This window comes from Pinus tabuliformis, chromosome 6, assembly GCF_031772625.1.
Source record: "Pinus tabuliformis cultivar Carrire ecotype Pingquan chromosome 6, CPIR1, whole genome shotgun sequence".
NCBI lineage: Eukaryota > Viridiplantae > Streptophyta > Pinopsida > Pinales > Pinaceae > Pinus > Pinus tabuliformis.
This window is the reverse complement of record NC_142292.1, coordinates 1,955,945,707-1,956,017,795: the sequence shown is the minus strand read 5'-3', so window position 1 is coordinate 1,956,017,795 and position 72,089 is coordinate 1,955,945,707.

The following is a 72,089-nucleotide window of genomic DNA, read 5'->3' as shown; positions in this document are numbered from 1 at the left end:
TCAACGTCTAACATCTCAAGCATTACTTTCACTAGGCTAGACCATGCTTGTGCCATGTACATAGTCTCCCTACTGCTTGTTGTTTTCATCTTGTTTTCTTTGCTTACTATATTTTTTTTACTTTGTTTGTTCTACTTACTATTTTTGTTTAAGTTTATTTTGTTTTCTTGGTATATTACTATTTTTGTTTCTAGAAATTAGTGATGCCAACTACTACGTTCTGGCTTTTGAATAAGATTATGTTGTTGAAATTGAAGAGACTTGTGACACTACAGAACTAGGCCAGTCTTGTGTTCGTCCTATTTGTGCTTGGTTATAACCTTCAGCCGATGAAGACTTGATGGAAAATGCAAACCATATACAAGGGATGTTTTGGTCCAACCATGAACTTTTTTCCACACTGGGAATTCTCATGCCTGTACTCAACCTTTTGCTTTGTGTGTTCAAGCTGTAGAATTCCTGCAGAAACTCCGATAGATAGAGAATTCTAGTTAAATTAAACACAAGTAATTTGTTGATATTCAAGAGAGGAGAGAAATAATTTTCTCCATCAAATCAATGTATTAAATTATGAACAATAGTAATACATGAACAACCAAACCTCTAATCCCAAAGGGAGGTGGTTATATAGAAATTGCCAAATCTAGAAAACTAGGAAAAAAGCAGTAAAAAACTAGAAAAGGAAAAGAAAAGCTAAAGGGAGGCCTAAAATAGCAACATTGACTCAAGAAAACCTATGCCAACTATCAACCATGAGGAAAGCATGAGGAGGGGTGCATTTCCCAAGGAAGGAAACTTTAAAACATGCTAAAATGGTTCGGGGGACCAAATCCCTTGATTCAAGGGGGAATCTTCATGTGGGGTGCCAATCCTCAAATAACTCAAGTAGATGAGGTGTGGTTAGGTGTGAACATGCACCTAGATTTCTAAATGATTTAGGAAAGTGGTTGGACCAATATTCCCATAATATTAAGCCTTTAAAGGCAAGAAACAAGGGAAATTTGGTCCGCCGAGCTAGTTTACCAAAAACCAAGTGTGAACATGATTTTTAGTGCATGTGGCTAAGTCAAGGATACATAGGCTAAAAAATAAATGTATATGTTAAGATTATATTCCATCACCCCCGCTTCATCCTAACTCACATATCTAAACTGAGACCCAGCCAAGATGCCATGTTAGTGTTGGAAATCCTACAGAAAGGGGGGGTGAATCAGTATTAGTAACTCAATAATTTTTCATTTCCATAGACAGATTTGTATACGCAACTTTCACTAAGTGAACCAGCGTGTACACATGACTGTTATTAAAGCAACCGGCGTATATGCAGAGAACTTTTGATTTGCCCAATTTATCATGCATTGAACTTTAACCAATATGTCAGATATTAATTAGACAGTGCAGTAAAACCAGAATAAAGCATTACACATAAGCATCACACATGAACATGAAGATATAAGGTGGAAACCCAATGTGGGTAAAAACCACCTACTGTTGTCATCTCTGTCTTCTTTTAATAATAAGAAAAATCTGTTTACAATTTTGTACTGGTGCAGACTTATACCAATACGCAGGCTTCTACCTGCAGAAGGCTGCAACCTTCTCTCATTTTCCAGCTACTACTGGAAGGGAGCTACAACCCCCTAGCTCTTGTACTAGCCGATATGTTTGTTGGTACGTAGGCACCGACCTACAGAAGGCTACGACCTTCTCTCTTCCTCCAAGGACCATGTTTCATAAATTTTCAGACTGGATCCATCAACAACATCATAAATCTAATTTAATCATCAAAAACATTTGCATCAACCAATCACCTTTTGAACCAACCACAACCAAATCAATCAATCACTTTGACAACTCATCAATCTAATCATTCAGAATACTGTCACCAGAATATAGTAACCAGAACCCAAACCAGAACTCAGAACTCTGCAACAGAAAACAGAAGCAACTAAAACATATTTTATAAGGTATACGCTACTTCCATGTGTCGAACCTACATGTATATGTACTTTTCTCAAAGCCAACCAATGTATACATCTGCAAATATTAATTCAGAATTCTGGAGCTATTCCAGACTTCAGTTATACCCAGATCATATCATTTACAGAATAATATATGCCTAAGTATTCAGATCTAGTACATGAGAAAAAACACATAATGATAGTTCATTTTACTCCTTAAGATCCCAATCCATCATCAGATCTAATCCCTCATCATCCGCTAAGGTTCATCCTTGGTTCAGAACCAGCAATGCACCATAACCTAATAACCTGCATACTATATCTCACACTTCATCAGATATTCGATACTTGCACACCTTGGCCTAATCGTCTTCTCCTCCTATTATAGTTTTAGGCCTTTCTCAATACCATGGACCAAAACCACTTAGGACCAATACCTTCGACCAAATACATAGGGTCAATACCTCGGACCAGATACCTTGGACCAATACCATGGATCAAAATACCATGCACCAAATACTTCGGACCAAAAACTTAGTTTACCAAGATATACGCACTTTTCCATTTGTGAAAGTGTGTGTGTATGTTTACGCGACTTGTATATAGTGAACCTATGTGTATACGTAGCATGGTCAATGGTGAACCTGCATATACCTCTCTTTCTTCATTCTGTGAGGACTGATCTATAATTCTTTGTTGTTTACCTGCTATACTATGATCTTTCATCTGAGTGAGTTTCCATCAAGGACAATACCTGTATCATAATGCCAACAATCTCCCCCTTTGGACTTGATGGCAACAACCACACCAAGTCACTCTCCCCCTTTGAAATCAAGGGCAAAGGGTCATGCTCCCCCTGAGTACATGCTAAAATATCTGATATGTTGAAGTGTACTAATTGATCTCCGATGATCGAGTCCATGTTCCCCCTAAGCACAAGCAAAGTCTGCAAAAAGATTTTCTAAAAGAAGAACATGACTCTATACCAATGACCTTCTTATCACCAATGACTCATACATACATCCATCTCCCAACTAAGTGGGGATATACCAAATTTGACTCATCCAACCAACCAAGTGGGGATATACCAATTGTTTATACATGATAAAAACAAGAAACATTACATCATCCATGCCATGCATAGTGGGGTTACGAATTAGGTCTTTTCATGACCTTTACATTAAACACAACAGAGACCAAATAGCTTAAACAAGACCATGATGGTCATTAGCAACTATCATATGATCTGTATCATTAGCAACATCTGTCAACAACATCTAGACCCGCAACCTGTATATGTCCCAAAATATCATCAACATGTGTCAAAGTATGTCGACATATATCAACTCATCCTCTTGATCTCATCAAGATCAACTTGCTACGTTCCCTTATCATAACCTTCCATGAATCAACTAAGTGTTATCGGGAAAACTAGTGTCCATTCAGAGCTGCTAGTCCCACTAAGACGGGTAGCTATCTTAGAAACAAACAAACTAAAGTTACTTGTGTTTTCCTTTATGAGAGATAGATGAGAGAGAAGTAGGGAGTACCAACCTCAGTCTTTTTCTAGTCTCCTTGCTTGTTTCCTCTCTCCCTTGATAGAGCTTTTGCTACTCCTTTCTCACTTGTCCTACTTCAAAGAACACCTGTAGAGTCAAAGCAGCAAAATACCATCAAACCATAGATATCTATAACCATAAACAATGTAGGATCAGATGTACATTAACCATATAAATGCATATACAAATACGCGATTCAGAGATATACAAGCATATGGAGGAAAACTCAAATAGCTTTATTGATAGAAGTAGTAGAAGAGAGGATTACAACCAAGCTATCTGATCCAGCATCATCCTCTCAGCAAGAAAGTACGCTTCACCTCATACAAATCAAGATCACCCAAAAATACAATGTCTTCAAAGAGAAACCAACAACACTTCCTTACAAAATACAAAATTCCGGCCTCTAGATCTCTAGGATGAGGGATCCATATATATATGTTTGCAGGAGAGTGAGTCAGCTTCTAGGATTTTGATTAGTGTCATTTCACTAATAGTTCTTGGTTCCACTTGGAGATTTCATGCTCTCTTACTCATCCCTGGGTGAATCCAGAGAGGCAAGTGGCATATGAGCAGTTTCTAGAAGATTCTTTGAGTTTCCACCTAGAAAACTGCTTCTTCCATTTGTTTGATCTCACTCTTCACACCCTACAAAAGGGATTTTTAGTATGCATCGCACCCCAGGTGTGTAACAGGTGAGATGCATCGCACCCTTAGCATGGAGCAGTCTGTATGGTCCAATTTTGACCAGTTCTAAGTAGTTTCTCCGGGGGAACTTATGGGAAATGATGTAATCAGTTGACCTTGATCCTTTAGGGATTGAAATAACACTTTTAGGGGTTTATAAGCCCTTGTTTTATGGACATGTTTGATTAGGGTTGCAGTTCCCAAATATGTCTATAACAGTTTCCCCCTAAAGCATGAGGTCGTAAATCTTCTGATGTTAGGTGAAATGCTTTATAATGAGGATCCGAGGTTTTTCAAACTGGAAGGTGACCTGTAATAAGATGCAATAAAATACATTATCTTCATAATATTTTCATGATCTAGCTGAGGTAGGCATTCCCATGCTCAGCTTTATAATTTCATTTTCATGTACATAGGACAAACAATCGTCTGCGTGGCAAACTGATGATTCTGGAAGAGCCATCATCCCTTAGTTTGGATGATTATCTGTGCAGCAATGATGTACATTTGATGTCTTTATTTTCTTGAATATATTACATCCTGGATGGATGAAACTAGATCCAGGGTCTTCAAAATCATTCAATCTTCGCCTGAAGTACAAGTCGATCCATGTGAAAAGACGTTCTGATGTCGAACATGGAAAGACATCGCCCGATTACCAGCCAATGGTGTAAGTTGTTAACAGGAACAAGAGGAATCACTGATAATGATAATGACCCTCAAGGTACTGCAGTACAATTCACGTGGTGTGAATACATGAGTCAACGTTGAACACCACGCAAAATCTTTCGATCGAAGGCCATTGATGTAAACCTATCACCAGAAGTGAGAAACTTGCCATTGAGGCATGCAAGCTTCAAAGTACTGAAAGGGTTGTTCCTAAGTCAACTTCTTGGATAATGATTTGATGTCGACAAGAAGTGACCCGTCGTAGGAGGGTCTTAATGAATCCCACATCTACGACACGAAAAGGAGCAAATGATTTTGTGGAGGTGAAAACGATCTGATGATACAAGGTTTAGGGTGGTGGTCATGAAAAATGGGAGTGAAGGTATTGCAGTGGATGAGGCATTAGCTACGCTAGTGAATTATTTGAGTGACTTCTCTTGAACATATTGACGAAACTGAAATGGATTGGTAGCGTTAACCCCAAAATGGATGGTATGGTGGACCAATGGTGATATGACCGGCGAACGGAATAACCCAACCCGACTCAATCATGATGATGGAGTGAAAGTGTCATGTTGAAGAGCGACCTACTACCAATGAAGTTATTGAAGTTTTCCTCCCTTTTTCCCCAGTTATTGCTAACCAGTACTTCTTTATTTTTGTCAATCTTGAGGAGGATAACATATGCTTGTTTTATAATTTTACCTTCAGGGAAACATGTTGCTATGTTTTAACGAGCCTATCGACAGTGAAACTCGCTCTTGTCTGCATGGACAAGTTTGTCGCTATCATTTTAACGAGTCTAACGACAAATATAACTCGATCCTTTTCAATTTTAGAGAGTCTAAAAAGAGACGTAAAGGCAACTCCAGTAGTCCTTTTTTCATAATACAATCCCGTAAGTCTGAAAAAGTATAAAATATTATGAAAGGGATGACTTTTTGATAGTTTTAACGAGCCGAACAAGACAAGCACTCGATATTTTTGTGTAATGATCCCTCAGGTCCAAAAGATTAAAATCTAGAGGAGGGATGGCACTTCCAATCACTTTAACGAGCTGGAGAGGCCAATTGCTCAGCAATCTTTTCATATTTTATGAGTCAGATGAAAAGAGCTTAAAGGAGACTCATTTTTTGAGGAACAAGTGATGTTTTTGGATAGCAACTGGTTCCAGGTAAGGCTTGGAACTTTTCAACCACGGTAGTGTAAAGAAGGTGGCTAATAGAATCACTCATCACAGCTGTTCCTCAAAAGGGTAAACAATCAAATGGAGGCATATGATCGGCTAAAAAGGAGTGGAGGTGATGGTAAGAACACGACCAAGGCTCAAAAGCTAATAATCATGCGATCACAAAGATTATTTACCAAAGGTGGGTTCATTTTTTAATGAGCTTAAACTCTGGGAGAACATTTGCTCATTGCTAGGTTTATTTTTAAACGAGCTTGAACTTCACGTAAAACTGCTCGTGCCAACCGTATAATAAGGATGTCTCATCGATAGGTTCATTTTTTAGGGAGCTTGTCCCATTCAAAACTTTGCTCTTGAGCCTTTCGTATGCAAGCTAGGAGCGACCAACCTACGAGTTTAAAGGGTTAACATCCTACAAACTAAGAAAATAAAAGGTCGCTTTTCACTTGCATGCAAAAAGGTTTGCATGCCCCCTGGTATAAGTAGAGTTTCCAAGTTACCATATGGAAGTTCTTGCATTAGCAAGATTGGTCCATCCACATAGCAGATAAAACACTTCCTTGGCGATGTCCATCGAAATGGACAAAGGTGACTGTTGTCAGTGCCAATCACATAACCTTTGATAGGGGAATCCTTTTCTAGTCTGATCCATTTTCCTAAATGGACAAGATTGTCAAACAAGTCATATTCCTACGTGGAAACCTACCTTATATCCAGGGTTTCCTACCAAAGCAGACCAGGGCGCATGCCTCCTGAGTTTCAGTCACAATCACTGAATCACTCGCGCTCATCTGGCGTACAAACTGGAGACTGATGAGACATTCCTTGTGCAAAAAGACCTGTTAGGGATGGAGTTTGACTAATAGTTGTGTTTGAACTAGGGAATCAAAGTTGGACTTCTAGGTGGACCACTCTACCTTCATGTGGAAAACACATCACTCGAAACAATGAGGAAATGATAGCTCCCATGCTATAAATGAAGTCATGCCCAAGGAGTAGATTGTAATCTACAGGCCCTTGGACTATCATCACATTTATATGAATGGTTTTCCTTCTCAAAGTTATAGGCAAATTTGGAAGGATTCCCAACGATCGAGTGGTTGCTTTGTTGAAGCCTGTCAGATTTCAAATCTTAGGCAAAAGCAATGGCGAACTAAGAACTTTCCAAATAGTTGAGGAAAGGATACTCACAGAAGCCCCTTCATCTATGATAGTACCAACCATGATCATTCTGTAAGCTTGTACTATGATTTAGAATGGTACATTAGATGGTAGGTGGGGTCTCCCTAGTAGATTCCAATCGAAGGAAATGACTAGATTTATTGGAGGAGGGACCGAATAAACGGATGGATAAATCTTTGATGAACTTCCTTCTTGCAGTAAAGGAATGGGTAGATTGCCCCCATGTTCATCGGATTCTGTGTTAACGAAAATAATTTGAATGGTGCCGTTCTCATTCTCTTTGGTGACAGTATCATCTGAAGGTGGACCTTTTGAAGACTAGGCTAGGTCGACTGCCGTTTTGACCTGTTGACTTTGGTCCGTTGTGGACTCAGAGGGTCTATCTTCAATGATAGGTGCTTCAAGCAACAACAAAGGTGTGTCAATTGGATTTTCAACTAGCAATGGATTCAGCAAGAGTTTCTTGTATCTAGGAGGAAGTCGCTTCGGTGAGGCAGGACAGTTATCCAAGACTCTTTTAGCTTCGTCCAGGGAAGGACAACGGTGGAGGGCATGATCGCCTTCACATAGCCTACAAGGAAATATAGATCCTCCTTTCTGTCCATTGACTTAATTTTCACTAGCTGATGGTGTGCTCTCAACATGATCATTAGAGGTTGAAGACACCAGATTGTGAAAGCGGGGAGACCAGTCCCTTAAGATCCATGGGATGTAGGGACAATCTCGATGATAGTGGTCTCCCTTGCAAATGACACATGGAGATTTAGGTTTGTATTGTGCAGTGTGTGGATTTTCACCAGACGATGCATGGTTGCCCCCTTTCACCATTGGCTTCTTCTTCTTCTTATCCTTCCCTTTCTTCTTCTTCTCAGTTACTTGGTTTTTAGTGTTACTAGTTTCACGAAGCAAAGAGGAAGAAGGAGAGGGAGAAAAAAATGAAGTAGAAGGTGGGGGAGCGACTTCAGGATCATCTGGTTGTTGATTTGATTGCTGAGGAATTGTGGTGTTTTGAATGACATAGGTCGAGAAATGCCATACTAGCAGGCCAATTGTGAGTCCTAGAAGGGACAATGTGGCCATGTGTGGAGCACCAACATCCCCCCAAGAGGAGAAGGGACTAGGATTTCCCCCAAGGGGAAATACTTGATTGGTAGAATCCATTTCCTAAACCTAAGATCAACGAGGAAATAGTGACATTATTCTAATTAAAATAAATTTTATGACGCTTCGACACAAATTTCTTTTTCAATTTTTAAGAGTCGAGAAAAAGCTAAAGATGACTCTAGTTGCCTTCAATTTTTAATGAGCCTGAACTGACAAGTGCTCAGATGGACCTTTTCCTTTAAGGAGTCTGAAAAGGAATGAAAGTGACTACTCTGGAAATCTAGACAGAGGGATTACCAAACTAATCGCAAAACTGCAGAATACATTTTACGGTACGGCAGTCAATCTTCCCGAATGTTGTGTTCAGTGCATTGCGATCGATAGGGCAGCAGACATGGCTTCCTAAGGATAAAGGATGTAGCCTATTGTGTTCTCCTAATATATACTCGATGGTACATGGGAGTGTTAGCCTCCTGTTGCAACAGGGTTTCATTTTTCATGATTGACATTTTTACATGCCAAATATGTCATACTTGGCAAGCTGCAGTGTTCCATATTTCCAGAAGATACCATGAGAGTGTGCTAGTCCAAATGCCACTACTGAGGTCCCATTTTGATGAGTTGTTCTAGTTTTGAAGAGTTTTCATTTAAGGGAGGTCCAAACAGTCTAATCTTGGTCTCCCTAGGTTTCAATTTCCTCTTGTAGAATATAGAGAATGCATCTGTCCAAACAGTTTAATCTTGGTCAGATTTGTAGATAGGTAGAGAACCAAAGGGACCCAACTGTTTAATCTGGGCCCTGGCAGAAATAAGTACAGATTTAGATAGGAAACATTCAAAAGAAAAATTGTAATTCTGGGTCTGCAAGTCTAAGTGCACCCTACTCAGAGAAGAAGAAAAAATGTTAGGACAATAGGCTGGGTAGGTAGCTGTTTGGTGGTGTTAACACTCAGGTTGTTCCCTTTGACTCCCAAGGGAATACGGCCGAGGTAACCACTAACCAATATTTGGGTCACAGGTCCTAGCCTACCTACGACCAGAGAGGGCTCTCTCTTTATGATTTAACTTTGTTGATATAATATTTTAGGCTAGTTATGATGCTCAAGGTTTTGTTTTAGATTTTGCTGGATGATGATTTCAGTCAAAACAGATGTATGTTTACAGGGTGATCTAGGCCATTGGGCATGGAGTCAGTGATGTTTAATTGCTTGATATGTCTGTGTTGATACAACAGTGATGCTACAGAGCCAGATAAGTGTCCAAGGAACAATTTTTTAAATCTGTAAATGGATGTGATGGAATCAGGGCGTGAAAGGCAGCTAAGGATCTTTCAGTAAGCTGATATGGAGAACAGTGGGAATATTACTTAGGAGCACTGAAGAATTCCTGCATAACATTCATATATATAGAATTGATACAAACATGAGCAATTAAGAATTCATGTTCATGATTAATTCTGAAGAAAACATTTCAACAACAGAGATTGAATACAGGGTGTATACAAACATATCCTGTACTATTCTTTTTCTCTATTATTAGATTGGTGAAACATGCATATGATTCAAACAAACATAGGAATATAAAACATAGATTAAGAAGACTTATTGTTCCATTAGACAGCACAGGAATTCTGCAACAGCACGCAGAGCATCATTGAGACATCAAGCATCCAAGAAACACTGAGCTTTTCCAGCTTTTTGCATTAGATTATCTGAAAATATACAATACATTTGCCTTAGAGTGAAAATCACCAACCCCTAATACGTTGCCAGGGGAGGTATATATACAAAATTTACATCAGAAAATATCTAGCTAGTGAGTTAATGGCTCATTAATATTGTGCCAACTCCTGGAGCATTGTAGCTGAGAAAATAAATGCTGTAGTAACTTCTAAGTGTATTAGCTGTCCAAAATGGTCAGAGAATGTTGACTTTGTGACCGATGGAGTCGGCTGAAGCCGTGCTGCCCAAAATTTGCGCATTTCCTATATTTGGCTTGCTGCCACTGTCTTCATGCTGAGTCACCCTTTTCGGCTGCCTTGTATGCTGTCCAGATTCTGCTTTTTGCTTTTGGCTGAGTGGAAGCTGACTAGGATTGATCAACTGAGATCACTGAGGCAAAATTTGCAGCATTGCCTGCCACCAATCCTCTTTGGGCAGTTGGTGTCTTCGAATTTTTACCAAGGTTTCATCTGCCTCTGTATATCTATAAAAATTTGGAGGAACCTCAAATAGGTGATTGATCTCATGTTCAATGAAAAATAGATTTTCAAGTTTGTCATATAGGCCCTGCCCTGTTGGAGGCCCTGTTTCCTCAGAAGTGCTGGCGGATGCAGTGATTTGATTTTCAATAAAATTTGTCATCCTGGTAGCATATTGCTCACGGGGGAGCAGTCTTCCTGTGCTAGTTAATAGGCTGGGCAATCCCTTTTCTTGCAGTGCTCCCATTTTGAGCTTGTACTCATCCACCTCAGCCTGCATTTCATGACATTTCCTTTCTACAGTTTGTGCAAAATTTCTGAGGGTGAGCACTTTTTTAGCTGTAAGGATAGCATCTGTTCTGTTAATAATGTTCAGGGCTGCCAGCTCCTCCTTAGTCTGATTGTTGAGAAAATTTATCATTCTGTTGGCCTGCTCAGGCCTGTTCCCTAGTACTGTTCTGGCTTTTTGGATCTCAATTTGTGCTTGGCCAATCAATTCCATTTGTTCATGCACTGTCTTGATTGACTTCCATTGTCTAGTAAGGGAGTGGTCAATCCGGGCCCACAAAATTCTCTTTATTTCTGCCAGAGTATTTTCCAGTTTGAGCTCTTTTTCTAAGGCCTTTATTTTGTCTTTGAGGGCCTTAATTTCTCTAGACTGCTCTGCTACAGTCATCTTTGATTTGTCATATTTGGCTTCTAGTTCTGCCAATTTTTCCTTGGCCTGCTTGATCTTGGTTACCTGAAGTTCCAGCTCTTTGATAGCCTTTGTCAAATCATCCAGGTTTAAGCTAGAGTCAGGAGCTGTTGTTGTTGCTGCTGCTTCTGTTGTTGCTGTAGTTGTTGCAGGGGCTACTGCTGCCTCTGTAGTGGTGGCAGTGGTTGAGGTAGTTTGAGGAGGTTGGGAGGTAGATTCTCCCTGTTTGTCTTGCAGTGCCTCTTCTAGATCCTTTTCTAGATCAATAACCTTTTGATTCAGCTGCATTATTAGATCAAGCTGATCTTCAGACTCTTTTTCCTTTTGCAGTTCTGTTGTTTGGGGGTGCTCAGTGGGAAGCAGTTTCAACCTTTTCTTCAATGCAGCAATATCATCTTCCTTCTTTTTCATGAGGGCCCTCACGCCCTTTGGGTCCTTAGGATCATGTCCTAGGTCCACGATGATGTCCTCCAGCGTCTTAATCCTGTTGTCCTTGGCCGTTGAGGACATTCTCTTGAAATCCAACTGAATGTTGGTGTTCTTCAGCGATTCTTTTAATTCATGGGCCATTGTGGCCCTGTCTACCAAGGTGGCATAGACCATTTCCGTTGTTTGTTTGTGCAGCTCTATCTGGTCCATGGGGTGAATGTCCTTTGCCATGACTTCCACCTTTGTTTTTATAAAATCTGCAGCTGAATGAGGTTGTGGCACCTTTGGTTTGAAGTGGCTGAGGATCATCTTCTCCTCTTGTATGTCATACACTGACATCAACCTCTCTTGCTTGGTTGGTGTTGCTTTGAGGAATTGTTTGTATACTTCTATTCTCAACAGCTCATTCTGTGCTTTTATCTCTTTAAAGGAAGCCTTGGTACTTGAAGGCTTCTTGCTCTGTTGAGTGGAGGAGGACACCTCCATGCCAAGCTGTAATCCTTGCTCTTGTTGGAAAGAGCTTGTGGCCATTTGCTGACTGTCTCCCCCTTTTTTCCTTGGACTCTCAAGGACTTCCTCGCTTATTTCTTCTATGACTGGGGAGTCAACCTTTTGCCTCTTGGCTTCAGGTAGCTGGGAGGATCCACTAGCAGGTGTGGACTCTTCTCTGTCCTATTTCTTGCCCCTCTCCTCATGTGCAGGGGTCTGCAATATAGGTGTTGTTGTTGGTTCTGTTTGTGGTGGAGGGGTTTGCTCTTGTTGCTGCCCAATTGAGGAGGCAGGTTTTTCTTTTACTATCTCTTCTTCAGCACCCATTATTCCTTTGCCCTTATCTGTGCCTAATGCTGCTATAGATGGCGCCTGGGTGGCGGGTGCAGTTGTTGTAGTTGAAGTTCCTTCTCCAACTGGATGCGGTGGCTTGAAAACTACCTGCTGCACAGAATCTAAGTCAAGAGTTTTTTCCAAATCCTTGACATTTCTTTGCATTATTTCTTCTTCAGTTAGTTTCTCAATTAATGTGTCTTGCAACCATTCTTGTTGATTGGCATACTACTCAATATGTGGAAATTTACAGTGCTCATAGCCTAGCAGCCTGTACTTGACTCTTCTAGCACTGATGAATCCTTCAGGGTCATAAGGGACCCACCGGAAGCTTTTTGATAGCTTGTATTTATCTTTGAGGATTTGCTCAGCCTCTTGCCATCCCTCTTTTTTGTTCATGATAAAGGGGCCCAGGTGGTGTTTAAACTTGAGGTGGGCTTTCTTCTTAGCAGTATGAAAGTGGGTGAGGTCAGAGTGAATAAGCTGCCTATAGTACTCCAAGGCAAACAATCTCATTGGTACATATTTTGGGAGCCTATATGGACAGAGCTCACAGCCATAAATTCTGATGACTGTATGATCTTGATATAGGTACCAATCACCTATTTTATAATTTTTGGACAGCTACAGAGTTGTCTGGATTTCAAATGACACTCTGGGAGGAGGGGACCTCATCAATAAGCAAGAGACCGGGTAGACAAATTGATCAATAAATTCACAGTATGAATATGGTGAATCCTGGACTTGGTGGAAAACTGATGACCAGAAGATGACAGACCTTCTTTCTCCCTTAGAATCCAGCTTCTTTGATAAGGCATTCAAAGGCCTCGGATTGATAATACATGAACAAGTGGTAGATGTATGATGAATATTTGAATATGCCCTCCCTGTCTACTTTGAAAAGTTGGTCATGTATCTTATTGGCTATGATTTTAGCAAAGTTATATTTGTAGGCAGGAGGCTGGCCTGGGCTGTAAGCAGCTAATAACACCAAAACTGTCTCATCAACGAACTCACTGGTTTTATAGCCCAACACATAGGAAATCATGTCAACCAGAAGTTGGCCTACATCAGTAAAATGGACATGCAAGAAAGGAGGTGGCCTTGTGGGCTGGCAGTGAGCTCTCATAAATGTCCTGGTGATCTTCTGAATGTCAGCAGTAGAAAGCTTGGCACCTGTATCCAGTAGATAGTTCATGGAGAAGGGATACAACAGCTGAGTTTGTTTGAAGTTGAGCATCTGGTTGATGGACTCAGCATTGATGTGGAAGAGTATGCTCCCAGATGGAGACTTGACAGCTCTGTGATTTGGATCATAATTCTCAGCACATAAGCGGATGATTTCTGGAAAAATGTTAACAGATGGGAGAAAGTAATGAGGCAGATTGGATTCCCATATCCCATATGTGTCATTGTTGCTCAAATAGTTGTCCCTCAATTCCCGGAAGGTCTGCAAATGGTTCCTGTCACCCACAAGGTCTTGGATGAGGTAATCTCTGTCAGCAAGAGGCATGGCCTCAAGCTCTTTGTTAGGTGGATTCATGGGGGCAACACTGAGAGCTGTGGGTGCAGGTGCAGCCATTGTATAGTCCTCAAGTGTTATCTTTGAAAATGTAATAGCTTGAAAATCCTTTCAAAAGTCAGGTGGCAGACTGAATGCAGGTGATGCCCAATATGTTCTTCAAAGAGGAGTAGGTGGATTGAGCAGGCTTGCCTCTGTTCTACTCTGGTAAATTCACAAGGATTGTGAATAATGAGGGTGAATTGCAGAGGGAGGGCAGGACTATAAGCTGGTGAAATACAGTTCTTCAATTATGTACTCGGCAAAAGGGAACAATGCCGGGAAGATGGAGGACCAATTGCAAATTAAGGCCGCGAATGATTGTTTTAACAGTGACCTTTGAACAAGGGGACAATGTAGGTTGTTTTGGTCCAGCATTAACTGAATGACAGTCTTTAATTTAGGATTTACCAGGTATTTAGTGGAGAATTTTGCAGAAAAATGGCAAGAACACGGGCAAATGGGTAAATTTCGGCAAATACCTGGACAATTAACGCCGAGATGCTGCCGGGTTGAGCAATGGATGAAGAACACAGCTGAATTGGTGAGTGGCGGCGTCTGAAGCTTCAAATCCATGGCTTGGAGGCAATTTTTTGGAGTGAAGGAGTAAACAAATAAAACGGCTCCCTCTCTTTTCCAATGAAAATGACATAAAATGGCTCAATTGCGCGTTTATAACGACAAATTCGGAAAATATGGGTTTTTGGCGCTTTTCCGCCGATGACGTCAGCCTGACGTCATCGGCGGGGCCCGGGGTATGACGTGGGTGCTGAGCTGGATGCCAGAGTGGCGAGACACGGTGGAGGGACGTGGGGGCGGCAAGATGGCGTGGAGGGTGACGCGGCGAGGTGGCGGGGGCCCGGGGTATGACGTCATGGCGACGTGGGATTGACGTGACAGGGGAGGCGGGTTGCAGGAGGGCGATTTCCGGTTTCCCCACACTGCTGTTGGTAAAAGGCGGTAACAGGGAGGGGGGCTCCGAACAACTCCGATGGCTGCCACGCGTCCAGCGTACGGGAGCAAAACCACCCGCTCCCCGGACGCTAAAGCGCGGCAGGTCCAGATCTGAAATTGACCGCCCACCTTTGGATTGGGGGCAGCGGGAGATCGACGGCTGGCGGGCGCCCCGACCCAGCGTGCAAGTTTGGGTGGGGACCCGCCAGCTAATTAAATAATATTTAATATGTGCGGGCAGAAAACTTTGGTTATGGGGGTTTTCATGGGTTTTTTCGGAAAAAGGGTAGATGAGGGTTTAGTGTAGGTTATTAATCTAACCAGAGGTTAGAGTAATCCCAAAGCAAGGTTTGACTATCGTCCCTGGTGGACTAATGTCTCCCATAGAAGTGCTAGTTAGCTATAATGCTAAAGGGGGGGATATTTATACATATTTTGGGTTGTTTTCCTACAATGCTATAATAGTAGGGGGAGGGGTAGCACTTAGGGATTTATATAGTAAAATTAGAAATTAATATGAATTGGGGATATGAGAGAGGGGTAAAGAGCTAAGTTTAATAAGTAAACTTAGTTTTAGAAGCAGATGGGAGTGAAGAAAGATTTTACACAAGAAATGTGGCTTCTCTTCAAAGAGAGAAGTCACTTCTGACATGAAACTTTTACAAATGTGAAATGTAAGGAGGACTGATCAGGCAGATCCTGTAGTGCTCAAGGGGATGTTAGTAAGAAACTTTTGAAGGGGATAAGGGAAGTTAGTGATGGTTTGGTAGTTTTCCAAATGGGCCATTGCTCTGCTGCTGAGATCAAATGTGAGTTTTCTCATGTCATATGCATAGACCTTGTATTCTGTAACCTTCAACTGCCTACCCTGCCTAATATGCCTAACATTCTTTCTTCCTTTGGATGGGTGCACTTAGCCTTGCAAACCCTGATAATTCTCTTTTCTTTTTGTTGTCCTCCTATCTAAGTCTACCCTTATAACTTCCAAGGGCCCAGATTAAGCAGTTGGGCTCCTTCCTTTCTCTATCCACCTAGTCATCTGTCAAGCTTAAACTGTTTGAGCAAGTACTTCCTTTCTAGTCTACAACATGCAATTTAAAACATGGTGAGGCCCAGCTTGAGCTGTTGGACTGCCCATCAAAGTAGCAGTGGCATTTTGGATTAGCCACTTTCGTGGTCTTTATTTGGGGTTCATTTCCTTTATTTCTTCTTTGACCACTTCATTTTCTTGCCTTTTGATTATTCTTTTAAGGCATACCCTCTTTACATTTTTTAACTGTATGCTTCTTTCACAAAAAATGGAACCTTAGTAGCATGGAAGGTGAACATTTTTGGCACTTCCACTGTCAATCATGAGAAATTAAAACCTATTGGTATAGGAGGCTAACAGTGGCTCCACTTGGGGATGGATTTTCCAGATGAAAAGCCAAGAACAGCAGATCAGATTGCCTGAGTTCTGTATTCTTGCTGCAGTCTGAATTTCTCTGTTGTTGGAGACTATTGACCAGGATCTTTAGATACTTGCAGGGAGTACCCACTGAGCTGATTTGCTGTGAAATTGAAGATCTGTGTTTGTTTTTTTTTTTTTTTTTTTTTTTTACCTGTTTCTCAGAATTTCTCCTCATCACTTGATAGCTACCCTGTGTTTTTCTTTGCTTTCTAATGCCAGGATCAAACATATTCCAAAAAGAAAATAGTACAGCATCCTGGTCTTTCTCAAAATATGCTCCACTTGGTGCTTTATTTATCTGCTGTAAATGAAAATACTTTGAAAATACAAATATTTATGTACAATATATGCTTATTCAGTGTTTGATCAAAGGGAGTCAAAATAATGCTTGAGCATTCTCCCATTGACTGGGCCTTGCTCAGTGTTTGAGCCATCCAGACTCCTTAGAAAATAGGTGTTGTTACCTTGTATAGCATAAATGACATAAGGTCCCTTCCATAAAAAATCTAACTTGCCATGTTTCCCTTTGTCCTCCCTCCTGGAATCCCATCTTAACACTTTGTTTCCTATAAAGAAATCTTCAGCTTTGGTTCTTTTGTCAAATATTCTTTTGAGATTTTCTTGTAGAACTTGGGTTCTTTGATAGACTTCCTCTCTTGTTTGCTGTAGGTGAATTGTTTGATTGATTCTTCTTTGAATATCATTGGGCTCAGCTTGTATTTCTTGCAGCAACTTGATCACAGGAATTCCTAGAGATGAGGGAAACTTTGCTTCTAGCCCATAAACCAGTTCATATGGACTTATACCAATTGATCTCTTGGTGGTTAGTCTGTCTGCCCACAAGGCATTTATCAATTTCTTATGCCAATTCTTTTTGTTTTCTTCCAAAACTTTCTTGATGATATTGATGAGACTTTTATTGGAAGACTCAGCTAGGCCATTACCTTGAGGATAGTAGGCAGTGGAGTGACCTAGGGTCATGTGATACTTGTGACAAAAGTTGATCATTTTTTTGGATTTGAAAGCAGCAGCATTGTCTATAATGATTTTATCTGGACAGCCAAACCTGGACAAGATGTTGGTTTCTAGGAATTGTATAATAATGGAGTCATTGGCTTGCCTACAAGGGATGGCTTCTATCCATTTAGTAAAATAGTCTGTGGCAGTGAGAATCCACCTGTGCTGGCTAGAGGATGGAGGGTGAATTTCACCAATGAAGTCTAGGCCCCATTGCTGGAATGGTCTCTCAGTTGAAACTGGTTTGAGTGGTAAAGGCAATAGCTTTCTCTTGCCCTCAAAAATTTGGCATTTGTGACAAGACATTACAAATTTCTTCACATCAGCAAACAAGGAGGGCCAATAAAATCTAGCCCTTAGGATTTTATCAGTTGTGGACTTCCAATATAAGTGTCCTCCACAGTCACCTGCATGAAATTCCTTGAGGACATTGTCAGTTTCTTCTAATGTTAAGCAATTGAGTAAGATTCCTTCGTGATTTCTCCAAAATAAAACACTATCAATAATACAAAACCTTGATGCTTTCATTTTCAAGAATCTTTTCTTGGTTCTGGACAACCCTGGAGGAGCTTGTAGGTTTAATAATACAAAACATATATCAGCATACCATGGAGATTGCATAAAGGCTTGATTGATCTGTGGAGTCGCCATCTCCTGTTCGTCGTCCAGTTCATTAATGTCAAGGGCTTGAAAATTGGTTTCAGTCATTAGTTTGGCTAGGCCTTGTCCTTTTATCAGTTTGGTAGGTTTGATCTCAATGTCATATTCTAAGATATTGGCAATCCACTTGCCCCTCTTGCCTTCAATTCCTTCTTGGGTTAGAATGTCTTTGACCACTGCATTAGGAACATAGGCAATTATATGAGAGTACAGGATATGGATTCTGAAGTCCTTAATGGCTTTTACCAATGCATAGGCTTGTTTTTCCATGATCTGATATTTCAAGGGAGCATCTCTAAGGGCTCTGCTAAAAAATGCAATGGGTTTTTCACAGCCCTGGTCATCTTTTTGTAGCAGAACAGCAGCAATTGTATGTTCAGATGCAAAAGAAAAAATAATAAAATCTTGATCAAATCTAGGGCTTGTTAGGACTAGTGTGTTTGTCAATGCCCTTTTGATATCCTCAAAGGCTTGTCTAGCTTCCATGGTCCATTTGACCTTGGAATCCTTTTTCAGCATATTATTTAACAGTCTTATGAGTTCAACCAGATTAGGAATGAACCTCCTCAAGAAGTTAATTTTTCCTAGAAAGCTTTGTAGTTCCTTAATGTTTCTTGGATGTGGTACTTGTAGGATAGCTTGAATTCTGTCTGGGTCAATCCTAATACCATCTTTTGAGATTATATGCCCCAGGAGTTTACCTTCCTCCAGCCCAAACATTGACTTCTTTGGGTTCAAGGATATGCCATGTTTTCTACAAATTGTGAAAACCTACCTCAAGTGTTCTAAGTGTTCTTGATCTGATTTTGAGAAGGCAGTGAGATCATCAAGGTAGACAACTAGGAAATCATGAATTTCCTTGGCGAAGGCAATATCCATTGCTCTTTGGAATGTGGCCCCTGCATTTTTAAGCCCAAAAGGCATTTCGACATATTTGAATGTTCCCCAAGGTGTTGTGAAGGCAGTTTTGTCTTGATCATCTGGGTGCACTAGAATCTGATTGAATCTTGAGAAACCATCTAGTAAAGAGATCCTAGCAGCCCCCACTACCCTTTGCAAGATATGATCCATTTTTGGTAAGGGGTAATGGTCCTTGAGAGATACTTTGTTCAAATTTCTTAGGTCAACACACAATCTTATTTCCCCTGTCTTTCTCCTAGTAGGCACCAGGTTTGAGATCCACTCTGAGAATCTAATTGGGGCAACGATCCCAGCTTCATACATACGTTTAACCTCTTTTTCAATAAGGGGGAGGAGCACAGGGTTCACTCTTCTGAGTTTTTGTTTGAAAGGCTTTTGATTTTCTTTTAAGGGTATAGTGTGTTGGATAACTAATGTATCATAAGATTTAAGGTCCTCATAGCTCCAGGCAAAGACATCTTGAAACTCTTTGAAGAAATCAATGTATTTTAGTTTCTACTCAAGTGGTAATGCTTTAGATAACTTAACCATTTTAGGATTTTCAGGATTCCCAATGTTACAATCTTCTATTTCAGCATTCAATGGTTGCATTTTTGGTTTTCTTGAGATATCATTTGAATCAAACAGATCCTCCAAAGGGGTTAGACCTATGGGCAGAAAATTATCCTTTAGCTCAATTACCTCAGCTTCTGTTTCAGCCATTTCCTCTCCATCTGGTTGTTTCAACTCCCGTATAGTTTCTTTGTCAAAGGTGGTAGGATGTAAAACCAGATCAGCTGTTTCAGCTGATATTTTCTGTGTAATTGTGCATACTTGTGGTTGATCATCTCTTGTGCTAGTGTCAATGTTCATACCAGAAAATTCTTCCTTTAAAGTGAGGAAGTTATTTATCTGAGTGTTACTCTCGAAGACTTCTTAATGTTATCCGAAACTGAAGGTCTGTGTTTGATTTCAGCAGTAAATGTATGATTGGTTTTGAAAGGTAACTTACAAGTGCTGGCAAAGGTTGCCAAGCTGTGAGCATGTAGATTGAGTTCGCTGGAAATTTTAGTCAACTGTGTTTGTGAAAAGCTCTCAAGTACTTGAACAGATGCTCCCTTGTATGCTCTCAACCTTAGATCATTTGGGGTAAAGTTTCCTTTCATCTGTTGTATGATCAGATCTGAATCTCCTAAGATTGAGACTTTGGTTGCACCTAGATTTTTTATGAGTTTCAAACCTAACAGAAGGGCCTCATATTCAGCCATGTTGTTTGTGCATCGAAAGTTTAGTCTGTATGCATGGCCTTCAGCCTGGTCATTGTGCATATTATGGATCCAGACTCCTGCCCCAGCTCCTAACCTGTTTACAGAACCATCAAATTCTAAATACCATAAAGTTTCATGATCAAGATTTGGATTGGGATCACTAGAAAGTTGGATCATGGGTAGGTTGGTTTCTTGCAAGTAACTTGATACATCATGTTCTTTTGTCTTGCCAGCTATACCCACAGTCCCTTGGTCTTTGAAAGCACATTGCTCATCTAACTCCTCGGTCTCTACTATCATTAATAGTTCAGAATAAGCTTTGTGGCAGATGTTGGCATTGTAGAGAATAAATGAATCCATGTCTGAGTGTATTGAATAGATTGGAAAGTTTTGGGGCTTCTCTTGACTGCTTACCACATATTTCATCAAAGTTTCATGGTATAATCTCTTTGGCTGCCCAAAGACGGAGATAGTTGCATAGGACATATCCAATTGCAACGATCCTTGGAGTTTGCCCCCCCATGATCTCGACAAGAGCATGCCATACTTAGGGGGTATGTCAGCTACCACTACATCCATCAAGATTGTTTTGGTTGGGTATTGAACCAGGGAGACACATAAATCTTTAATCAGGCCTAAGCACCTGACTTGGCTTGAATCAAATGAGAATAGATCTTTGTAAGGTCTTGTGATGTCTAAGTCAAGTTTTTCCATTACAGATTTGGGCATTAAGTTGTGTGAGGCCCCGGAATCAAACATTGCATTATGTAGAACCTTAGGTCCAAATAGCAACTCTGGTTGGTCATCTAGGACATTCACGACATCTTTATTGTCTGATACTTGGAGTGACTTGTTAATCTGCTGCCTGTATACCTCATGTTTAGCCAATTCCGAAAGAGGGACTGATATCTTTAGTTTACTTATTTCGGTTTCCAGGTTAAAAGGCTTTTCCAATTGAATTTTGGCATTAAGTGCAACAGATTTTTCCTTTTCAGCTGAGTTATCAATGATCTTTTGTTCATGGTTGATATTGTCTTGAGTAAAATTGGTACCATGTTTGCTTCCAAGGGTATTATCTGACTTTACTTTTGCTGGTTGGAGTGAGGCTGGCTGGCTTTCATATGTCTGATGCTCCGAAATATCCTCCACAGTAACTTCTGTGGTGTTTGGGTTTGAATTTCCAGCTGATTGTGGGGGAGTACTCTTATCATTGACCTTTTTTGGTTGCTTATTGTCCTTTTTAAGAGGTTCAGGTACATCTATTGTTCTGGTCCTTAGTTTGTACTGTTTGTGTACCTCATAAACAGCTGCATCATAACCTTCTCTGAAATCAAATGATTCTCCTGACTTAGTGTGGAATTGGTTGTCGTTGTAGACCTCTTGGTCTTCTTGTGTTAAAAATACTTGATTTTCACTGTCCAAACCCATTAGGTTGATGTGAGGGTCCTCAATAGGTTCACTAGATGTGGAAGCCTCAGCATAGTTTTCTTGGAAAGGAGGTCTGACATGCTGGTCAGGATCAGTCCTTCCAACATTGGGATTTTGATTCTTTCTGAAGTTTGGGTTTCTAATATTGCTTGTTTGACCTTCCCATGATGATCTTCTTTCTATGGTTTCCACCCTGTCTCCAAGTCTGTCCATCCCTTTGATGATTGCATCTAGCTTTTGTTCAAATGATGAGGGTTCTTCTTTAAAAGTAGTTCTTCTTTCAGTCCTTGCCCGGTTCCTCTTAGCAATCAGACTTTCCTCTACACTTACAGCTATGTTTTGCATGTCTGCCAAAGTTGCAAGGGCTCTTTCCCTTAGTTGATATGCCATATTAGCATCAAACCCATCAGGGAATTTAATCAATGCTAAATCAGGTGGAGGCCTAAGATTTTGAGGAATGGCATTATAAATAGTGTTGAATCTAGTGCAATAGTCCAAGACAGTTTCTTGTGGGCCTCTCCTTATGGTGTCATATTCAGATAAAATGTGTAGAGGGTCCTTTTTCTTTTCCCATCTGTTCTGGAAGGACTGATAAAGGGCACCCGAATCAGCTATAGAATTTGCAGCGAGTGCCCTGAACCAAGTTCTTACTTCACCTGTTAAACTTTGGACAAAGATTTTCATCCTTACATCATCATCATCTATCTCATAGTTTTCAAAGTAATCTTGCATTTTCTTGGTATGTTGTAAGGCAGTGTATGTACTAGTTCCATCAAAGTAAGTAATCTTACTTTGGTAGTCCTGAGGCATGGCCCCAGGATTACCAGGTAACTGAATGGGTGCATAACGATTCGCCATGTTTGGAGGGATAAGTGGGACAACTGGTAGAAAGGGAACAACTGGGATAACAGGGACAGTAGTAGCAATTTGTGTGTTGGGTGTAGACAATATGTTTTGTGAAGTGGATGATGAAGAGGGGGAAGAATGAGCTATATGATGGTGGACTGATGGTTTAGCAGGGGTTAGAATAAAACTTTGCTAAACTGCCTCAGGGCTAGATTCAGGAGATTGCTTTGGTTCCTTTTGGCTCCTAAGAGTCTTAGGAATCAACTTGGGGTTATCGAAAATAGGAGGAGGATTTGGGTCAGGATTTGACCTGGTGTGCCTAGTTCTGTTTTTAGGAGCCAACTTCTAAACTTGCTTTTTGTACTTTTGAGAATATTTCTAGAATTTTGTAAGGAACTGTTCAAGTTTTTGGAACCACTGTCTAAAAACAGACAGCAGCTGAAAAATATGCTCTGTCCCCAGTGGAGTCGCCAATTATGTTAACACTCAGGTTGTTCCCTTTGACTCCCAAGGGAATATGGCCGAGGTAACCACTAACCAATATTTGGGTCACAGGTCCTAGCCTACCTACGACCAGAGAGGGCTCTCTCTTTATGTTTTAACTTTGTTGATATAATATTTTAGGCTAGTTATGATGCTCAAGGTTTTGTTTTAGATTTTGCTGGATGATGATTTCAGTCAAAACAGATGTATGTTTACAGGGTGATCTAGGCCATTGGGCATGGAGTCAGTGATGTTTAATTGCTTGATATGTCTGTGTTGATACAACAGTGATGCTACAAAGCCAGATAAGTGCCCAAGGAACAATTTTTTAAATCAGTAAATAGATGTGATGGAATCAGGGTGTGAAAGGCAGCTAAGGATCTTTCAGTAAACTGATATGGAGAACAGTGGGAATATTATTTAGGGGCACTGAAGAATTCCTCCATAACATTCATATGTATAGAATTGATACAAACATGAGCAATTAAGAATTCATGTTCACGATTAATTTTGAAGAAAACATTTCAACAACAGAGATTGAATATAGGGTGTAAACAAACATATCCTATACTATTCTTTTTCTCTATTATTAGATTGGTGAAACATGCATATGATTCAAACAAACATGGAAATATAAAACATAGATTAAGAAGACTTATTGTTCCATTAGACAGCACATAAATTCTGCAACAGCACACAGAGCATCATTAAGACATCAAGCATCCAAGAAACACTGAGCTTTTCCAGCTTTTTGCATTAGATTCTCTGAAAATATACAATACATTTGCCTTAGAGTGAAAATCACCAACCCCTAATATGTTGACAGGGGAGGTATATATACAAAATTTACATCAGAAAATATCTAGCTAGTGAGTTAATGGCTCATTAATATTATGCCAACTCCTGGAGCGTTGTAGCTGAGAAAATAAATGTTGTAGTAACTTCTAAGTGTATTAGCTGTCCAAAATGGTCAGAGAATGTTGACTTTGTGACCGATGGAGTCGACTGAAGCCGTGCTGCCCAAAATTTGTGCATTTCCTATATTTGGCTTGCTGCCGCTGTCTTCATGCTGAGTCACCCTTTTCGGTTGCCTTGTATGCTGTCCAGATTCTGCTTTTTGCTTTTGGCTGAGTGGAAGCTGACTAGGATTGATCAACTGAGATCACTGAGGAAAAATTTGCAGCATTTCCTGCCGCCAATCCTCTTTGGGAAGTTGGTGTCTTCGAATTTTTACCAAGGTTTCATCTGCCTCTGTATATCTATAAAAATTTGGAGGAACCTCAAATAGGTGATTGATCTCATGTTCAATGAAAAATAGATTTTCAAGTTTGTCATATAAGCCCTACCCTGTTGGAGGCCCTGCTTCCTCAGAAGTGCTGGCGGATGCAGTGATTTGATTTTCAATAAAATTTGTCATCCTGGTAGCATATTGCTCACGGGGGAGCAGTCTTCCTGTGCTAGTTAATAGGCTAGGCAATCCCTTTTCTTGCAGTGCTCCCATTGTGAGCTTGTACTCATCCACCTCAGCCTGCATTTCATGACATTTCCTTTCTACAGTTTGTGCAAAATTTCTGAGGGTGAGCATTTTTTTAGCTGTAAGGACAACATCTGTTCTGTTAATAATGTTCAGGGCTGACAGCTCCTCCTTAGTCTGATTGTTGAGAAAATTTATCATTCTGTTGGCCTGCTCAGGCCTGTTCCCTAGTACTGTTCTGGCTTTCTGGATCTCAATTTGTGCTTGGCCAATCAATTCCATTTGTTCATGCACAGTCTTGATTGACTTCCATTGTCTAGTAAGGGATTGGTCAATCCAGGCCCAAAAAATTCTCTTTATTTCTGCCAGAGTATTTTCCAGTTTGAGCTCTTTTTCTAAGGCCTTTATTTTGTCTTTGAGGGCCTTAATTTCTCTAGACTGCTCTGCTACAGTCATCTTTGATTTGTCATATTTGGCTTCTAGTTCTGCCAATTTTTCCTTGGCCTGCTTGATCTCGGTTGCCTGAAGTTCCAGCTCTTTGATAGCCTTTGTCAAATCATCCAGGTTTAAGCTAGAGTCAGGAGCTGTTGTTGTTGTTGCTGCTTCTGTTGTTGCTGTAGTTGTTGCAGGGGCTACTGCTACCTCTGTAGTGGTGGCGGTTGTTGAGGTAGTTTGAGGAGGTTGGGAGGTAGATTCTCCCTGTTTGTCTTGCAGTGCCTCTTCTAGCTCCTTTTCTAGATCAATAACCTTTTGATTCAGCTGCATTATTAGATCAAGCTGATCTTCAGACTCTTTTTCCGTTTGCAGTTCTGCTATTTGGGGGTGCTCAGTGGGAAGCAGTTTCAACCTTTTCTTCAATGCAGCAATATCATCTTCCTTCTTTTTCATGAGGGCCCTCACGCCCTTTGGGTCCTTAGGATCATGTCCTAGGTCCACGATGATGTCCTCCAGTGTCTTAATCCCGTTGTCCTTGGCCGTTGAGGAAATTCTCTTGAAATCCAACTGAATGTTGGTGTTCTTCAGCGATTCTTTTAATTCATTGGCCATTGTGGCCCTGTCTACCAAGGTGGCATAGACCATTTCCCCCATTTGTTTGTGCAGCTCTATCTGGTCCATGGGGTGAATGTCCTTTGCCATGACTTCCACCTCTGTTTTTATAAAATCTCTAGCTGAATGAGGCTGTGGCACCTTGGGTTTGAAGTGGCTGAGGATCACCTTCTCCTCTTGTATGTCATACACTGACATCAACCTCTCTTGCTTGGTTGGTGTTGCTTTGAGGAATTGTTTATATACTTCTATTCTCAACAGCTCATTCTGTGCTTTTATCTCTTTGAAGGAAGCCTTGGTACTTGAAGGCTTCTTGCTCTGTTGAGTGGAGGAGGACACCTCCATGCCAAGCTGTAATCCTTGCTCTTGTTGGAAAGAGCTTGTGGCCGTTTGCTGACTGTCTCCCCCTTCTTTCCTTGGACTCTCAAGGACTTCCTCGCTTATTTCTTCTATGACTGGGGAGTCAACCTTTTGCCTCTTGGCTTCAGGTAGCTGGGAGGATCCACTAGCAGGTGTGGACTCTTCTCTGTCCCGTATCTTGCCCCTCTCCTCATGTGCAGGGGTCTGCAATATAGGCGCTGTTGGTGGTTCTGTTTGTGGTGGAGGGGTTTGCTCTTGTTGCTGCCCAATTGAGGAGGCAGGCTTTTCTTTTACTATCTCTTCTTCAGCACCCATTATTCCTTTGCCCTTATCTGTGCCTGATGTTGCTGTAGATGGCGCCTGGGTGGTTGGTGCAGTTGTTGTAATTGAAGTTCCTTCTCCAACTGGATGCAGTGGCTTGAAAACTACCTGCTGCAAAAAATCTAAGTCAAGAGTTTTTTCCAAATCCTTGACATTTCTTTGCATTATTTCTTCTTCAGTTAGTTTCTCAATTAATGTGTCTTGCAACCATTCTTGCTGATTGGCATACTGCTCAATATGTGGAAATTTACAGTGCTCATAGCCTAGCAGCCTGTACTTGACTCTTCTAGCACTGATGAAGCCTTCAGGGTCATAAGGGACCCAACAGAAGCTTTTTGATAGCTTGTATTTATCTTTGAGGATTTTCTCAGCCTCTTGCCATCCCTCTTTTTTGTTCATGATAAAGGGGCCCAGGTGGTGTTTAAACTTGAGGTGGGCTTTCTTCTTAGCACTATGAAAGTGGGTGAGGTCAGAGTGAATAAGCTGCCTATAGTACTCCAAGGCAAACAGTCTCATTGGTACATATTTTGGGAGCCTATATGGACAGAGCTCACAACCATAAATTTTGATGACTGTATGATCTTGATATAGGTACCAATCACCTATTTTATAATTTTTGGACAGCTGCAAAGTTTTCTGGATTTCAAATGACACTCTGGGAGGAGGGGACCTCATCAATAAGTAAGAGACCGGGTAGACAAATTGATCAATAAATTCACAGTATGAATATGGTGAATCCTGGACTTGGTGGAAAACTGATGACCAGAAGATGACAGACCTTCTTTCTCCCTTAGAATCCAGCTTCTTGATAGGGCATTGAAAGGCCTCGGATTGATAATACATGAACAAGTGGTAGATGTATGATGAATATTTGAATATACCCTCCCTGTCTACTTTGAAAAGTTGGTCATGTATCTTATTGGCTATGAATTTAGAAAAGTTATATTTGTAGGCAGGAGGCTGGCCTGGGCTGTAAGCAGCTAATAACACTAGCACTGTCTCATCAACGAACTCACTGGTTTTATAGCCCAACACATAGGAAATCATGTCAACCAGAAGTTGGCCTACATCAGTAAAATGGACATGAAAGAAAGGAGGTGGCCCTGTGGGCTGGCGGTGAGCTCTCATAAATGTCCTGGTGATCTTCTGAATGTCAGCAGTGGAAAGCTTGGCACCTGTATCCAGTAGATAGTTCATGGAGAAGGGATACAGCAGCTGAGTTTGTTTGAAGTTGAGCATCTGGTTGATGGACTCAGCATTGATGTGGAAGAGTATGCTCCCAGATGGAGACTTGACAGCTCTGTGATTTGGATCATAATTCTCAGCACATAAGCGGATGATTTCTGGAAAAATATTAACAGATGGGAGAAAGTAATGAGGCAGATTGGATTCCCATATCCCATATGTGTCATTGTTGCTCAAATAGTTGTCCCTCAATTCTCGGAAGGTCTGCAAATGGTTCCAGTCACCCACAAGGTCTTGGATGAGGTAATCTTTGTCAGCAAGAGGCATGGCCTCAAGCTCTTTGTTAGGTGGATTCATGGGGGCAACACTGAGAGCTGTGGGTGTAGGTGCAGCCATTGTATAGTCCTCAAGTGTTATCTTTGAAAATGTAATAGCTTGAAAATACTTTCAGAAGTCAGGTGGCAGACTGAATGCAGGTGATGCCCAATATGTTCTTCAAAGAGGAGTAGGTGGATTGAGCAGGCTTGCCTCTGTTATGCTCTGGTAAATTCACAAGGATTGTGAATAATGAGGGTGAATTGCAGAGGGAGGGCAGGACTATAAGCTGGTGAAATACAGTTCTTCAATTATGTACTTGGCAAAAGGGAACAATGCCGGGCAGATGGAGGACCAATTGCAAATTAAGGTCGTGAATGATTGTTTTAACAGTGACCTTTGAACAAGGGGACAATGTAGGTTGTTTTGGTCCAGCATTAACTGAATGACAGTCTTTAATTTAGGATTTACCAGGTATTTAGTGGAGAATTTTGCAGAAAAATGGCAAGAACACGGGAAAATGGGTAATTTCGGCAAATACCTGGACAATTAACGCTGAGAGGCTGCCGGGTTGAGCAATGGATGAAAAACACTGCTGAATTGGTGAGTGGCGGTGTCTGAAGCTTCAAATTCGTGGCTTGGAGGCAATTTTTTGGAGTGAAGGAGTAAACAAATAAAACGGCTCCCTCTCTTTTCCAATGAAAATGACATAAAACGGCTGAATTGCGCGTTTATAATGACAAATTCGGAAAATTTGGGTTTTTGGCGCTTTTCCGCCGATGACGTCAGCCTAACGTCATCGGTGGGGCCCGGGGTATGACGTGGGTGCTGAGCTAGATGCCAGAGTGGCGAGACACGGTGGAGGGACGTGGGGATGGCAAGATGGCGGGGAGGGTGACACGGCGAGGTGGCGGTGGCCCGGGGTATGACATCATGGCGACGTGGGATTGACGTGACAAGGGAGGCGGGTTGAGGGAGGGCGGTTTCCGGTTTCCCCGCACCGCTATTGGGAAAAGGCGGTAACAAGGAGGGGGGCTCCGAACAACTCTGATGGCTGCCACACGTCCAGCGTACGGGAGCAAAACCACCCGCTCCCCGGACACTAAAGCGCGGCAGGTCCAGATATGAAATTGACCACCCACCTTTGGATTGGGGGTAGCGAGAGATCGACGGCTGGCGGGCGCCCCGACCCAGCGTGCAAGTTTGGGTGGGGACCTGCCAGCTAATTAAATAATATTTAATATGTGCGGGCAAAAAACTTTGGTTATGGGGGCTTTCATGGGTTTTTTCGGAAAAAAGGTAGATGAGGGTTTAGTGTAGCTTATTAATCTAACCAGAGGTTAGAGTAATCCCAAAGCAAGGTTTGACTATAGTCCCTGGTGGACTAATGTCTCCCATAGAAGTGCTAGTTAGCTATAATGCTAAAGGGGGGGATATTTATACATTTTTTGGGTTGTTTGCATACAATGCTATAATAGTAGGGGGAGGGGTAGCACTTAGGGATTTATATAGTAAAATTAGAAATTAATATGAATTGGGGATATGAGAGAGGGGTAAAGAGCTAAGTTTAATGAGTAAACTTAGTTTTAGAAGCAGATGGGAGTGAAGAAAGATTTTACACAAGAAATGTGGCTTCTCTTCAAAGAGAGAAGTCACTTCTGACATGAAACTTTTACAAATGAGAAATGTAAGGAGGACTGATCAGGCAGATCCTGCAGTACTCAAGGGGATGTTAGTAAGAAACTTTTGAAGGGGATGAGGGAAGTTAGTGATGGTTTGGTAGTTTTCCAAATGGGCCATTGCTCTTGCCTTTCCCCTGCTGGTGAGATCAAATGTGAGTTTTCTCATGTCATATGCATAGACCTTGTATTCTGCAGCCTTCAACTGCCTACCCTGCCTAATATGCCTAACATTCTTTCTTCCTTTGGATGGGTGCACTTAGCCTTGCAAACCCTGATAATTCTCTTTTCTTTTTGCTGTCCTCCTATCTAAGTCTGCCCTTATAACTTCCAAGGGCCCAGATTAAGCAGTTGGGCTCCTTCCTTTCTCTATCCACCTAGTCATCTGTCAAGCTTAAACTGTTTGAGAAGGTACTTCCTTTCTAGTCTACAACATGCAATTTAAAACATGGTGAGGCCCAGCTTGAGCTGTTGGACCGCCCATCAAAGTAGCAGTGGCATTTTGGATTAGCCACTTTCATGGTCTTTATTTGGGGTTCATTTCCTTTATTTTTTCTTTGACCAATTCATTTTCTTGCCTTTTGATTATTCTTTTAAGGCATACCCTCTTTACATTTTTTAACTGTCTGCTTCTTTCACAAAAAATGAAACCTTAGTAGCATGGAAGGTGAACATTTTTGGCACTTCCACTGTCAATCATGAGAAATGAAAACCTATTGGTATAGGAGGCTAACAGGTGGCAGAATGATGACAGATGATAAATTTTGTGTCTGGCAATGTCTTATCTTTTCAGATCACAGTTATCAGGCAGTTTTATTTCAAAGGAGGTACTCAAGCTGGATTTCACTAACCTCCCCTTCTTCTCATTTCCCCCAAGTCACTTACTAACATCCCCCAAGAGGTCAAGATCTCCTTGAGCCTCTCAGTTTCATCATCTCCATGACATTCACCTTGGTGAGGATCTCCTTCACCCAAGGATTGCTCACTCATCTTCTGTGAGCCTTCTTTTCCCAACATAACCTAAGGTCTCATACCTTAGTGCCCTCTATTCATCTCCATATTAACTACTAACTTTATTATATAACTCCCTATCAGTTTTTCCCTTCCCTTATTAAAATCATGTATATAAAACTCCCTTATGTAAACACTCCCTCCTGGGCATTATAGCCATAATTCTACTGAGTCCGACAAATCACAGTCCATCTGGGGCTGTCTTTAGCCTATCCGAGTCATTAAGGGGCTAGTTTGACATCTGGTCAGCCAGTAACCTCTCCCCTAGTCCAAAAACCCATTAAAAACCTTAAAAAACCCATTTTTGCACCTGTTTCCTACGTTCTGTACATAAAATACTAACCCCGCTTGTTAAGAAACCCATATTCCACCCTTGTCCCTAAGTCCGAATGTAAATATATCAAACCGCGCCTTTTTAACACATAAAAACCCCATTTCTTAAGTTTAAACCCACCCGCGCAAAAAGTTAAAGGAATATTCCTGCGCATATGCTGCCCCTTATCCCTCCATCATATCACACTCCCCGCCAGCCGTTGGATCGCCCGCCCCACAGATCAACGGTGGGCGGGCCGTCCCATCCTCGACCTGCCCGACATTTAGCATCCCGGAGATGCGCGGTATTACCGCCGTACCTCCCGCCACACGTCAAGCATTGGGCTGTGGCGGAGCCCTCTCCCACGAAAACACCGTCGTCCATAAGCGGTATGCCCCAAAACCGCTTACTGCCTGTGACATCACATCCCACGTCACACCCCGCCCAGTCACTATGTCGAGTCACTTGCCTGCGTGGCCTCCTGCTACGTATCCCTGCCACCGTACCTGCCACGTCATTATCCGTACATGATGACATCATGCTGATGTCATCCTGCCACGTCGTTCTGCTAATGTCACGCTGACGTCACCCGTCGTACAATGTAACATCATGCTGACGTCATCAGCACTTTTTGGGCGCAAAGGCGCGAAAATTGCACTTCGGAGCCCCGAAATCCGATTCTGAGGCAGTTTTTGATGAGCGATTTGCGCAAATCGCTCATCACATGATTTTTTAGGCCGAAATGGAGAATCTTCAGGGAATCTTTCATTACGCAGTCCCCAGGAAGCCTGAAAGGCCCAAAAACGATCCATTTTCTTCGCAGAAGCATACCGAAAGGAGCAGAAAACAATTTCAAGGGATACAAAGGCCGAACAGCGGACATCAATGCGTGATTAGACCCGCAGCACATCAGAACAATAGTCCAGATTTTGTCAAAGAGTATCAGAAGGAAGAAAAGACGCCAAAGAGTATCAGCAAAGATTTTTTAGGGGCTCGAAGCACTTGTATATTAATGAAGCCAAAAGAAAGTCAAATCAGGCATCATCAACCCATCCTTACCCTCAAATCACCATTAAGGCATTCAAAGCATAGGACAACAAAGAAGCAGAAGCCCATGCACATTTATTTCAAAAGATACTGCACCAAGGCACCAAGGACTACGTAAGTTATTCAGTTTTGATATGGCCGCCCCCAGCGCAGCCCGAGTTATTGCATGCATTTATTTCTCGTAGAGTTAGGTCAGTTAATTATGACTTGATTAGGTCAAGATGTAATAAAGAACTCTATAGATAGTTTTGCCCTATATATACCACCCTCAGCTTTATTTTAAGGGTTAGTCAATTGAGAATTTTCACTAGAGACCCGCACTGTATACCTGACTGTTTCTATAATCAAAGATAGCAGAAAGCTTGGAGAGAAAACTTTTTGTTGTAAATGAATGTTTTGGAGACAGAAGATGGAATTCTTGTGCTGCAGCCTGAAACAATAAGTGCATCTTACCTCTGTTTTATTGTTATCACTATCTAAATGGCAGAAAGAAAGAATAGCTTAGAATTAGTTTAAATACTCTCTATGCTCAATTTCTGTTGTTTCTTTATGTTTTCCTATGAATGAATTGGTTATGAATATGAATTCCTTCTGGCTCATGTTTACCCCGATTCACCTGTGTTTTCCAATTATCTAGGGATTCTTAACTGCCCCTAGGTAGTGCTCTGTTACTTCCCATTGTTAAGTTGATTGAGAGATTCTTAACTGCCCCTCATCGCTTAGCATTTCTCTCCATCACTTAGACCTGAAACATTGTTCCCTGTGTAGCTGTCTTGCTCCATTTTCCCTCTGTTGTGAACAAGTGAAAGCACTAACAGTCACACTCCTCGACTCCATGCCCAATGGTTTGAAACTTCCAGAATATGCCTTGCCTCTCTGTCTGAAAACATCAATTTTCCCACCAAAAACAAAACAAAAACCCTCTGAACTTGAGACCTAGCCTAAAATCCTTTTCAACAAAGCTAAATCTAAAAGAGAGAGCCCTCTCTGATTGCAGGTTGGCTAGAACCTGCAGTCCAAAGTTTGTCTGTGGTTACCTCGGCCGTATCCTTTTTTAGAGCTTAAGGACAACCTGAGTGATAACATAATGGCGACTCCACTGGGGAACTTCCTCAGATAATTTCACAAAGAAGGTAAGAAAGCTCTACCGAGACCATAAATCAAACCTTCCAACTGCTGTTTATCTCTTAAAACTACAGATGAAGCCTGAATGTCAGCCAGGAAGCCTTTGAGACTGTTTCTTGCTTTGCATTAATAGGAGTAAATAAATGTTGCTTCAGTCAATCTTCATGCTAGTTTTAAGTTACAAACAAGTTGTCCCATATTTTAATTAGTCCCTTGTCGATTACAAAAACATTCCCAGGAAAAATACCCAAAAAACAACTCAGAAGCCGGCTCCCAAGAAAAATCCATGATATACAAGGTCAAATCCAGACCCCAACCCTCTAGCTGTTTTTGGAAACCCTAACATAATCCCAAAAATCATTAGGAAGCAAGAAAAACAAGAAAATTCTACTGATTTGAGCCCTGATACAACATACCCTAGCTGTTTTCCGACTCCTGTCAAGGTTTTGTTCCTTTCATCCCCTATTTCCATCAGTTCATCTTCTACCTCCAGTAGTACCCCTTCCACACCTTCATCCACTGTACATACTAACACTACTGTTGTTTCTAGCGTCCCACTTACTCCTGTTATCCCTGGTATCCCTGTTGTTCCACTTATACCTGCCAATATGGCTAATAGATATGCACCCCTGCAATTACCTGCTGTTGTTGGGAAAAGTATCCAATTCAGAATGCCCCTATCCCACTCTAAGAGGTGATAGTGCCTTAGCAACAAACAAGGTAAACTAATTGAGTATTCTTCTTTATGAAATGTAAATGAGGAGAAAGGATCTAACTAACCTGTGTCTTTCGCTAGTTTGTTGATCCAATTGCTCCTCTCTTCTATAGCTTCCAGCTCCCAGCTCCCCCACCGGCCCAGCTTCACCGAATTCCTGCAAGATCACAAGAGAGAGAAACTACAAGAAGATACAGATATACATTCATAAAAAGCTCAAGATCAGATTAAGCTAAACATGTAAGCATAACAAAACATCATTGGTACACAACATGTAGGAGAAACTCAAATAGTTTATTGATAGAGTAATAAAGTCCAAGAGGAGATACAACCAAGTGAGGCCCGATCCAGCATCTACCTCCCAGCAAAGGAAACCCTTCCTCTCCTCCAACAAAGCATAAATCACCCAATGTACTAATCTCAATCTCAAACCAACAGCAATTCTCTACAAAGTACAAAATTCTAGCCTCCTGAACCTCTGGGTGAGAGATCCATATATAGATGTAAGCAGAGAGGATGAGTCAGCTTATGTTTTGACTTGTGGCTTCTCTCTGTCAGTTCTTGCTTCCACTTGGAGGTTGAGAACCTCTTACTCATCATTTGGTCGAATTCATTGAGGCAAGTGTCATTGAGGAAGATTCTGGAAGCTTCCAGGGTCTTTCCACCTCGTTGAATGAACTTGCCATTTGTCATTTCCCGCTCAGCGCACCCTTGTAGTGCTTCTACCTGCATTGCAGTGCACCTAGCCAGTGTAACCTTTGCATTTCAATGCAGGCAGCTAGTGGAGCCACTGAATTGATCCTGATTTGACCATTTCTGAGTTGTTTTTGGTGGAGAACTTCTGAGAGAAGCTGTCATTGGTTGACCTTGTTCCTTTAGGGGTAGGAACAACTCTTTTAGGGACTTTGGATCCCTTGGATTATGGACATCTCATGCTCAATGCTGTAAGGCAAAAAAATGTCTATAACAGTTGCCCCCTAAAGTATGAGGCCGTTTATCGGATGAAATGCTTTATTAGGAGGATCCGAAGTTCTTCCAATGCTGGGAGGAGACCTGTAATAAGATACAATACAATACATTATTTTTCATACTGCTTTCATGATCTAGCTGAGGCGGGCATTCCCATGCTCAGCTTTATAAATTCATTTTCTGTACATAGAACAGACAATCGTCTGATGGTAGACTAATGATTTTGATGAAATCATCATCCTTTTGGTAGGATGATTATCTATGTTGCAATGATGTACATGTCAATGTCTTTATTTTTCCTGAATATATATCGCAGCCCGGATGGATGAAACTAGATCCGGGGTCTTCAATCTCGTTCGATCTTCACTCTAAGTACAAGTTGATCCATGTGAGAAATGTTCTGAAGTCAAACATGGAAAGACATCGCTTGATTACCAGTCAATGATGTGAACTGTTAACAAGCGCGAGAGGAATCACTGATAATGATAATGACCCTCAAGGTACTGCAGTACAATTCACGTGGTGTGAATAAAGGACTTGGCATTGAACACCACGCAAAATCTTTCGGTCGAAGGTCATTGATGTATACCTGTCGCCGAAGGTGAGAAACTTGCCATTAAGGCATGCAAGCTTCAAAGTACTGAAGGGGGTGTTCCTAGATCAACTTCTTGGATAATGAGCTGATGTCGACAAGAAGTGATCCATCAAAGGAGGGCCTTAATGTATCCCACATCAGTGACACGGAATGGAGAAAATGATTTTGATGGAGGTGAAAACGATCTGATGATATATGGTTCAGGGTGGCGGTCGTGAAAGGATGAAGGATAATGTATGGTAGTGGATGGGACACAGTCGATTTCTCTGGATGACTTCTCTTGAACATATCGGCGACACTTGAGTGATGGATTGGTATCATTTACCCCAAAGATGGATGGTATGGCGAGACCATGGTGATGTGACCGGTGAATGAAACAACCCAACCCGACTCAGGCACGGAGTGGAAGTGTCATGTTCAAGAGCGACTTGCTACCAATAAAAGTTCTTTGAGTTTCTTCCCAATTTTTCCCTAGTCATTTCTGACCAGTACCTCTTTATTTTTGTCAAGCTTGAGGAGGATAACATATGCTTGTTCTATAATTTGCCCTTCGGGCAAACCCATCGCTATGTTTTAACGAGCCTAGCGATAGTGAAACTCGTTCTCGTCTAAAGACAAGTTTGTCGCTATTGATGTTTTTTAACGAGTTTAATGACAAAGATAACTCAGTCCCTTTTCATTTTTAGAGAGTCTTAAAAGGCACGTAAAGATAACTCCAAAGTTCCTTTTTCGTCATCTAATCCCTTAAGTCCGAAAAAGTATAAAACAATACAGAAGGGATGAGTTTTCGATAGTTTTAACGAGCCGAACAAAACAAGCGCTCGACCTTTTTGTGCAATAATCCCTCAGGTCCAAAAAGATTAAAATCTAGAGGAGGGATAGCACTTCCGGTCGTTTTAACGAGCTGGAAGGCCAAAACTCGGCAATCTTTTCAATTTTTACGAGTCAGATGAAAAGAGCTTAAAGAAGACTCATCTTTTGAGGAACGAGTGATAAAACGGGTAGCAGTTGATTCCAGGTAAGGGTCGGAATCTTCCAATCACGGCAGTGTTACAAGGGTGGCTAAGTGAAATCACTCTTCGCAGTTGTTCCTCAAAATGGGTAAACAATCAAATGGAGGTGAATAATCGGCCAATGGAAAAGTGTAGGTGACGGTGCAAACACGACCAAGGCTTTAATGGCTGATAATGTTACATTCACGGTGGTTATTTACCGGAGGGTAGTTCATTTTTTAACGAGCTTAAACGCGGATTGAAACCCTTGCTCGATTTTATGTTTATTTTTTAACGAGCATGAACTATGCGCTAAAACTGCTCGAGGCGGGTTTATTTTTTAACGAGCTTGAACCCTGCAGTAACACTGCTCGTTATAAGTTTGCATGCCCCCAGCATAATAACGCAAATCAAGGTCCATGCCCCCCAAGCTTCATTGCATTCAACTTGGTGGTTGGAATGAAGGTTTACCTTTGAGATTTGGAAAGGGGATTGTTTCATTTTTTAATGAGGTTGACACAGTAAAAGAACTATCCTCATGACTCCTTGTTTCATTTTTTAACGAGGTCGACACAGGATAAGAAACGTCCTCGAAGTCCACCGTATTTACAGTATTTGATAGAAAATCAAAAACTGATGGATGATTAAGGTTGCTGGAATAATCTTCATGGTATTCCAGAAGATGGGAGCGATGGTGGTAATCTTCCCATTGTGCCTCTCCTATCATCATTGATTGAATGATTCCTTTGTCTGTTCCATGCACTCGCGACCAAGGATCTGAAGGGGTACCATATTCTCTAGACCTATCTATCCAAACGCTTGATGGGCATTGATTTGGGGTTGCCCCCCAGGCCAAGAAAATTGATTGCTACAATATTTCTAAAATGGCGATGATCCATGTTGACAAATTGTTCAGGAATCTTTGGAATCCATTAGATATAGAAGATTTCATATTGTAGGTTTCCACTGTGGCCACTTCCTCCAGATTACTCGGAGGCAGTAGGGCAAAAGTACCCATTAAGGCAGGGTCTTTTAGGAGACCTACTCCAATATTTCGAAGCGAATGATTGCTTCCATGGATCATTGGAATGCTTCCTGTAACCTGAGAACCATTGGGGAGGAAGTTTTGCTGGTTGACGATTGTAATCCTCCCTTGAAAGGGAAATGCAATCTTTCTAAAATAGGTCAACACAACAGCTGCCATGGCATATATCCATGGTCGTCCCAGTAGGATGTCGTAATCAAGATTCCCATCGATGACTTCAACATCTATTTCTACTGTTTTTCCCCCTAGTTCAACCTTCAAGTTATTTAGGATACCATATGGGGTATATGTCCTTCCGTCGAATGCTTTTAATGTCGTCGAAGATCGCGACAAGGTTGGAGATCCTAAAGTTTTCCAGCAACTCATCGACATAATACATGTAGATGCCCCCTCATCAATAATTGTTCGGTGAACAGTTTTGTTGAGGGCTTTCACTTGAATAAGGAAAGCTAGTTGAGCTGGTAACTGAGGATTGTATCCTTTGTGGTCGAAGGATACAAGATTGGAATCCTTAGGATCAACCCCACCAATGGCCGATCACAAAGCCTGCCTTTGGGATGGACAATTTTGTAGTACTTCAAGAGTTGACATAGCGGATGGCGATTGGGCCAAATCTTCCACTATGTTATAATGCTGCGCTGCTCTGGCGCGAGGATTAAATGTCGACTTGTGTACTACTCCCTTTGGCGGTTTTATTGTTAATTCAGGAATGATGGGTGGTACAACTTCTGTCGAAGTTGTTGTCGAACTACTCGGTTGATCTTTACCTTTGTCGTTCGACAGCTACGGATTCCCGTAATCTTTGTTCCTTGTCGAAATCAAAGCATCATTTTGTTGCTTGGAAATCGACAACATTAGCACTTGCGACGGGTAAGCATTTCCACTATCAACCAGATTTGTGCTTGGATTTGGAAACGGGTCAGTTAACACAGCTGAGGTTTGGGAACTCTTAAAGAATCTTTTAAGCTCAGCTTTGTATGGACATTCTCTCGTCCAATGATTCTCATCACATATCTGACACCCGAAAGGGGGTTTCCTATCTCCAGGAGGGTTCGAAGAAGTTTTTTCAGGAGATGACTCACCCTGTTTCTTCTTCTTCCCTTTGCCTTTTTTCTTCTTGCTTCCTGGTTGTTTGGTTTCTTTGCCTTTATCTGCTGATACGGCATTTACTTCCGAAGCAAGAATTTCATCTTTTGCATTTTGATCTGAAATCTTACGGGTTTTCTTGGACGAAGCCTTTGTCGATTTCGCGTTTGTCGTGCCAATCACGCCATCGCCGGCATGAGAGTCAATTTGATTTAGGAGGGGGAGGAATTGAGAATTCCGGTCTAGGGGCGTCAAGTATTTTGTCGTAGAGCGTGCCAGACTGAGTATAGACCAAGTCTAGATATTGCGCACGAGCGATAACTTACTCTTCTGTTACGATTCCCCCCTTCGCCACATCTTCCGTTATGGCAGGAAGTAACGACTTGATAAACCATTCAGCTAATAGCTGATCGGGAACGTACGTTTTTACCATCCTACGACGACGTCGCCACTCATGTATATGATCAGATATGTGAGTGGCCGTTGTCTGTTTGAAGTTGGTTAAGATTTCGGTTCCCGTTTCATACCTTATCGGTAATTGAAAATGGGTTAAGAAAGTCGTGGCTAAGGTGCTGAAATTGTCGAACTAAGCTCTAGGTAATTCAATATACCATTTTGCCACTGGACCCGTTAACGTCCTCTGAAAAAGGCGAAGCCTTATCGAATCATCGTTTAGGGTGTTTGATGAACACCATAGATGAAATGTCATGACGTGATTCGATGGGTCTTCACCTGGATTTCCATTAAATTTAGGAATGTCCGATGGAAGTTTGTGAGGAATCGCTGGCCACCAAGGGGTGTAAGCAATTGGATCATTTGTTAACCGGTGTAAATCGGGTAACTCTAAAGTTGCCACGAATGGTAACTGTTGATTCAGGTTAGGTGAAGCATACCCGAGGTATGATGGAATTGCCTGAGCAGTTGGCCTTTGCATACCAACATAATGTAATTGATGCTGGTATGACTGATACGGTTGGTGGACTTGACCACTGTAAAGTGGTTGATTTTGACCGTTTTGAATGTACGGTTGTCCACTGTTCGCAAAGATCTGCTGCTCAAAACCTTGGTACACTTGTTGGAATTGTGGTTGCTGGTATTGCACCAGCCACGGTTGTGAAGCCATGTTTTGTTGTGCTATACTAACCGTCGGACCAAGATGTGGGGTAATTGTAACCGTTTGGACCTGTGTCGCCCCACCAGTTGGCGATTGTGGTTGAGTCACAGGGTCAAGGGGCTGTTGCATTACAACCTGAGAAATCTGAGGTTGACATACAACAGGCACCGTTTGAACTTGTGACACTATTACAATAGTGTTGGAAATAATACTGAGAGGGGAGGGTGAATCAGTATTATCAGAACTATAAAACTTTTTCAATGCTCAGAAACATATACGCTACTTTCGTTAAGTGAACCAGCGTGTACACGCAACTGTGAATAAAGAAAACTGCGTATAACTAGAAATCTTATAATTCAGTCAGTTTATCTTCAGTTAAGTGCATGAGGACATTATTCACCATATTAAGAGTAAACAGATGCAGTAGAACAGATCACACAGAAACCACACATATGAACACCAAGATATAAGGTGGAAACCCAATGTGGGTGAAAACCACCTGCTGCAAGTCGTCTCTATCTTTCTTTAATATGAAACTTCAGTTTACAATCTTTTTGTACTGGTGCAGCCTTATACCAGTACGCAGGCTACAACCTGCAGAAGGCTACAACCTTCTCTCGTTCTCCAAACTTCCTTGGAAGGGAGCTCCAACCCCCTTTGCTCTTGTACTAGCTAAGATACTAGTACGTAGGTGCTGACCTACAATCTTCTTTCTTTTAGGTACCACCTTTCATACATTTTCAGACTGGATATTCCTAAAGCACAACATTATAATCTGTAGACCACAATTCATTCAACTTTCACAACAGATCATTGAAGTATAAAACAACCAATACTAGCATCATCAAACTTTGAATCACTGAACCACTGAACCCTGTCAATCTCCAGTTACCAGAACACAGAGCAGACTACAGAACTCTGCAATAACAGTCAGACCCAACTGTAACTCAAAAATCAAGCTCCAAAATATATACGCTAGTTCAATGAGAGAAACCCGCGTATACACGCGCTTTTACCGAAGCCAACCTGCGTACAGATCTAAAAATAAATTCTATCAACTTGCAGCTGTACCAGACATCAGTTAGACCCAGAACATAACATTGCGTCAGTATACAGATCTAGAAATACGCATAATCAACCATATCATAATAGTGCATTTCAAATCATTAGATCCCGATCTATCCTTTAGATCTAGTCTTTCATCAACCGAAGTGATCTCTCCTTAGCTTAGATCAAGCAACCCAGAACCTGCATACCAGATCTCTTCCTTCTTCAGATATTCAAGCCTTTACAAGATAATCTGCCTAATGATATTCTCCTCCTTATATAGCCTTAGGCCTAGCTCAATACCAAGAGCCAAAACCATAGAAATCCAAAACCATCAACTTCAAAACTAGAGATCTACACGTCTGTCGAGGTACTTTGGTCCAAAGACATGGGCACAAGTACTGAGGACTAACTACCATGGACCAAAAGGAAACTTCCGACATATACGCCCTTTTCTGTTCATGCATCTGCGTGTATACGCGCCTTCGTATATAGCTCTCCTGCATATACGCGACTTAGTATGCATATCACCAGCGTGTATACGCAACTTGGACTTGATTAACCAGCGTATATTAGATTTCTCTTTATTCTGTAGTCTGAACGGAGATCTGTCATCAAAGAGAGTTGCCATCAAGGACAACACCTGTATCAAAGCGCCACACCTGTGCCAAAATGCCAACAATCTCCCCCTTTGGACTTGATGGCAACCTCAAGATCCTTAGAATCATTCTCCCCCTTTGTCATCAAGGGCAAAGGGCTATGCTCCCCCTGAGTACATGCTGATACCTCTGCTTTCATGCTCCCCCTGACTGTAGGCCAGATCTGCAAAAGATGTGCTTCAACAAGAACCAAGACTTCTACACCATAAGGAACCTTCCTATCACCAAAAGACTCAATACATACATCCATACTCCCTACCAAGAGGGGACACATCAGAAACAACCAATTATATTACATCAATCATCCCAGGCATAGTGGGGAAACTAACATAGGCCGTTACATGACTTGGACATCATAAAAGAGATATCACAAAAGAGATACATGACATAGAGACAATAGATCTAGACCAAGACTTATGAAAGTCACTAGCAGCATCTGATAAACATCTTTTAGATCAGCAACCAGGATTTCTTTCTGAGCTCCTTCTCCTGAAACCAATAACCAAAACATCTAAATGCCAACAATGCTTTATGAGACTTTTAAGCTGCTCCCCCTGAACCTGTGCCTGCTGCACCTCCTGAACCTGTGTCTGAAGGATTCTGACATACCCATCTCAGACCTTTTCAAACCAGAGTTTGCCCTTGCTGCTCAGAACTCCATATACGCGATTTATCCTGCACAAAACAGCGTATGGACACGGATATACTCTCTGCAACAAGCATACACCATACACGCGACTTTCCCCGCACAAATCGGCGTGTATACGCGTATATACCTTACGTAACTTGCGTATACCAACTTTTCTGTAGAACAAGCAAGCTTCAACAGCAGGATGAAGCATCAACTACTCCCAGCTTTTGTCTGAGATATTCAAAAGTTTCCCTGGGCAGTGGTTTTGTGAGAATATCAGCAACTTGTTCCTTAGAAGGAACATACTCCAACTTGACCTTCTGCTCAAGCACTTGTTCCTGGAGAAAATGGTACTTGATTGGTATGTGCTTGGTCTTTGAGTGCATGACTGGATTCTTTGAAATGCTGATTGCACTAGTATTATCACATAAGATAGAAACTGGTGGTGTGCAAGTGATTTGAAAGTCCTGCAAGGTCTGCATCATCCAAAGAAGTTGTGTGCAACAAGATGCCGCAGCCACATATTCTGCTTCAGCTGTAGATAAGGCAATCGAACTCTGTTTCTTGCTGAACCAAGATACTAATCTGGAACCCATGAAGAAAGCACCACCACTTGTGCTTTTCCTATCATCCACACTTCCAGCCCAATCTGCATCTGTGTAAGCATGAAGAGTGAGATCTGTATTTCTAGGATACCATAAGCCATAGTTTTGGGTCCCTTGAAGATACTTGAAGATTCTTTTGACTGCCTGAAGATGAGTTTCCTTTGGGTTGGCTTGAAATCTTCCAACAATTCCTACTGCATGTGTAATATCTGGTCGGGTACCTGTCAAATAGAGCAAACTCCCAATCATGGATCTATAAGTGGGTTGGTGAACTGCTGCTGATTCATCATTTGCACTGAGGCTGCATCCTGTAACCATGGGTGTACATACTGGCTTTGACTCTTCCATGCCATACTTCTTCAAGATCTGCTTGAGGTATTTGGTTTGAGACAAGAAGATACCTCCTTCATTTTGTTGAATTTGCAATCCAAGAAAATATGTCAATTCTCCAAGTAGTGACATTTCGAATTCTTTCTGCATAACCGAGGCAAAGTTTTGACTCATAGTCTCTTCATTGCTGCCAAAGATAATATCATCTACATAAACAACAAGTATTAGCAATTTGTTATTTTCAACTTTTATATAGAGATTGCTATCTGCTGATCCTTTTGAAAAGCCTTGTTGGTGAAGATATTTGTCCAACCGATAGTACCAAGCCCTTGGAGCTTGTTTGAGTCCATAGAGAGCCTTTTTCAATCTGCATACAAGGTTTGGATCATTCCCAAGAATGAAACCATCTGGCTGCTCAATATATACTTCTTCTTCTAAGTCTCCATTCAGAAAGGCTGATTTCACATCCATTTGAAATACCTTGAAGTTTTGAAAGCTTGAGAGAGCAAGGAACATTCGGATAGCCTCAAGTCTTGCCACAGGAGCAAAGGTCTCTTCAAAATCTATTCCTTCTTGCTGTGCATACCCTTTACAAACGAGTTTGGCCTTGTTCCTAATTACTTCTCCATTTTCATTCAATTTATTCTTGAAGACCCATTTTGTTCCTATTACATTTTTATCTTTTGGTCTAGGAACTAATTCCCAAGTGTTGTTCTTTCGATCTGCTCAAGTTCTTCATCCATTGCTTTGACCCAACATTCATCCTTGCATGCCTCTTTCACATTTTGTGGTTCAGTGGAGGAGAGTAATGCCAAATAGCTTGAAGCTTCTGCAAGTGTCCTTCTTGTTTGTACTCCTGCTTCTTTCTGCCCCACAATCTGAGATTCCGGATGATTCTTTTGAACATATCTGGATGGAGTCTTCTCTTCTATTCTTGTCTACTCCTCTGGTTCTTCTTGAGGTTCTTCTTCTTCATCATTCCGTCTTTGAGGGTAGCCTTCATCTTCTTCAATGTCTTCATGGTGAACTTGCCTAGGAATATATCCCTTCTCATCAACCACTACATCAATGCTGTCAACAATTTTGCCAAGTCTTTTATTGTAGCACTTGTATGCTTTGCTATGTGGAGAATAACCAAGAAGAATGCCCTCATCTACTCTTGGTTCAAGTTTGCCAAGTTGCTCATCAGTATTTTTAATATAACATTTGCTCCCAAAGATTTTGAAGTGCTTCACCGAAGGAGTCTCACCACTCCAGAGCTCATGAGGTGTCTGAGTGCTGTTTACTCGGACATTTGTTTTGTTAAGAATAATAACCGCAGCATGTGCAGCTTCACCCCAGAAGGTTGCGGGAGTACCTGATTCATCAAGCATAGCACGAGCCATTTGTTGGATTGTTCTGTTCATTCTTTCCGCAACCCCATTTTGCTGAGGAGTTCTAGCTGTAGTGAATTCTCTTCTTATCCCATGTTCTTCACAGAAATCGAAAAATTCGTTTGAGGTAAATTCCCCACCTCTGTCAGATCTGAGGCACTTAATTTTGTGTCCTGATTCATTTTCAACCAAGGCTTTGAAGGATTTGAATTTTTCGAATGCTTCATCTTTGTGCTTCATGAGCCCTAACCAAACAAATCTGGAGAAATCATCAATGAATAATATCAGATATTCTTCTCCTTGTGGTGTCCTCTTCCTAAATGGACCACATACATCTGTATGGACTAGCTCGAGAGGCATGCTAGCTGATCCTTCCTTCTCTGGAAAGTTAGTTCTGGTTTGCTTTCCAAATTGACAAGATTTGCATATGGTATTGTCTGGAATTTTGATATCTGGAAGACCACGAACTGCCTGATATTTGCATGCTTTCCTTATTTGTGAAAAGCTTAGATGCCCCAACCTCCGATGCCATAGCCAATGTTCATCATCCTTGCTTAAGTAGCATTGTTGTCTTTCCTCAAAGATATATAGATTATTTGGAGTCCTTCTTCCTTTGATCACTGTTTTACCTGTATCAAGATCGCGAACACAACATCCATTTGATCTAAATATTACCTCAGTTCCTTGATCGCACATCTGACTGACACTGAGAAGATTATGCTTCAATCCATCAACATATAAAACATTTCCTGCTTTGACCTCCTCTTTCAACGGAGCAACACCTTTTCCTTTTATGGCTGCAGAGATATCGTTCCCGAAAGAAACTTTCTTCCCTTTTTCTAATGCGGTATATGACTCAAGCTTTTCTTTGTCCCCTGTCATATGGTTCGAACATCCGCTGTCAATGTACCATAGACTTTCTTGACCTTCTGCATAAAAGGCTATCCCACATCTTTCTGGTTGTGATTCTTTTATTCTCCATGTTCTAACATTTGAGGTTTGTTCCTTCTGAGTTGTCTTCCGGAACCTGCTCCTGCATTCAGAATCTTCATGACCAAAGTTATTACAAATAGAGCATTCAACTTCATTTTCAAGAACCGAAAAGTTGTTATAAGTCCTTTTCATGGTTTCAGTCATTCTCCCTTGCTTTTGAGCTTCTCTAGTCATGATCGTTTTGTAGGCAACACATTGAGCTGCTTTGTGACCGAAGTTATGGCAAGAAAAGCATTGGCCATTAAAGAAACTTCTGCGATAATCAGATCTATCATCCAACCGATTGTAGCTTCTATTCATTCTTGGAGCAAATTGGGAAGATTTTACCTGTGGCTGATTGTAGCTTCTGTTTAAGGCAGTTTGTCCCCGAATTTCTTGATGGTCTTTATTTGTTCTTGAGGTAAACTGTCTCTGATTCATCTGATGACTTTTACTTGGCCTTTGCTCGCTTCTCCTTGCTGCATCAAGATAACTTTTAGAGGTAGAGGCTTGCGATGTTTCTCCATTATATCCAAGGCCTGTCTTGATCAAAGGAGATCGCTGCACATTGATAATCTCATCCAAGGTTTCAGATCCTTTAACAAACTTAAGATTAATAGCTTTTGTTTTCTCAATTTCTTTTCTGAGACCAACAATTTCACCTTCTAGTTTTTCAAGATGTTTTTCTTTTTCATCAATTTGAAATTGTAGAGTATCAATGATCACATTCTTTTCTTCTATACATCTCTTGAGTCTAGTGATATCATCATAGAGGTTATTCACATCTACAGCATCCTCATAATCATCATCTTCAAATGCCATTAACAACTTATATTTATTACCTTGTTCATCTTCATCACTGTTTGATAAACCATCACTATCTTCATGGGTGTAGTAGCTTTTCTTATTTGCACTTTGTTTCTTGTTCCATCTAGCAGGTTCCTTTCCTTTATCCTTATAAGGACATTTTGCAGCATAATGACCTACTCTTCCACAAGCAAAGCATTTGAAAGGTAGCTTACCTCTGAACCTTCCAGAACCCCTTTGAAGATTTCTGACAAAATTTGATTCTTCTTCCTCTTCTTCTGGAACATGGCTTGCTTCATAGTAATCTTCATTGCCTGATGCCTTAAAAGTAGCTTCCCTTCTATCTGATGGACCTCCCTTTCTCATTTCATAAGTAGTTAGAATTCCATGTAGCTGAGACATAGTGAGAACACGGAGATTTTCCTTTTCTTCTATTGCAGATACTTTAGATTCAAACTTGGGGGATAATGATCTTAAAATCTTTTGAACTACTATAGCCTCTTTTATTTCTTCACCCAAATTTTTCATACAATTAACAATCTCATCTACCCGAAGAAAATAATTAGCAACACTTTCATCATTATACATCTTGAGAGTCTCATATTGAATCCTGAGAGTTTGAAGTTTAGCTTGTTTTACCTGTTCATCTCCTTCATAGCTTGTGACCATTTTGTCCCATATCTCTTTTGCGGATTTGAAGTGCATTACCTTCATGAATTCCGTTTGGGATATACTTCCTAATAGAGTACTGACTGCTTTTGCATTTGTTTCATACTTCTTTTTCTCAGCTGGATCTGTAGGAGTAGCTGAAGGAAAAGCATAGCCTATTTCTACAATGTCCCAAACTTCTGTACCAAGAGATTGAAGATATGCAGTAACTCTTACCTTCCAATAATTGAAGTTTGTCCCATCGAAAACGGGTGGCCTGATTGATGCTTCTCTCTCGTAGTTGCTCATGATGAACGATCTACCTTCAAGCGATCAAGCTTCTCTGAAGGACCTGCTCTAATACCAATTGTTGGAAATAATACTGAGAGGGGGGGGTGAATCAGTATTATCAGAACTATAAAACTTTTTCAATGCTCAGAAACATATACGCTACTTTCGTTAAGTGAACCGGCGTGTACACGCAACTGTGAATAAAGAAAACTGCGTATAACTAGAAATCTTATAATTCAGTCAGATTATCTTCAATTAAGTGCATGAGGACATTATTCACCATATTAAGAGTAAACAGATGCAGTAGAACAGATCACACAGAAACCACACATATGAACACCAAGATATAAGGTGGAAACCCAATGTGGGTGAAAACCACCTGCTGCAAGTCGTCTCTATCTTTCTTTAATATGAAACTTCAGTTTACAATCTTTTTGTACTGGTGCAGCCTTATACTAGTACGCAGGCTACAACCTGCAGAAGGCTACAACCTTCTCTCGTTCTCCAAACTTCCTTGGAAGGGAGCTCCAACCCCCTTTGCTCTTGTACTAGCTAAGATACTAGTACGTAGGTGCTGACCTACAATCTTCTTTCTTTCAGGTACCACCTTTCATACATTTTCAGACTGGATATTCCTGAAGCACAACATTATAATCTGTAGACCACAATTCATTCAACTTTCACAACAGATCATTGAAGCATAAAACAACCAATACTAGTATCATCAAACTTTGAATCACTGAACCACTGAACCCTGTCAATCTCCAGTTACCAGAACACAGAGAAGACTATAGAACTCTGCAATAACAGTCAGACCCAACTCTAACTCAAAAATCAAGCTCCAAAATATATACGCTAGTTCAATGAGAGAAACTCGCGTATACACACGCTTTTACCGAAGCCAACCTGCGTACAGATCTAAAAATAAATTCTATCAACTTGCAGCTGTACCAGACATCAGTTAGACCCAGAACATAACATTGCGTCAGTATGCAGATCTAGAAATACGCATAATCAACCATATCATAATAGTGCATTTCAAATCATTAGATCCCGATCTATCCTTTAGATCTAGTCTTTCATCAACCGAAGTGATCTCTCCTTAGCTTAGATCAAGCAACCCAGAACCTGCATACCAGATCTCTTCCTTCTTCAGATATTCAAGCCTTTACAAGATAATCTGCCTAATGATCTTCTCCTCCTTATATAGCCTTAGGCCTAGCTCAATACCAAGAGCCAAAACCATCAACTTCAAAACTAGAGATCTACACGTCTGTCGAGGTACTTTGGTCCAAAGACATGGGCACAAGTACTGAGGACTAACTACCATGGACCAAAAGGAAACTTCTGACATATACGCCCTTTTCTGTTCATGCATCTGTGTGTATATGCGCCTTCGTATATAGCTCTCCTGCGTATACGCCACTTAGTATGCATATCACCAGCGTGTATACGCAACTTGGACTTGATTAACCGACGTATATTAGATTTCTCTTTATTCTGTAGTCTGAACGGAGATCTGTCATCAAAGAGAGTTGCCATCAAGGACAACACCTGTATCAAAGCGCCACACCTGTGCCAAAATGCCAACAAATAGCTGGTGTTGTCGGGATGTTCGACATAGGTACACATTGTTGCACAGAATACACAACTCTTGGTTGTTGGGGTAGCATAGGTACCCAACCACTTGTCGTAACTCCAGTATAACCTGAATACTGTTGAGAACTCCCATATGGATATCCTCTCGGAGGGGGTAATGAAAGGGCATACTGCCCCCCATACGGTGGTAATCCGGAACTCAAGGGGATTGATTGTCCTTGGGGACTGGATGGCCCAAATTGACCTCCAAATGGATCAATTTGTCGAGTCTCAACATAAGAGTTGACGGATATTATTCGGGAGGAACAAACAGGAACGGACCACACTGTCGAAATAGTCCCTGGATTGACTCCTTCTGCAGTTGTGAGCTAGTCGGGACAGATGGTACGCCAGCAAACATTGTCGGAGTGATGGCAGGGAGTTCTGCTGTCGCTGTGTCATTCGACACAGTCCTAGATGTTGATGGTTGTTCAGACATTTTGAGTCTATCCAATAAATTTCCTAGCGATTATACAGGAACTTCCACTGGTGGTAGACTAACTTCTGATGTCGAAGGAAATAGAGTGACCCCAACTCCAAAATGTGTTGGAGTACTTGCTTGCGGATCTTCTACAATTTCCTCTATTGCAATCAAACCAGGTGGAAGGGGAAGACCGTCAGGTCCGTAAAATATTTCTGGTGCCGAAGAAGGGGTTGAATCAACAGCGACAGATGTTTGAGGAACAAGACTCTCTGAACCGGTTACAGATGGAACTGGGTCAGTAACACAAGTGTTTGCTCTCAGACTAGGATCAGTATCACTGTCCCTCTGTGGCTGTTGAACTTCTTCTGTAGAAGTAGGGTTTCCAGAAATGTTTGGAGTAACCGGAATCTCAGATGTTGTTGGAACACTTGTTCTAACTTTGATAGGAGATTTCGAACCGGTTAAACGAGTTCGCTTTGTCCGTACTGTTTTCGATTCCGGAGACAAAGACGGTTGACTCGTAAGCCTCCACGAACGACGGGGTTTCAATTGACTTTCTTCCACGATTGCGGATTACTCGATCAACCAAAATACAAAAAGGGGAAAATGTGTTTCCGAATTAAATGAATTTTTAGACGCTTTAGACACAACTTGCTTTTTCAATTTTAAAGAGTCGAGAAAAAGCTAAAGATGACTCTAGTCTCCTTCGATGTTTTAACGAGCCTGAAGTGACAAATGCTCGGATGGACTTTTTCTGTTATAGAGTCTGAAAAAGGCCAAAAGGAACTGCTCTGGAGTTCTAGGTAGAGGGTGTGCCAAACTTTTCGCAAAACCGCAGAATACTTTTTAGGGTACGGGCGGTCAATCTTCCTGAATGTTGTGTTCAGTGCATTGCGATCAGTAGGGCGGCCGACACAGCTTCCTAAGGATAAAGGTTTTATGCCTATAGGGGTCTCCAAATATATACTCGACGGTACGTGGGAGCACAATCCGTACTGGCACTTATCGTCTCTCAGGAAGAATCACCCAACCATCAGTGAGGCGACCAGTGACCAGGTTTTACGACGCCGGAACACGTCTCTAGCCTAGACCTCTATGTTGTGCATTAAGTTACAAAGCGTTGTTAAGTTCATTCAATTTATTTTAGGTTGATCTTTCTTAGAAGTTTTCCTTTTTGGATCACCACGAGATGTATGATACAATTCCTAAATGCAGTCTAAAGATGATAAGCAAGCTTTTATATCTTTTCAACAATGAAAATTCTAGCTACAAGGGGAAAAGGAAGACACAAACTTTTCTCAAAGAGCATAGAGCACACTGTAATGCACTTTTCCCTAAATCAAACCATGCAAACTATCAAAATGCAAATGCACAAATGCATGTATTTCTTTTCGCTTTCTTAATATTGATGCCTAAAAAGAAAGTTGTTGTACAAATTTGAATTCGATTTCAAGTGAAAACATAAACAAGTTCCTTTTTCAAAATCAAAAAGATGATTACGACACTTTATGATTTACTTGTTTCGACACTAGAAATGCATAAATTCAAACCAAAAGACAAAAGTAAAAGCTCAATCAACTATGAACAGCAAACAAACTCACTCCTAAGATCAAAACGACACTTACAACAGGTCTAGATCTAAGGGCGACAGTATGACTAGTTTACTTTTGTAATGGGAAACTGCAAATGATGTAACAAATACACAAAGAACAAATACAGTTTCTTTATACAACTGAGGCAGAATTGAGGCAAAGAAAAGGGGTTTCAGATAGGTACACTGACTGATAACAGGCTGCAAAAAATAGAGATAAAACTGAGCAAAAGGAAACAAGGAACCACAGCTGCACAAGGCAAAGACTGATCAACGCACTCCCAACACAGAGGTTTTGATATTCAATTCAGCACAGGTAGCCTTCACGGGACCTACGTTGAAATGCAGAACCTCTTCACAGAGTCTACGCTGAAGCAGAAACGAGAGTTGTTTCTGGGTTCTGGGTTACGGTTTGCAGTTTGATCTACAGTTTTTGGCCGGATAAAAGCTATCAATTAGGTAATATTGGGAGGATGATTTATAGGAGGACTAAGATCTATCACAAAGGGCTGTTAGAGCACTTGTGGATCAGCTGTTTAGATCATAAATAGGCCCAGTGAGTGGGCTAGAGTAGTTGATCTCTACTTTGCATTTGTAAATGGCAAATGCAGTTCGATTCGGCACTATTGAGTTTATGAAATGAATAGCAATAGAAACACAAATAAACTAACAAGATACTCTCCCCAGCGGAGTCGCCAATTTGTTGTTGGGAAAAGTATCCAATTCGGAATGCCCCTATCCCACTCTAAGAGGTGATAGTGCCTTAGCAACAAACAAGGTAAACTAATTGAGTATTCTTCTTTATGAAATGTAAATGAGGAGAAAGGATCTAACTAACCTGTGTCTTTCGCTAGTTTTTTGATCCAATTGCTCCTCTCTTCTATAGCTCCCAGCTCCCCCACCGGCCCAGCTTCACTGAATTCCTGCAAGATCACAAGAGAGAGAAACTACAAGAAGATACAGATATACATTCATAAAAAGCTCAAGATCAGATTAAGCTAAACATGTAAGCATAACAAAACATCATTGGTACACAACATGTAGGAGAAACTCAAATAGTTTATTGATAGAGTAATAAAGTCCAAGAGGAGATACAACCAAGTGAGGCCTGATCCAGCATCTACCTCCCAGCAAAGGAAACCCTTCCTCTCCTCCAACAAAGCATAAATCACCCAATGTACTAATGTCAATCTCAAACCAACAACAATTCTCTGCAAAGTACAAAATTCTAGCCTCCTGAACCTCTGGGTGAGAGATCCATATATAGATGTAAGCAGAGAGGATGAGTCAGCTTATGTTTTGACTTGTGGCTTCTCTCTGTCAGTTCTTGCTTCCACTTGGAGGTTGAAAACCTCTTACTCATCATTTGGTCGAATTCATTGAGGCAAGTGTCATTGAGGAAGATTCTTGAAGCTTCCAGGGTCTTTCCACCTCGTTGAATGAACTTGCCATTTGTCATTTCCCGCTCAGCGCACCCTGGTAGTGCTTCTACCTGCGTTGCAGTGCACCTAGCCAGTGTAACCTTTGCATTTCAACGCAGGCAGCTAGTGGAGCCACTGAATTGATCCTGATTTGACCATTTCTGAGTTGTTTTTGGTGGAGAACTTCTGGGAGAAGCTGTCATTGGTTGACCTTGTTCCTTTAGGGGTAGGAACAACTCTTTTAGGGACTTTGGATCCCTTGGATTATGGACATCTCATGCTCAATGCTGTAAGGCACAAAAATGTCTATAACACCTGCCAATGCTGGGGCTTTACCTCAAGAGTACCAATCTAAAATCACATATTTTGACAGCACCAGTCCTTTCACAGCCATTCAGCATACCAAAAAGATGCAAGATTATTTTGAAAACTATGAACTAGATGATGATAGTGTAAGAATGAGAATTTTTGTTCAGAGTCTGACAGGTGATGTTAGAACTTGGTTCCGATCACTTGCCGCAAATTCCATAACTACCCCAGATGATCTCTATCAATCCTTTACCAATAGATGGGAGAAAAAGAAAGACCCCTTGCACGTACTGGCCGAATACGATACAATCAAAAGAGGCCCTCAAGAGACTGTTTTGGAGTACTGTGCAAGATTCAATAACGTATATAATGCAATACCACAGAACCTAAGACCTCCACCTGACCTTGCTTTGTATAAATTTCCGGATGGTTTTGACCCTGATATGGCATATCAGTTGAAAGAAAGAGCCCCTGCAACTCTTGAAGATGCGTAAAAGGTTGCTGTTACCATAGAGGCTAACTTAATTGCCAAGAGAAACAGAGCGAGAATGGAAAGAAGAACCACCTTTAAAGAAGAACCCTCAGCCTTTGACCAGAAGCTTGATGCTATTATCAATGGCCTATAAAGACTAGGAGAAAGAGTAGAAAATGTTGAGAGAAAAGCATCATGGGAAGGACAACAGTCCAACACTATAAAAAACCCAAATTTTAGGAAGACACAGAACACAAATGCTGGTAGGCCTAACCAAGACCATGATATAAGACCCCCGTTTCATGACAACTATGTTGAAGGTTCCACTTCAAGTGAACCTATAGATGACTCTCACATGAACTTAATGGATCTAAAGGGTGAGCATCAAACTTTCCTGACACAAGAAGACCAAAATGAACATGACTGTAATCAATTTCAGACTAAATCTGGTGAGTCTTTTGATTTCAAACAGGGTTATGACACTGTTGTGTATGAAGTACACAAACAGTATAAGCTCAGAACTAGGATCATTGACATCTCTGAGCCTAGCAAGACAAAGGAAGGCAAACAACCCAACAAAGCTAAAAACAAAGCTGTTTTAACAGAACCAGCTGATATAACTGTCCCGAACCCACATTAAGTGACTGTAGAAGATATAACAGACACTCAACCTTCTGTTGAGCAGCCTTTGCCACCTCCCTCTCCAAAAGAAAATTCAAACAGCGTTCCACAAAGCACTCCTAAAAATGTAAAACAACAAGCAGAAATTTCCCATAACACTGATAAGCGAGACCATATTGCCGAGAATGCAAATGAAAAAGAAAAAACTGCCATTATCAACAACAAAACTCCACTAGAAAAGCCCTTTAACTTAGAGGCAGAAATAGGAAAACTCAAGATAGCCATCCCTCTATCTGAACTTGCAAAACACGATGTATATAGGCAACAAATTCAAAGGTCACTTCAAATACCAGAAAATAAGGATGATGTAAATGTTTTAGACGACACCCCAGAGCTACTATTTCGCCCAGAAGTTAACGGAAAATCAACCCATGGACCTGTCCCACCCTTTTATGTCATCTTGCACATACATGATAAAGTTTTACACAATGCTATGTTTGACTCAGGGGCATCGCATAATATTATGCCCAAAGCAGTTATGGAAAAACTGAATCTTGACGTTACAAGACCTTACAAAGATCTGTACTCATTTGACTCAAGTCAAGTGAAATGTTTAGGCCTCATCAAAGACTTGTGTGTCTCCTTAGTCCAATGTCCCAACAAGACCATCCTCATGGATGTAGTGGTTGCTGACATTCCACCAAAGTATGGTATGCTCCTGTCAAGATCACGGGGAGAAAATATCCAAGGATCCCTTCAATTAGACCTTTCCTATGCTACTATTTTAGTCTTTGGGCAACCAAAGCGACTGTACAGAGAAATGCTCATGAAGTATGTAGTGATTAGTGAAAGTAAGCCTGAAATTTTTCCCATTTACTCAATCCACTCTGATATGGATTCATTTATTTTGTTCAATGATGATACAAATGTTTCAATTGGTAATGAGTCCTTCACTCTAGAGCAACAAGCACACATCAACGAAGAGTCGGTTGCACATACCCACGAAACTGTCACAGCAGCTGATGTAACTAGCCTAAGTTCCCCAAACAGAAATTTTAAATCTGCCCAATCCTGAAACAGCTCAAACTCTTGATACTGACCATAAACGAGAAATCACATGGTACCTAGAGTTTGATGGCTCTGTTAACAAGTTAGGAGCAGGGGCAGGTGTTTAGATTCACAACACATATAACAACCATGCAAAAGGACATGCCTACAAACTGAACTTCAAATGCACAAACAACATGGCAGAGTATGAGGCTCTGCTTTTAGGCATTAAACTGCTAAAAACTCTAGGAGCTGTAAAAGTGTCTATCTTAGGTGACTCCGACCTAGTTATACAATAGATGAAAGGTGATTTTGTTACCAATGACAATAGAATGAGGGCCTATAGGACTGCTGCTACTAGCATACTCCAGACATTCACTGAATTCAAGCTTGACAAGATTTCTAGAAATCACAACATTCATGCACACAGCCTAGCCACCTTTGCTAGTACATGCAAGCTTCCCTTTGACCCAAACCATCACTTCAAAGCTGAAATAAAACATAGGCCCGCAGTCCCAAATAACGTTAAAGACTGGCAAGTATTCGAAAATGATGCCCAGATTAATAATTTCCTCACCCTCGAGCATGAGTTTTCGAGTATGGACATTGACATGGATGCCATGACAGACCCAGAAAAGCAAACAAATGAAAATCAGCAGGCTGTAACAATTGCAACAGCCAAACAGATCTTGAAACCAACTATTTTTGACAATGAAAACATAGAACAACTGAAACAAACACAAGTAGAAGAAATAGACAAAACAGAGGCAGAAATCATTGAGCTAAAAGACAATTTTTTGCATGCGGGTCTAACCCCGCTAGAAGACATGCTTGATTCTAATGACTTTCCCAGAAAACCAAAATTGCAGCCCATAAACACTGAGATAGAAGAACACAACATCGAGACACCAGAAAATCTGAAAATGATCAAACTGTCCAAAAATCTACCACCTGATCAAAAACCCAAGTACATTGATTTATTCAAAGAATTCCAAGATGTATTTGCTTGGAGCTATGAGGATTTAAAATCCTATGATACATCAGTGATTCAGCACACCATTCCTTTAAAACCAAACCAGAAACCCTTCAAGCAGAAACTTAGAAGAATTAACCCCATGCTTCTTCCCCCGATTGAGAAAGAAGTAAAGAGGATGTTTGAAGTAGGCATTATAGCAGCCATCAGATTCTCTGAATGGGTATCTAATCTTGTCCCTACAAGAAAAAAGATAGATGAAATCAGACTTTGTGTAGACCTTAGAAACTTAAACCAAGTCTCCTTAAAAGACCACTATCCTTTGCCCAAAATGGACCACATATTGCAGAGAGTAGTGGGATCATCTAGAATCTCTTTACTAGATGGTTTTTCAGGTTTCAACCAAATACTTGTTCACCTAGATGACCAAGACAAAACAACTTTTACCACACCCTGGGGAACATTTAAGTATGTAAAGATGCCATTCGGACTTAAAAATGCTGGTGCTACCTTTCAACGTGCAATGGATATTGCTTTCGCCAAAGAAATACATGACTTCCTAATTATCTACCTTGATGACTTAACCCCATTTTCCAAATCTGATGAAGAACACCTCAAGCATCTCAGGCAAATTTTCATGACATGTAGGAAATATGGCATTTCCTTGAACCCCAAGAAGTCTCTGTTTGGCCTTGAAGAAGGCAAATTACTTGGCCACATTATATCAAAAGATGGGATCAGAATTGATCCTGAGAGAATACAGGCCATCCTCCAAATTCCATACCCCAGAAACATAAAAGAGCTACAAGCATTCCTTGGAAAAATCAACTTTTTGAGAAGATTCATTCCAAATCTGGCTGAATTAATAAGACTGTTAAGCAACATGTTGAAGAAGGATGCCAAGGTAAGATGGTCTCTAGAAGCCAAACAAGCATTTGAGAGTATCAAATCCGCCTTAACGTAAGCCCCTGTCCTAACTAGTCCACAATTTGACAAAGATTTTATCATATTCTCGTTTGCATCAGAGCATACAATAGTCGCTGTCCTTTTGCAAAAGGATGAACAGGGAGCTGAAAAACCAATCGCTTTTTTCAGCAGAGCTTTAAGAGATGCCCCATTGAAATACCTAATCATGGAAAAACAAGCCTACGCACTCCTTAAGGCCATCAACGATTTCAGAGTGTACATTTTATATTCACACGTGATTGCCTATGTCCAACACGCTGCTGTAAAAGACATTTTGACCCAAGACGGACTAGAAGGCAAAAGAGGTAAGTGGATTGCAAGCATCCTCGAATATGACATAGAAATAAAACCAACCAAGCTGATAAAAGGACAAGGTTTAGCTAAACTGATGTCCGAAACAAACTTTCAGGCCTTAGACATAAACCAGCTGGACAATGAACCGGAGCTGGCGACTCCACAGATTAGTGAAATCTTTTTAAAATCCCCATGGTACGCTGATATATGCTTTGTATTGTCAAATCTGTGTGCCCCCCCAGGATTGTCCATAACCAAGAAAAGATTTTTGAAAATGAAGGCTTTAAAGTTTTGTGTTATAGATGGTGCTTTATTTTGGAAAAATCATGAAGGTATATTGCTTAATTGTTTAACCATGAATGAAACTAACAATGTCATGAAAGAATTCCATGCAGGTGATTGTGGAGGACATCTCTACTGGAAGTCCACTGCTGATAAAATTCTAAGGGCTGGTTTCTATTGGCCCACTCTTTTCGCAGATGTAAAAAAGTTTTCTATATCATGTCACAAATGCCAAATTTTTGAAGGCAAGAGAAAATTGTTGCCCCTACCCCTTAAACCAATCTCCACTGAAAAACCTTTTCAACAATGGGGTCTTGACTTCATTGGAGAAATCCATCCCTCTTCCTCAGGCCAGCACAAATGGATCCTAACAGCCATCGACTACTTCACTAAGTGGGTTGAAGCCATTCCCTGTAGACAAGCCAATGACACCATCATTATCCAATTCCTTGAGTGCAATATCATTTCCAGATTTGGCTGCCCTGAGAAAATCATCACTGACAATGCCGCTGCCTTTAAATCCAAAAAGATGATCAATTTTTGCCACAGATTTCATATTACCTTGGGCCACTCCACAGCTTATTACCCTCAAGGTAATGGATTGGCAGAATCTTCAAACAAGAGAGTCATTAACATCATAAAGAAGGTGCTAGAAGAGAACAAGAAGAACTGGCACAAAAAGCTGGTAAATGCCCTATGGGCAGACAGACTTTCAAGCAAAAGATCCATTGGGATGAGCCCTTATGAGCTAGTATATGGCATGGAGGCTAGATTTCCTTCATCCCTGGGAATTCCTACTATCAAGCTGTTACAAGAGATTCAGGCTGAACCAGATGACATTCAAAGAAGGATTAATCAGACAATTCACCTTCAGCAAACCAGAGAACAAGTTTATGACAGAGCTCAAATTCTACAAGAGAAGCTCAAAAAGATGTTTGATAAGAGGGCTAAAGCTGAAGATTTCAGTATTGGTGACAAAGTTCTCAAATGGGACTCAAGAAGAGAAGACAAGGGCGAACATGCCAAGTTTGATTCTCTATGGAAAGGTCCATTGGTAATTTCTGCTGTTCAGGGAAACAACACTTATTTTCTCAGATCTATGGAGGACAGCACTGCTGAAGAAGGCCCTGTGAATGGCAGGATGTTGAAACATTATCATAATCCTTGTTGTTGAGGCAATGCAAATTCTGTAAATATCTTTGTACAATATTATTTGTAAATACCAGCACTCAGTTTTTATTTTGTATAAACCGGCCGATTGTTTGAGAAATAACAGTAAATTTGGTGAGGACGTAGCCAATGCAAATTTTCCAGTCTGAAGAGTATCAAAACAGAGCAAAATTTTCAGTTCATACCAGCACCTTTCTCTAAGCAAAAGCAAGGCAAACACAATAGTTTGATCCGTGTCCCTAAACTGTTTTAAAAGGCATGTTCCAGCAGCATTATACATACGAGATCAAGCACGCAGAAGAAAGCAGGCGATGCTGTACAATTCACAGTAACTCAGTTGGGGAGGAGGTTGTCTATAGTTCAAAGTTTTACGTTTGTCAACAGCCAGAACAAAGAAGAATTTCCTGGTCCATAGTAACAAACAGAAGATCAAGGCAGTCTGACCTACTGTTCTTGACTTTTCACAAGGAAAAGCCATCCCCAAGTGGAGCCACTATTAGCCTCCTATTGCAACAGGGTTTCATTTTTCATGATTGACATTTTTACATGCCAAATATGTCATACTTGGCAAGCTGCAGTGTTCCATATTTCCAGAAGATACCATGAGAGTGTGCTAGTCCAAATGCCACTGCTGAGGTCCCATTTTGATGAGTTGTTCCAGTTTTGAAGAGTTTTCATTTAAGGGAGGTCCAAACAGTCTAATCTTGGTCTCCCTAGGTTTCAATTTCCTGTTGTAGAATATAGAGAATGCATCTGTCCAAACAGTTTAATCTTGGTCAGATTTGTAGATAGCTAAAGAACCAAAGGGACCCAACTGTTTAATCTGGGCCCTGGCAGAAATAAGTACATATTTAGATAGGAAACATTCAAAAGAAAAATTGTAATTCCGGGTCTGCAAGTCTAAGTGCACCCTACTCAGAGAAGAAGAAAAAATGTTAGGACAATAGGCTGGGTAGGTAGCTGTTTGGTGGCAGAATGATGACTGATGATAAAAAAATTTTCTGGCAATGTCTTATCTTTTCAGATCACAGTTATCAGGCAGTTTTATTTCAAAGGAGGTACTCAAGCTGGATTTCACTAACCTCCCCTTCTTCTCATTTCCCCCAAGTCACTTACTAACATCCCCCAAGAGGCCAAGATCTCCTTGAGCCTCTCAGTTTCATCATCTCCATGACATTTGCCTTGGTGAGGATCTCCTTCACCCAAGGATTGCTCACTCATCTTCTGTGAGCCTTCTTTTCCCAACAAATCCTAAGGTCTCATACCTTAGCGCCCTCTGTTCATCTCCATATTAACTACTAACTTTATTATATAACTCCCTATCAGTTTTTCCCTTCTCCTATTAAAATCATGTATATAAAACTCCCTTATGTAAATACTCCCTCCGGGGCATTATAGCCATAATTCTACTGAGTCCGGGAAATCACAGTCCATCTGCGGCTGTCTTTAGCCTATCCGAGTCATTAAGGGGCTAGTTTGACATCTGGTCAGCTAGTAACCTCTCCCCTAGCCCAAAAACCCATTAAAAACCTTAAAAAACCCATTTTTGCACCTGTTCCCTACGTTCTGTACATAAAATACTAACCCCGCTTGTCAAGAAACCCATATTCCACCCTTGTCCCTAAGTCTGAATGTAAATATATCAAACCGTGCCTTTTTAACACATAAAAACCCCATTTCTTAAGTTTAAACCCACCCTCACAAAAAATTAAAGGAATATTCCTGCTCATATGCCGCCCCTTATCCCTCCGTCATATCACACTCCCCACCAGCCGTTGGATCGGCCACCCCACAGATCAACGATGGGCGGGCCGTCCCATCCCCGACCTGCCCGACGTTTAGCGTCTGGGAGATGGGCGGTATTACCGTCGTACCTCCCGCCACGTGTCAAGCATTGGGCCATGGCAGAGCCCTCTCCCCCGAAACCACCGTCGTCCATAAGCGGTGCGCCCCAAAACTGCTTACCGCCCGTGACATCACATCCCACGTCACCCCCCGCCCAGTCACTATGTCGAGTCACCTGCCTGCGTGGCCTCCTGCCACGTATCCCTGCCACCGTACCTGCCACGTCACCATCCGTACATGATGATGTCATGCTGACGTCATCCCGCCACGTCGTTCTGCTGACGTCACCCGCCGTACAATGTCACATCATGATGACATCATCAGCACTTTTTGGGTGCAAAGTCGCGAAAATCGCACTTCGGAGCCCCAGAATCTGATTCTGAGGCAGTTTTTGATGAGCGATTTGCGCAAATCGCTCATCGCAGGATTTTTTAAGCCGAAATGGAGAATCTTCAGGGAATCTTTCGTTAAGCAGTCCCCAGGAAGCCCGAAAGGCCCAAAAATGATCCATTTTCTTTGCAGAAGCATACCGAAAGGAGCAGAAAACAATTTCAGAGGATACAGAGGCCGAACAACGGCCATAAATGTGTGATTAGACCTACAACACATCAGAACAGCAGTCCAGATATTGTCAAAGAGTATCAGAAGGAAGAAAAGATGCCAAAGAGTATCAGCAAAGATTTTTTAGGGGCTCGAAGCACCTGTATATTAATGAAGCCCCCAGAAAGTCAAATCAGGCATCATCAACCCATCCTTACCCTCAAATCACCATTAAGGCATTCAAAGCACAGGACAGCAAAGAAGAAGAAGCCCATGCACATTTATTTCAAAAGATACTGCACCAAGGCACCAAGGAATACGTAAGTTATTCAGTTTTGATACGGCCGCCCCCAGCGCAGCCCGAGTTATTGCATGCATTTATTTCTGGTAGAGTTAGGTCAGTTAATTATGACTTGATTAGGTCAAGATGTAATAAAGAACTCTGTAGATAATTTTGCCCTATATATACCACCCTCAGCATTATTTTAAGGGTTGGTCAATTGAGAATTTTCACTAGAGGCCCGCACTGTATACCTGACTGTTTCTATAGTCAAAGATAGTAGAAAGCTTGGAGAAAAAACTGTTTGTTCTAAATGAATGTTTTGGAGACTGAAGATGGAGTTCTTGTGTTGCAGCCTGAAACAATAAGTGCATCTTAACTTTGTTTTATTGTTATCACTATCTAAATGGCAGAAAGAAAGAATAGCTTAGAATTAGTTTAAATACTCTCTATGCTCAATTTCTGCTGTTTCTTTATGTTTTCCTCTGAATGAATTGGTTATGAATATGAATTCCTTTTGGCTCATGTTTACCCCGATTCACCTGTGTTTGCCAATTATCTAGGGATTCTTAACTGCCCCTAGGTAGTGCTCTGTTACTTCCCATTGTTAAGTTGATTGAGAGATTCTTAACTGCCCCTCATCGCTTAGCATTTCTCTCCATCACTTAGACCTGAAACATTGTTCCCTGTGCAGCTGTCTTGCTCCATTTTCCCTCTGTTGCGAACAAGTGAAAGCACTAACAGTCACACTCCTCGACTCCATGCCCAATGGTTTGAAACTTCCAGAATATGCCTTACCTCTCTGTCTGAAAACATCAATTTTCCGACCAAAAACAAAACAAAAACCCTCTGAACTTGAGACCTAGCCTAAAATCCTTTTCAACAAAGCTAAATCTAAAAGAGAGAGCCCTCTCTGATTGCAGGTTGGCTAGAACATGCAGTCCAAAGTTGGTCTGTGGTTACCTCGGCCGTATCCTTTTCTAGAGCTTAAGGACAACCTGAGTGATAACAGGGAGCACAAGTCTGTACTGGTACTTGTCATCTCAAAGAGGAGGAATCACCCAACCTACGATGAAAGCGATAGTTACCAGGCTTTGCGATGCCGGAATACGTCTCTAGCCTAGACTTCTAAATGTTGTGCATTAGGTTCCAAAGAATTTTTATGTTCATTGAAGTTTATTTTATAGTTGATCTTTCTTAAGAAGTTTGCCTTTAAGGTTCACCGCATGATGTAGATATACAATTCCTAAATATGCAATATAAGATGATAAACTGTCGTTTACTTTCTTTTTGCAATGAAAATCCTAGCTACTAAGGAAAGAGAAATGAAATTCTCTCAACATAAAGTAGAGAGCACACACTAGATGCACTTTTCCTAAATCAATTTCAGCATGCAGTCTAAATGCAAATGCACATGCATGTATTATTTTTCAGTTTCCTTAATGTGAGAATGACAAAAAGAAACTGAGTACAAATATGAATTATTTTCTTTCAAAGTGATAGTAGTAACAATTTTCTCTTCAAAAAACGAAAGGAAGGCTAAGACAACACTTTGCGATTTTGAATTTAAAACTATTTTCGACACTTGAAATACTATTAATTCAAATCAAATACAATGGCAAAAGTGTAATCGACTATCTGAAAGAGGAAGACTTTATGACACACTTTTTCTTGATTGAAAACACACTTGTGACAATTTCAAATCAAAAGACGACGGTTCGATTAAGCTACTATTTGCAAAGGGGAACTGTAAATGATGAAAAATACATAAAAAAACGTTAACAATTCCTTATCAATGGAGGCTAAAATAATGCAAAGGAAGATGGTTTCAACATTGATGTATTGATCATAGACAACAAAACTACTGAATAAAGCTGAAGACAATGAAGAAAAAACCAAAATCTGGAGGCAAAAACAGTCTTAGTCAATCATCACACCTGTAACATAGGGAAACAGTGATGCATCTCACCTGCAACACATGAGAGGTGTGATGCATCCAGATTGCCAAGAAGAGACAGTGCGATGGTCTAGGGATGAGACTGAGCTTGGTTTTCACTCACAGTTTGCAGCTAAGTTCAGGGATTTAGGCTAAGCTAATGATTGTCAGTAAACACAAAGTATCGAGGCTGATCTAATGAGGTTATTTGAGCTACCACCAGGGCATTTAGGATGTTTGCAAGTCAGATGTTCAATTCATAAACCAACCCGGAGATTAACTGAAGCAGTGTTGATCTACTTTGCCGTTACATAGCAAAAGCAGTTCGAAGGCTAGCTGGCTTAACTTCAAGCTCTGTCTGTGGTTTATAAAGAAAACAACAGTAACAAGACAAACAAATTATTCGTTCCCTAGCGGATTCACCATTTTGTTATCGAGAAAACTAGTGTCCATCTAGAGCTACTACTCCCACTAAGATGGGTAGCTATCTTAGAAACAAACAAACTAAAGTTACTTGTGTTTTCCTTTATGAGAGATAGATGAGAGAGAAGCAGAGAATACCAACCTTAGTCTTTCGCTAGTCTCCTTGCTTGTTTCCTCTCTCCCTTGATAGAGCTTTTGCTACTCCTTTCTCACTTGTCTCGCTTCAAAGAACACCTGTAGAGTCAAAGCAGCAAAATACCATCAAAGAATAGAGATCTATAACCATTAACAATGTAGGATCAGATGTACATTAACCATATAAATGCATATACAAATACGAGATTCAGAGATATAGAAGCATATGGAGGAAAACTCAAATAGATTTATTGATAGAAGTAGTAGAAGAGAGGATTACAACCAAGCTGTCTGATCCAGCATCATCCTCTCAGCATGAAAGCCCCCTTCACCTCATACAAAGCAAGATCACCCAACAATACAATGTCTTCAAAGAGAAACCAACAACACTTCCTTACAAAATACAAAATTCCAGCCTCTGGATCTCTAGGATGAGGGATCCATATACAGATGTTTGCAGGAGAGTGAGTCAGCTTCTAGGATTTTGATTAGTGTCATTTCACTGATAGTTCTTGGTTCCACTTGGAGATTTCATGATCTCTTACTCATCACTAGGCAAATTCAGAGATGCAAGTGTCATATGAGCAGTTTCTAGAAGATTCTTTAAGTTTCCACCTAGAAAACTGCTTCAGCCATTTGTCTGCTCTTGCTCATCGCACCCTACAAAAGGGATTTTTAGTATGCATCACACCCCCTGTGTGTAACAAGTGATATGCATCGCACCCTCAGAATGGAGCAGTCTGTATGGTCCAGTTTTTACCAGTTCTGAGTAGTTTTTCAGGGAGAACTTCTGGGAAATGATGTAATCAGTTGACCTTGATCCTTTAGGGTTTGAAACAACACTTTTAGGGGTTTAGAAGCCCTTGGTTTATGGACATGTTTGATTGGGGTTTCAGTGCCCAAATATGTCTATAACACTGAGCATATGTCATATCTCCAAGCGGTAGCACAAAATCATGCACATCATATAATATGTATGTGAAAACACTATAGACATCATTATCAAGAACTGCATGATCTTTCTTCATTATATCATCACTAGGGAACATCCCATATCATCAACCATGATAATCAACATATGTGATTATCAACCTATCATCATAAAGTAAGAAATCATCATCGTTGATTAGGTACCGAAGACTTCTAGACATAATACCAACAATGCTTTATTAGAAGCATACCATGTTCTCCCCCTGAACCTGCTGCACCTGTTCACTGTCAGATATGATCATTGCATATGTCAGTAAAAGATATCAAAATATCATCATGAATCAGATATACATCAATTTATCAACATCTTTGTGAGGACCAATATATTTCCACATGTTATCAGCAGATTGTAACCATCATCAAACAAAGCAGATAATTGGCAGAGCCATAGCAGACCCCTTTTTCTGGGTCTAGCCCACTGCTTTTCTTCAAACCAACATATATGCAACTGTGACCATAGAAACCCACGTATGTATGCAACTACGCTTCATGAAACTCGTGCATAACAACCTTTCTCTGAAAAAATAGTATTTAATAATAGGATGATGTAGCGACTACTCCCAACTTTTGTCTAAGATATTCAAATGTCTCTCTGGGCAGTGGTTTAGTGAATATATCAGCAACCTGTTCTTTGGAGGGAACATACTCCAGTTTGACCTTTTGTTCAAGCACTTGTTCATGTAGAAAATGATATTTGATGGGTATGCGCTTGGTCTTGGAGTGCATGACTAGATTCTTTGAAATACTGATGGCACTTGTATTATCACATAGAATGGAGATGGGCAGAGAACATGTGATCTGAATGTCTTGCAAGGTTTGCATCATCCAAATTAGTTGTGTGCAGCAAGATACAGTAGCCACATATTCTACTTTAGCTGTAGATAATGCAATTGAACTTTGTTTCTTGTTGAATCAAGACACTAACCTGGAACCCATATAGAATGCACCACCACTAGTTGTTTTTCTATCATCAACACTTCCTTCCCAATTTGCATCTATGTATGCATGAAGTGTAATATCTATATCTCTAGGATACCATAAACCAAATTTCTGTGTTCCTTGAAGATATTTGAAGATCCTTTTGACTGCCTGAAGGTGTGATTCCTTTGGATTTGGTTGGAATCTTCTAACTATTCCTACTCCATGCATGATGTCAGGTCGGGTACCTGTTCGATAAAGCAGATTGCCAATCATGGATCTGTATGTTGGTTGATGTACTGCTTCTGAGTCATCATTTGAGCTGAGACTGCATCCTGTTACCATTGGGGTACATACCAATTTAGAATCTTCCATGCCATACCTTTTCAAGATCTGTTTTAGATATTTGGTTTGTGAAAGAAAAATACCATCTTTATTTTGTTGAACTTGTAGACCAAGAAAATAGGTAAGCTCACCAAATAAGGATATTTCGAATTCTTGCTACATTACTGAAGCAAAATTCTCACTCATGGATTCTTCATTCCTACTGAAAATAATATCATCAACATAAACAAAAATTATTAGAAATTTATTAGTGTCAATCTTTGTATATAGATTGCTATCTGTTGATCCCTTTGAAAACCCTTGTTGGTGGAGATATTTGTGAAGACGGTAATACCAGGCCCTTGGAGGTTGTTTTAGACCATAGAGAGCCTTTCTGAGTCTGCATACAAGTTTTTCATTATTTCCAAGAATGAATCCTTCTGGTTGCTCAATATAGAATTCTTCTTGTAAGTCTCCATTAAGAAAGGCAGATTTGACATCCATTTGGTATACTTTGAATTTCTGAAAACTAGAAGGAGCAAGAAACATCCTTATGGCTTTAATTCTAGAAACAGGTGCAAAAGTTTCTTCAAAATCTATACCTTCTTGTTGAGAATATCCTTTCCAAACAAGTCTGGCCTTGTTTCTAATAACTTCTCCATTTTCGTTCAACTTGTTTTTGAATATCCATTTAGTTCCTATGATATTCTCATCATGAGGTCTAGGAACTAATTCCTAAGTATTATTCTTTTCAATTTGCTCAAGTTATTCATTCATGGCCTTGACCTATCATTCATCTTTGCATGCTTCATTTACATTTTGAGGTTCGGTGGAAGATAGTTATGCAAGATAGTGTGAGGCTTTTGTTATAGTTCTTCTTGTCTGCACACCTGCCTCTTTTTCTCCTAAAATTTGAGTTTCTAGATGATTTTTCTAAACATACGTGGATGGAGTTTTTTTTTCTACCATTATCTCTTCTTCTGGTGCTTCATTGGTTTCTTCTTTAGAATCAGTGTGATTTGATGTGGGAAAATAATCCTCATCTTCTTCATAATCTTCGGTTTTTATCTATTTTGGATTTTTTCATGCTTCATCAACCACAAAATCAATACTTCCAATAATTTTCCCATGTCTTTTATTATAACATTTGTATCCCTTACTTCAGGAAGAGTAACCAAGAAGAATACCTTCATCTGCTCTAGGTTCAAACTTACCAAGTTTTTCATCAGTCCTTTTGATGTAACATTTGCTTCCAAAAACATTGAAGTATTTTACAGTAGGAGTCTTACCATACCAAAGTTCATGTGGAGTTTGAGTGTTGTTTACCCGAACATTTTCTTGGTTGAGAATAGTGACGGTAGCAAATGCAGCTTCACCCCAAAAGGTTGCAGGAGTTCCATATTCATCTAGCATAGCTCAAGTCATTTTTTGAATGGTTCTATTCATTCTTTCTACCACTCCATTTTGTTGAGGAGTCCTTGCGGTGGAGAACTGCCTTTTCATTCCATGTTGTTCACAAAATTCAAATAATTCATCCGAGGTAAATTCCCCTCCTCGATAAGATCTGAGGCATTTGATTTTGCAATCTAATTCATTTTCAACCAATGCTTTGATGGCTTTTAACTTTTCAAATGCTTCATATTTATGCTTTAGAAGACCTATCCAACACATTCTGGAAAAATCATCAATGAGCAATATAAAGTATTCTTCTCAATGGGGTGACTTTTTCCTTGATGGTCCACATAAATCAATATGAACAAGTTCAAGAGGCTTACTAGCTAACCCTTCTTTTTCAATGAAGTGAGATCTGGTTTTCTTAACGAATTGACATGGTTTGCATATTGTATTTTTAGGAACGCTGATATTTGGAAGATCATAAATAGCCTGGAATTTGTATGCTTTTCATATTTGAGAAAAGCTTAGATGTCCCAATCCTCTGTGCCATACCCAGTTTTCATCATTTTTGCTTAGATAGCACTATTGTTGTCCTCCCTTGAGAATGTATAAGTTGTTTGGAGTTCTTGTACCTTTGATCACGGTTTCTCATGTATCATGCTCATGAATAACACATCCGTTTGATCGAAACACTACTTCATTTTCTTGATCACACATTTGACTGACACTCAACAGGTTATGCTTCAAACCATCAACATACATAACATTCCCAGCTTTAACTTTTTCTTTCAAGAAAACAGAGCCTTTACCTTTTATGACAGCAGGAGGGTCGTTTCCAAATGAGACATTCTTTTCTTTTTCTAAGGCATTATATGAGTGTAGTTTCTCTTCATGTATTTTGAGCATCCATTGTCGATGTACCACTAGTTTTTTTTGTCCTTCTGCATACAAGGCTATACCACATCTTTCTATTTGCGGTTCTTTCTTTCTCCATATTTTGGGATTTAATGCAGTTTGCTCCTTTTGAGATATTTGCTGAAATTTACCACTGCATTCAGATTCTTCATGGCCAAAGTTGTTACAAATTGAGCATTCTATTTCATTTTCAAGAAGATAAAAGTTATTATAGGAACTTTTCTTGATCACTGTCATGTTCCTTTGATTTAGTGCTTCTCTAGTCATGATGGTTTTGTAAGAAACACATTGAGCAGCTTTGTGTCCAAAATTATGACATGAGAAACATTGACCATTGAAGAAGTTCCTGCAATTATCAAATCTATTGACATGGTGATTATAGTTTCTATTCATATTTGAAGAAAATTGAGTATGATTTACCTGAGGTTTGTTGTGACTTATGTTTATCCTTGAAGCAAATTGAGCCTAATTTACCTGCTGATCTACTTTATGCCTTTGCTGATGATTGTCATACTATTCACTATTCTTTGCTGCATCAAGATAGCTTTTAGTGGAGGTTGACAGCTTCTGTGATTGAGGTGCTTCTTCAGTATATCCAAGACCAATATTTATCAGAGGAGAATGCTGCACTTTGATAATTTCATTTAAGGTTTCTAATCCTTTAGCAAATCTAAGATTGAGATATTTTGTTTTCTCAAGATCCTTTCTTAGACCCACAATTTCACATTCTAGTTTTTCATTGTGTTTTTCTCTTTCACCAAGTTGATATGTCAAGGTATCTATAATCATATTCTTTTCTTCTAAATAGATTTTGAGTTTAGAGATTTCTTCATGAAGGTCATCTTCTTCTAAACCATCCAAAAATTTATCATCTTCATAAGCCATTAGAAGCCTATAGTCATTAGTATTTTCATCTTCATCACTAATTGATAATCCATCGCTATCTTCATGAGTATAGTAACTCTTTTTACTTACACTTAGTTTTCTATTCCATTTTGCAGATTCCTTCGCTTTATCATATTTATCTTTATGAGGACATTTGGTAGCATAATCACTGACTCTACCACAGGCAAAACATTTGAAAGGTAGTTTACCTATAAATCTTCCAGAACCCCATTGAAGCTTCTTGAAAAAGTTTACTTCATCTTCTTCTTCTGAAATATGTCCTGACTCATTGAGTTCTTCTTTTCCTTTTCCTAAAGCTTTAAATGTGGCTTCTCTCATATCTGATGGGCCTCCTTTTCTCATCTCAAAGGCAGTTAAGATTCTGTGAAGCTGTGTCATAGTAATAGTTTGTAGATCCTGTTTTTCTTCTATGGTAGATACTTTTGATTCAAATTTAGCAGACAAGGATCTTAAAACTTTCTCAACTAAGGTAACTTCCTTTATCTCTTCACCCAGATTCTTCATGCAATTAACAACCTCATCTATACGTAAGAAGTAACTAGCTATACTTTCATCATTGTACATCTTAAGAGTTTCATATTGAATTCTAAGAGTTTGCAGTTTAGCATGTTTTACATGAGAGTCTCCATCGTAGCTTAGAACGATTTTGCCCCATATTTATTTGATTGATTTGAGCTGCATAAATTTGACAAACTCTGATTATGACAGACTTCCCAATAATTTATTGACAGCCTTGCCATTGGTTTCATATTGCTTTTTACCTACTGTATCTATAGGAATTGATGACGGAAATGTATATTCTCCTTCCATGATTTCCCAAACATCTGTTCCAAGTGAATGAAGATAGGTTGTGGTTCTTATCTTCCAATAAACAAAGTTTCTCCCATCAAAGATTGGCAGTCTGATGGAACCCCCGCTTTCTTGATTACTCATGATGAAGGATCTTCCTTCAAGTGATCAAGCTTCTTCTGAACGACCTGCTTTGATACCAATTATTAGAAATAATACTGGGGGGGGTGAATTAGTATTAGTAACTCAATAATTTTTTATTTCTATAGATAGATTTGTATACACAACTTTCGCTAAGTGAACCAGCGTGTACACATGACTGTTATTAAAGCAACCAGTGCATATGCAGAGAACTTTTGATTTACCCAATTTATCATGCATTGAACTTTAGCCAGTATGTTAGATATTAATTAGACAGTGTAGTAAAAGAAAAATAAATCATTACACATAAGCATCACACATGAACATCAAGATATAAGGTGGAAACCCAATGTGGGTAAAAACCACCTGCTGCTGTCATCTCTGTCTTCTTTTAATAATAAGAAAGATATGTTTACAATTTTGTACTAGTGCAGACTTATACCAGTACACAGGCTTCTACCTGCAGAAGGCTGCAACCTTCTCTCATTTTCCAGCTACTACTGGAAGGGAGCTACAACCCCCCTAGGTCTTGTACTGAAAAAGCTGATATGTTTGCTGGTACGTAGGCGTTGACCTACAAAAGGCTACAACCTTCTCTCTTTCTCCAAGGACCATGTTTCATAAATTTTCAGACTGGATCCATCAACAACATCATAATTGTAATTCAATCATCAAAAACGTTTGCATCAACCAATCACGTTTTGAACCAAACACAACCGAATCGATCAATCACTTTGACAACCCATCAATCTAATCATTCAGAATACTATCACCAGAATATAGTAACTAGAACCCAAACTAGAAACCAGAACTCTACAATAGCAAACATAAGAAACTAAAACATATTTTATAAGGTATACGCTACTTCCATGTGTCGAACCTGCATGTATACACGCTTTTTTCAAAGCCAACCAGTGTATACATCTGCAAATATTAATTCAAAATTCTGCAGCTATTCCAGACTTCAATTATACCCAGATCATATCATTTACAGAATAATATATGCGTTAGTATTCAGATCTAGAACATACATGAGAAAAAACACATAATGATAGTTCATTTTACGCATTAAGATCCTGATCCATCATCAGATCTAATCCCTCATCATCCGCTAAGGTTCATCCTTGGTTCAGATCTAACAATGCACCATAACCCAATAACCTGCATACTAGATCTCACACTTCATCAGATATTTGATACTTTCACAGCTTGGCCTAATGATCTTCTCCTCCTATTATAGTTTTAGGCCTTTCTCAATACCATGGACCAAAACCACTTAGGACCAATACCTTGGACCAAATACGTAGGGTCAATACCTTGGACCAGATACCTTGGACCAATACCATGGATCAAAACACCATGGACCAAAAACTTAGCTTTCCAAGCTATACGTGCTTTTCCATTTGTGAAAGTGTGTGTGTACATTTATGTGACTTGTATACAGTGAACCTACGTGTATACGCAGCTTGGTCAATGGTGAACTTGTGTATACCTCTCTTTCTTCATTCTGTGAGGACTGATCTGTAATTCTTTGTTGTTTACCTGCTATAATGTGATCTTTCATCTGAGTGAGTTGCCATCAAGGTCAATACCTGTATCATAATGCCAACAGTTAGGTACTCAAGTAAAATAAATAAAATGTCCCCATAAAATGAAGAAAGAGGGAAAACCTCGTGGGAAGCCAACCCCCCCCCCCAAAAAAAGAAATGGAAAAAAAGGGCTAAGTGGCCAGAAGGACATACTTATTTGTCTCCACCACTCCAAGCATAGCTCTTAGTTCTTAAAATTATTTTCAGTGAAAGACTTGGTGAAGATGTCTACAACTTGCTGCTCAGTGGGGCAGTACTGCAGTGATATGACTCGGTCATAGATCAACTCACGGATGCAATGCATGTGAATCTCAATGTGCTTAGTCCTCTACCTCTGAACTAGATCAGACGAAATCTGAATGGAACCCTAATTGTCACAAAATATGACAGTCAGAAGTGGATATTGAATACCAAACTCAGAGAGAAGCCCTTGCAACCAAACAGCCTGTGTAGTTGTGTTCACTGCACCTCTATACTCTGCCTCGGCCATAGATAAATAAATCGTTGATTGATTCTTGCTAGACCAGAAAAAAGGCCCTGAACCAAAGTTGAAAACATAACTAGAGGTGGACTTGTGATCTGTACCATCACCAGCCCAATCAGAATCTGTGTACCCAATTAGTGAAAGTGGGCAATTTGAAGCATAAAAGATACCAAAATTGGAACTACCTTTCACATATCTAAGGATTCTCTTTGAAACTTTCCAGTGAAGCTCATGGGGCTCTTGCATATATCTGGAACAAACTCCTATTGTAAAAGATATATTAGGTCAGGTGTGAGTAAGATAAAATAAAATCCCAACCAACTGTCAATACAGTGTACTGTCCACCAAAGGTGTAGTACCTGGATCCTCAAATCTGATCCCCGAAAGAAAGGGAGATGTTTCTAGCTTGAATTATCTCACCTGAAAGTGGACAAGTAGATCTGATGCAT